At 48.9% G+C, this 71,490-nt stretch overlaps 3 protein-coding genes and 1 non-coding gene across 5 annotated transcripts in view; 1 reads left to right on the forward strand and 3 right to left on the reverse strand.

Moving 5' to 3' along the window:
* The first annotated feature begins 763 nt into the window (after window positions 1–763).
* LOC142497902 (lens fiber membrane intrinsic protein-like) lies at window positions 764–26,056 on the forward strand. Of its 2 annotated transcripts, XR_012802348.1 has the most exons (6): window positions 764–903; window positions 12,916–13,124; window positions 14,168–14,317; window positions 17,445–17,579; window positions 18,720–21,169; window positions 21,248–26,056. XR_012802348.1 is itself a non-coding variant. In XM_075606317.1 (5 exons), the coding sequence occupies exons 2-5, from the start codon at window positions 12,950–12,952 to the stop codon at window positions 18,779–18,781; spliced, it is 522 nt and encodes a 173-aa protein (XP_075462432.1). In that variant the 5' UTR covers window positions 764–903; window positions 12,916–12,949; the 3' UTR covers window positions 18,782–26,056. The 2 variants fall into 2 exon arrangements, 1 of the variants encoding a protein (XP_075462432.1); XM_075606317.1 differs by having other exon boundaries at window positions 18,720–26,056.
* Window positions 26,057–38,947: 12,891 nt separating this feature from the next.
* Window positions 38,948–39,020, reverse strand: TRNAT-UGU (transfer RNA threonine (anticodon UGU)). The gene has a single exon. It is a non-coding gene; the product is annotated as a tRNA-Thr (tRNA).
* A 1,233-nt stretch (window positions 39,021–40,253) lies between these two features.
* Window positions 40,254–54,829, reverse strand: LOC142496582 (lens fiber membrane intrinsic protein-like). Its single transcript, XM_075603246.1, has 5 exons — window positions 54,711–54,829; window positions 53,319–53,500; window positions 48,517–48,654; window positions 47,057–47,179; window positions 40,254–41,066 (listed from the first exon to the last, which is right to left on the reverse strand). The coding sequence occupies exons 1-5, from the start codon at window positions 54,728–54,730 to the stop codon at window positions 40,957–40,959; spliced, it is 573 nt and encodes a 190-aa protein (XP_075459361.1). The 5' UTR covers window positions 54,731–54,829; the 3' UTR covers window positions 40,254–40,956.
* Window positions 54,830–65,803: 10,974 nt separating this feature from the next.
* The window catches only part of LOC142496583 (uncharacterized), a 7,080-nt gene continuing 1,393 nt past the window's right edge, over window positions 65,804–71,490 (reverse strand). The window contains exons 3-5 of the mRNA XM_075603247.1: window positions 69,367–69,504; window positions 66,805–66,924; window positions 65,804–66,352 (exon numbers count right to left, since the gene is read on the reverse strand). Of these exons, the coding sequence (XP_075459362.1) occupies window positions 66,174–66,352; window positions 66,805–66,924; window positions 69,367–69,504 (437 nt within the window). The 3' untranslated portion in view covers window positions 65,804–66,173. The remainder of the gene's footprint in view (window positions 66,353–66,804; window positions 66,925–69,366; window positions 69,505–71,490) is intronic.

A 71,490-nucleotide genomic window follows, 5' to 3' on the forward strand; every position in this document is an offset into this window, starting at 1 on the left:
TGTATAAGGAATAAGACAGGACGGGGTGCAGGGTGTATAAGGAATAAGACAGGACGGGGTGCAGGGTGTATAAGGAATAAGACAGGACGGGGTGCAGGGTGTATAAGGAATAAGACAGGACGGGGTGCAGGGTGTATAAGGAATAAGACAGGACGGGGTGCAGGGTGTATAAGGAATAAGACAGGACGGGGTGCAGGGTGTATAAGGATTAAGACAGGACAGGGGTGCAGGGTGTATAAGGAATAAGACAGGACGGGGGTACAGGGTGTATAAGGAATAAGAAAGGATTGGGTTCTGTTTCCATAGAGAATAAGGTGGGACAGGTTGTAGGGTGTATACTTTATTAGACTTTTCTGACCGTGAAAGAATAATTAAGAATAAGACAGGATCAGAAGCAAACTGTATCATTATTTGCCCTATTGCCCTACTGCCTTAAGCTTTATGTGACACAAAATCCCAGGGTCCTCATCACAGGTCACGTGCAAACCATGGCACAAAAGTGTTTGTCAGTCATAAAGGGGTTAATGCTGTGTGTTATTGTTCTGAGAGGCCCCGTTCGCTAGAAACAAAACTGTCACCCTCATCACATCCATTCACGGGCAGAGAGTGCCAGCTAAGCACATGCCTTTATCAGGAACCCAACCAGCTCTGAGCTTCTATGGGGGGCTGGAGTGAGAAGGGGGGGATCTATTCACCCCTTTCTATCCGCTCCGGGGGAGGGAGGTATCCTGAGTGAAAAGGATTTTACCTGCGTCAACAGAAACCATCCAAAGTGAGGGTCGGGGGTGCGGGCATCATGGGAGTTTTTTTTTGGACACCAGCCTAGTCTGAGTCTTTTCAGCTTCGCTCATTGAAGAAGAGAGATCTCCAGCAGCTTACCTCTTGGAAGAACACCTCACACAGGTAAAGCTTGTCGTGTGAAACAGGGTTTTTCTTTGCAGTAGGAGAGCACAGTTGGTGTCACGCCTGAAGTAGAGCCATTGAAAACCCAGGTGCAACAATTATCTGTGATTTGTTTCTCCAAGGAATGGTTCGATTTAGTCCAAGACCGATGCGGCTACCGTATGACCCAACCCAATATACCTCCCTTATTTAACAGCTTGATTGCAAGCCCTTCAGTAGAACTCGTTATTATTTGGGATGTGCAGAGTGGGGCATGTGTTGCTTATCCAATTTATTTTCTGGGGGAGGCTGCAGAGTAATTTGCTTCACACATTTATTAGACAGAAATCTCTGCAGAGCATCTCCTTTGCTGGTTAATGGTAAAAAGCTTTTGCTTTGATAAACAAACTATTCCAATCAGCACAGTTAAGTAACGATAATAATAAAAACGTAATTTCATATAGCGCATTTCTCCCGCGCGTCACAATTACAGTATAGCATGTGGTACGCAGCACGTAGGATTATTACAGACACAATCTGACACCACCAGATGAGTTTACAATCTATGGTTTTGGTGCCCGAGGCACATGGAGATAAACTGACTTACCCAAAGTCACCAGGAGCTGACACCGGGAATTGAACCAGGTTCCCCAGATTCAAACGCTGTGTCGTTTGTTCTTTCAGCATCCAAACAACAATAATAATAAAAACCTTCAAGATGTGACATAAGAGGGGGCTGTAAAAACCTAATATTTGCAGGAAAAGTTCATGCCGCCTCAGGCCAGGGATTTCTTTTTTTACTTCAGGTAAGAAGAAAAAAAGACAGGATTATTATTATTCTCATTATAATATTTGCGCTGTTGAACTCCCCTAATGACCCAACTAGTCCCCAAATTACAAGGGCACTGGCACTGGCGCTGGGGGAAATGCAGGGCAGATACCTACTGCACCTTAATACAACGATGCTGAGAGATCAATGTGCAAACTCCCCTCTGACCATTTTACAGAGAGAATCTTTTAGGGCAAAATCTGCAATCCTGGGGCAAACCAAGCTCCACAATGGCACCCGTGTACTGGGATTGTATTTAACAAATAATTGTGCGATAATCAATACAAACCTGCATAAAATGTGCGTGGTATGTATGAAGACTTCATACGTATGACGTTTAATTTGTCGTTTAACATTATTTTTTATGCATATCATCATGATGAATACCTGATTGATATCATTTAAATGACATATGTAGGAGTCCTCCGATCAGCACTGGCTTGGTGACAGAATCCCTATTACCACTCGCGGGGTGTGAAGCTGCAGTATTTCCCTGCTCTTTCTTCCCAGGGGGCTAAAAATACAGAACAAGAATAGTGGATAAAGAAGCATTATAAGCATTATATATTATAGAAGCATCTATGATACATTTATATTACTCTGAATAACAGCTCGAAGAACAATATAGATCAGGGCGCGCAAACTTTTTGCCTTATCTTATCTTGACGCCGCGGGTTCGTGTGACATCACTTGACCCGTGGCGTCATTTGACATCACGTTACCGTGGCAACCGTGATGTCACATGACCCCACAGCGTCATTTGACGCCACGTTGCCATGGTAATGCGTCCTGGAGCCGGCTGAACCTCGGTAAGTAGAGGTTGCAGAGGCCTCGAGCGGTCCCTCGGCATTTAATTTAAATGCCAGGGGGGTGGGGGGGGGGGGGAGGAGGGAGAGAGCGGGGCCTCTGCAACTACCCGCGCCAGCCCCAAAATCTCGCGCCCCCCAGTTTGTGCACCGCTGATTTAGATCATAATGTTTTTTAAAAAAAAGGTTTTAAAATCACTCACTATGTAGAAAAAAATTAGACTAGCTAAAAGATGTCCCTCTATGTCCTGTTCCACGTTCAGATCCCCAGTGAAACGCATGCACCATGAAAAATGAAACAAGGCGCAGTCCTTGATGAGAAGAACTGGAACTCAGTCCCCAAAACAAAATCCTTGATTCCCCAAAAATTGTGCCCCCCCAAAAAATAAGGTGTCAACGTATATATAATAAAAGTCTTTAAAAAAAGAGCCGAACGCCTCACCAGTTTGTAGATCTGTATGACAGACCTTCCATGTGGCACTCCGTTATTTCATAGAGTTTCTGTGTGGGTCTCGGGAGGAAAGAAAGTATACGTGCTGGGTATAGCTACGAGGACCGTGCTGGGTATAGCTACGAGGACCGTGCTGGGTATAGCTACGAGGACCGTGCTGGGTATAGCTACGAGGACCGTGCTGGGTATAGCTACGAGGACCGTGCTGGGTATAGCTACGAGGACCGTGCTGGGTATAGCTACGAGGCCGTGCTGGGTATAGCTACGAGGACCGTGCTGGGTATAGCTACGAGGACCGTGCTGGGTATAGCTACGAGGACCGTGCTGGGTATAGCTACGAGGACCGTGCTGGGTATAGCTACGAGGACCGTGCTGGGTATAGCTACGAGGCCGTGCTGGGTATAGCTACGAGGACCGTGCTGGGTATAGCTACGAGGAACGTGCTGGGTATAGCTACGAGGACCGTGCTGGGTATAGCTACGAGGACCGTGCTGGGTATAGCTACGAGGACCGTGCTGGGTATAGCTACGAGGCCGTGCTGGGTATAGCTACGAGGAGCGTGCTGGGTATAGCTACGAGGACCGTGCTGGGTATAGCTACGAGGACCGTGCTGGGTATAGCTACGAGGACCGTGCTGGGTATAGCTACGAGGACCGTGCTGGGTATAGCTACGAGGACCGTGCTGGGTATAGCTACGAGGACCGTGCAGGGTATAGCTACGAGGACCGTGCTGGGTATAGCTACGAGGGCCGTGCTGGGTATAGCTACGAGGACCGTGCTGGGTATAGCTACGAGGGCCGTGCTGGGTATAGCTACGAGGACCGTGCTGGGTATAGCTACGAGGCCGTGCTGGGTATAGCTACGAGGGCCGTGCTGGGTATAGCTACGAGGACCGTGCTGGGTATAGCTACGAGGGCCGTGCTGGGTATAGCTACGAGGACCGTGCTGGGTATAGCTACGAGGACCGTGCTGGGTATAGCTACGAGGACCGTGCTGGGTATAGCTACGAGGACCGTGCAGGGTATAGCTACGAGGACCGTGCTGGGTATAGCTACGAGGACCGTGCTGGGTATAGCTACGAGGACCGTGCTGGGTATAGCTACGAGGACCGTGCTGGGTATAGCTACGAGGACCGTGCTGGGTATAGCTACGAGGACCGTGCTGGGTATAGCTACGAGGACCGTGCTGGGTATAGCTACGAGGACCGTGCTGGGTATAGCTACGAGGACCGTGCAGGGTATAGCTACGAGGACCGTGCTGGGTATAGCTACGAGGACCGTGCTGGGTATAGCTACGAGGACCGTGCTGGGTATAGCTACGAGGACCGTGCTGGGTATAGCTACGAGGACCGTGCAGGGTATAGCTACGAGGACCGTGCTGGGTATAGCTACGAGGCCGTGCTGGATATAGCTACGAGGCCGTGCTGGGTATAGCTACGAGGACCGTGCTGGGTATAGCTACGAGGACTGTGCTGGGTATAGCTATGAGGACCGTGCTGGGTATAGCTACGAGGCCGTGCTGGATATAGCTACGAGGACCGTGCTGGGTATAGCTACGAGGAGCGCAAGTCTCCGGTCGGGGTTTCGGACCCTTCCAGTGCATCTTCTTGGCCCTTGATTGGAAGAGTGCGTAACGTTGTTTTGAGACTTCCGGGTCTGAGTTCTTCTCACCGAGTACGGTCTTGTCCCATTTTTGTTGGTGCAAACGTTTCACCTCCGGACAAAGGTCAGAGGTTAGTCCGAAACGTCGATCCTGCTTGAATACATTTAGTATATTTTTGCATCGAGATCACTGCAGTGCCATTGTTTCTTGTTTTTAGCAATAAAAAATGACTTTTTCTTATACAGTGCTTCTCTACTCATTGCCTTTTATTTTTTTTACAATTTATAAAAACAGAATAGTGTGCATTTTTATATTTATAACTAGTTTTAGTAACGATAAAGGATTAGTGTAATATTATTTATAATAGCCATACCGTAAGAAATACAGTCTGTTAACCTATATAATGGGATTTGGACCGCGACGGGACTTGCATCAACTTGATGCACAAGAAGTAACTTATTTATTTAATAACAGCAACTTTTTGTTCCTTTTACATGGTGTGAGTGCTGCTTTGCTCCTGATCTTTACATGGTGTGAGTGGCGCTTTGCTCCTGATCTTTACATGGTGTGAGTGCTGCTTTGTTCCTGATCTTTACATGGTGTGAGTGCTGCTTTGCTCCTGATCTTTACATGGTGTGAGTGCCGCTTTGCTCCTGATATTTACATGGTGTGAGTGGCGCTTTGCTCCTGATATTTACATGGTGTGAGTGCCGCTTTGCTCCTGATCTTTACATGGTGTGAGTACCGTTTTGCTCCTGATCTTTACATGGTGTGAGTGCTGCTTTGCTCCTGATCTTTACATGGTGTGAGTCCTGCTTTGCTCCTGATCTTTACATGGTGTGAGTGCCGCTTTGCTCCTGATATTTACATGGTGTGAGTGGCGCTTTGCTCCTGATATTTACATGGTGTGAGTGGCGCTTTGTTCCTGATCTTTACATGGTGTGAGTGGCGCTTTGCTCCTGATCTTTACATGGTGTGAGTGCCGCTTTGCTCCTGATCTTTACATGGTGTGAGTGCCGCTTTGCTCCTGATATTTACATGGTGTGAGTGGCGCTTTGCTCCTGATCTGCACATGGTGTGAGTGGCGCTTTGCTCCTGATCTTTACATGGTGTGAGTACCGCTTTGTTCCTGATCTTTACATGGTGTGAGTGCTGCTTTGCTCCTGATCTTTACATGGTGTGAGTGCCGCTTTGCTCCTGATCTTTACATGGTGTGAGTGGTGCTTTGTTCCTGATCTTTACACGGTGTGAGTGCTGCTTTGCTCCTGATCTTTACATGGTGTGAGTGCTGCTTTGCTCCTGATCTTTACATGGCGTGAGTGCTGCTTTGCTCCTGATATTTACATGGTGTGAGTACCGCTTTGCTCCTGATCTTTACATGGTGTGAGTGCCGCTTTGCTCCTGATCTTTACATGGTGTGAGTGCCGCTTTGCTCCTGATCTTTACATGGTGTGAGTGCTGCTTTGCTCCTGATATTTACATGGTGTGAGTGGCGCTTTGCTCCTGATCTTTACATGGTGTGAGTGGCGCTTTCCTCCTGATCTTTACATGGTGTGAGTGCTGCTTTGCTCCTGATCTTTACATGGTGTGAGTAACGCTTTGCTCCTGATCTTTACATGGTGTGAGTGGCGCTTTGCTCCTGATCTTTACATGGTGTGAGTGGCGCTTTGCTCCTGATCTTTACATGGTGTGAGTGGCGCTTTGCTCCTGATCTTTACATGGTGTGAGTGCCGCTTTGCTCCTGATATTTACATGGTGTGAGTGCTGCTTTGCTCCTGATCTTTACATGGTGTGAGTGCCGCTTTGCTCCTGATCTTTACATGGTGTGAGTGGCGCTTTGCTCCTGATCTTTACATGGTGTGAGTGGCGTTTTGCTCCTGATCTTTACATGGTGTGAATGCCACTTTGCTCCTGATCTTTACATGGTGTGAGTGCCGCTTTGCTCCTGATCTTTACATGGTGTGAGTACCGTTTTGCTCCTGATCTTTACATGGTGTGAGTGTCGCTTTGCTCGTGATATTTAAATGGTGTGAGTGGCGCTTTGCTCCTGATCTTTACATGGTGTGAGTGCTGCTTTGCTCCTGATCTTTACATGGTGTGAGTGCTGCTTTGCTCCTGATCTTTACATGGTGTGAGTGGCGCTTTGCTCCTGATCTTTACATGGTGTGAGTACCGCTTTGCTCCTGATATTTACATGGTGTGAGTGGCGCTTTTCTCCTGATCTTTACATGGTGTGAGTGCTGCTTTGCTCCTGATCTTTACATGGTGTGAGTGCTGCTTTGCTCCTGATCTTTACATGGTGTGAGTGCTGCTTTGCTCCTGATCTTTACATGGTGTGAGTGCCAATTTGCTCCTGATCTTTACATGGTGTGAGTGCTGCTTTGCTCCTGATCTTTACATGGTGTGAGTGTTGCTTTGCTCCTGATCTTTACATGGTGTGAGTGCTGCTTTGCTCCTGATCTTTACATGGTGTGAGTGCTGCTTTTTTCCTGATCTTTACATGGTGTGAGTGCCGCTTTGCTCCTGATCTTTACATGGTGTGAGTGTTGCTTTGCTCCTGATCTTTACATGGTGTGAGTGCTGCTTTGCTCCTGATCTTTACATGGTGTGAGTGGCTCTTTGTTCCTGATCTTTACATGGTGTGAGTGGCGCTTTGCTCCTGATCTTTACATGGTGTGAGTGCTGCTTTGCTCCTGATCTTTACATGGTGTGAGTGGCGCTTTGCTCCTGATCTTTACATGGTGTGAGTGCCGCTTTGCTCCTGATATTTACATGGTGTGAGTGGCGCTTTGCTCCTGATCTGCACATGGTGTGAGTGGCGCTTTGCTCCTGATCTTTACATGGTGTGAGTACCGCTTTGTTCCTGATCTTTACATGGTGTGAGTGCTGCTTTGCTCCTGATCTTTACATGGTGTGAGTGCCGCTTTGCTCCTGATCTTTACATGGTGTGAGTGGTGCTTTGTTCCTGATCTTTACACGGTGTGAGTGCTGCTTTGCTCCTGATCTTTACATGGTGTGAGTGCTGCTTTGCTCCTGATCTTTACATGGCGTGAGTGCTGCTTTGCTCCTGATATTTACATGGTGTGAGTACCGCTTTGCTCCTGATCTTTACATGGTGTGAGTGCCGCTTTGCTCCTGATCTTTACATGGTGTGAGTGCTGCTTTGCTCCTGATCTTTACATGGTGTGAGTGCTGCTTTGCTCCTGATATTTACATGGTGTGAGTGGCGCTTTGCTCCTGATCTTTACATGGTGTGAGTGGCGCTTTCCTCCTGATCTTTACATGGTGTGAGTGCTGCTTTGCTCCTGATCTTTACATGGTGTGAGTAACGCTTTGCTCCTGATCTTTACATGGTGTGAGTGGCGCTTTGCTCCTGATCTTTACATGGTGTGAGTGGCGCTTTGCTCCTGATCTTTACATGGTGTGAGTGGCGCTTTGCTCCTGATCTTTACATGGTGTGAGTGCCGCTTTGCTCCTGATATTTACATGGTGTGAGTGCTGCTTTGCTCCTGATCTTTACATGGTGTGAGTGCCGCTTTGCTCCTGATCTTTACATGGTGTGAGTGGCGCTTTGCTCCTGATCTTTACATGGTGTGAGTGGCGTTTTGCTCCTGATCTTTACATGGTGTGAATGCCACTTTGCTCCTGATCTTTACATGGTGTGAGTGCCGCTTTGCTCCTGATCTTTACATGGTTTGAGTACCGTTTTGCTCCTGATCTTTACATGGTGTGAGTGTCGCTTTGCTCCTGATATTTAAATGGTGTGAGTGGCGCTTTGCTCCTGATCTTTACATGGTGTGAGTGCTGCTTTGCTCCTGATCTTTACATGGTGTGAGTGCTGCTTTGCTCCTGATCTTTACATGGTGTGAGTGGCGCTTTGCTCCTGATCTTTACATGGTGTGAGTACCGCTTTGCTCCTGATATTTACATGGTGTGAGTGGCGCTTTTCTCCTGATCTTTACATGGTGTGAGTGCTGCTTTGCTCCTGATCTTTACATGGTGTGAGTGCTGCTTTGCTCCTGATCTTTACATGGTGTGAGTGCTGCTTTGCTCCTGATCTTTACATGGTGTGAGTGCCAATTTGCTCCTGATCTTTACATGGTGTGAGTGCTGCTTTGCTCCTGATCTTTACATGGTGTGAGTGTTGCTTTGCTCCTGATCTTTACATGGTGTGAGTGGCTCTTTGCTCCTGATCTTTACATGGTGTGAGTGGCGCTTTGCTCCTGATCTTTACATGGTGTGAGTGCTGCTTTGCTCCTGATCTTTACATGGTGTGAGTGGCGCTTTGCTCCTGATCTTTACATGGTGTGAGTGCCGCTTTGTTCCTGATCTTTACATGGTGTGAGTGCTTCTTTGCTCCTGATATTTACATGGTGTGAGTGGCGCTTTGCTCCTGATCTTTACATGGTGTGAGTGCTGCTTTGCTCCTGATCTTTACATGGTGTGAGTGCCGCTTTGTTCCTGATCTTTACATGGTGTGAGTGCCGCTTTGTTCTTGATCTTTACATGGTGTGAGTGCCGCTTTGTTCCTGATCTTTACATGGTGTGAGTGCTGCTTTGCTCCTGATCTTTACATGGTGTGAGTGCCGCTTTGTTCCTGATCTTTACATGGTGTGAGTGCCGCTTTGTTCCTGATCTTTACATGGTGTGAGTGGCGCTTTGCTCCTGATCTTTACATGGTGTGAGTGCTGCTTTGCTCCTGATATTTACATGGTGTGAGTGGCGTTTTGCTCCTGATCTTTACATGGTGTGAGTGCTGCTTTGCTCCTGATATTTACATGGTGTGAGTGGCGCTTTGCTCCTGATCTTTACATGGTGTGAGTGCCGCTTTGTTCCTGATCTTTACATGGTGTGAGTGCCAATTTGTTCCTGATCTTTACATGGTGTGAGTGCTACTTTGCTCCTGATCTTTACATGGTGTGAGTGTTGCTTTGCTCCTGATCTTTACATGGTGTGAGTGCTGCTTTGCTCCTGATCTTTACATGGTGTGAGTGCCGCTTTGTTCCTGATCTTTACATGGTGTGAGTGCCGCTTTGTTCCTGATCTTTACATGGTGTGAGTGGCGCTTTGCTCCTGATCTTTACATGGTGTGAGTGCTGCTTTGCTCCTGATCTTTACATGGTGTGAGTTTTGCTTTGTTCCTGATCTTTACATGGTGTGAGTGCTGCTTTGCTCCTGATCTTTACATGGTGTGAGTGGCGCTTTGCTCCTGATCTTTACATGGTGTGAGTGGTGCTTTGCTCCTGATCTTTACATGGTGTGAGTGCCGCTTTGCTCCTGATATTTACATGGTGTGAGTTGCGCTTTGCTCCTGATCTTTACATGGTGTGAGTGCCGCTTTGTTCCTGATCTTTACATGGTGTGAGTGCTGCTTTGCTCCTGATCTTTACATGGTGTGAGTGCCGCTTTGTTCCTGATCTTTACATAGTGTGAGTGGCGCTTTGCTCCTGATATTTACATGGTGTGAGTGGCGCTTTGCTCCTGATCTTTACATGGTGTGAGTGCCGTTTTGCTCCTGATCTTTACATGGTGTGAGTACCGCTTTGCTCCTGATCTTTACATGGTGTGAGTGCCGCTTTGTTCCTGATCTTTACATGATGTGAGTGCCGCTTTGTTCCTGATATTTACATGGTGTGAGTGCTGCTTTGCTCCTGATATTTACATGGTGTGAGTGGCGCTTTGCTCCTGATCTTTACATGGTGTGAGTGCCGCTTTGCTCCTGATCTTTACATGGTGTGAGTGCCGCTTTGCTCCTGATCTTTACAGGATGTGAGTGCCGCTTTGCTCTTGATCTTTACATGGTGTGAGTGGCGCTTGCTCCTGATCTTTACATGATGTGAGTACCATTTTGCTCCTGATCTTTACATGATGTGAGTGGCGCTTTGCTTCTGATCTTTACATGATGTGAGTGGCGCTTTGCTCCTGATATTTACATGGTGTGAGTGCCGCTTTGCTCCTGATCTTTACATGGTGTGAGTGCCGCTTTGCTCCTGATCTTTACATGATGTGAGTGCCGCTTTGCTCTTGATCTTTACATGGTGTGAGTGGCGCTTGCTCCTGATCTTTACATGATGTGAGTGGCGCTTTGCTCCTGATCTTTACATGATGTGAGTGGCGCTTTGCTCCTGATCTTTACATGGTGTGAGTGGCGCTTTGCTCCTGATCTTTACATGGTGTGAGTGGCGCTTTGCTCCTGATCTTTACATGGTGTGAGTGGCGCTTTGCTCCTGATCTCACTCTATTGGATTCTACTCCTGCTGTGCACCCGTGCCAGTAAGACACCAGAGTATATCATGAGTGCCCTTTACCCACTAAGATTATAACCCAGAAGTGGCCAACTCCAGTCCTCAAGGGCCACCAATAGGTCCTGTTCTAAAAATAGCCCTGCTTCAGCACAGGTTGCCCAATCAGTGGCTCAGTCAGAGACTGAGAATAGAGGTAAGTGCTGCACACCACAATAAAAAATCCAAAAGGTGATACAATTACCGGTGCTCCTACAAATGGATAATAGCCGGCAGCATACCCAGGAACGCAAGAAAGAACGAATCGCAGAGCACCGACGGATTTATTTTCCATGGGATTCTCTGCGCTTGTTCCTGCGCTGCCGGTTTTGTTGCCCTGGAACGGCAGCACTTTTTCCTTGATGCACACACCCATTTGAGTGTCCTGAGATATCGAGGGCGGAAGAAAAAAGAATCTCATAGGGAGGTAGAAAGTGTACTGTATCATAGTGAGGAGCTACGGGACCCACAGGGGCACAGGGAACCCAAACATTGATGAGGAGCTACGGGACCCACAGGGGCAAGGGAACCCAAACATTGGTGCGATCTGGGATTGTAGAGTCGTTATAGCAAATAGAAATATCACGTGTGAGAAGATTCATATCTCAGGCAGGTCTGCAACCCTGCTCTTCCCCATTATCTTAGCATGCAATGCAATCACTGCAGCCAGGGATTCTGGGAAATGACAGGCAAATGAGCACAAAGTGTCATCCTTTGCTTCAAATCCCCTATAAGCTTAGGCCTGACGTATTACACGGCTTTTCACCACAGCTTGGGTTTAAGAAGTGCAGAGCTAGTAACCCTACTCACATACAGCTGTTTCGACCCTTAGGGTCTCATCAGTGTGAGGTTGCTTATACTGGCTTTGCAATTTGAAACTGTGTAGTGTCATTATAAAATGAGTGTTACTGTGATTTCAGGGCAGGCCAGTTATATGAAACAAGCACGTTCCTCTGGCCATTGTTTGATAAACGCCCGTGGAAAGTTACTCTAACACAACATGGAGGGATCGCTCATTTCTTATCAAAACTCCTTTAATTTAACAACACTGTATGTGGTCCTCTCCGTCTCTGGGGCATGATGGGACTTGGAGAATATAGGAGAGTCACTGAAGGGAGCGCCAATATTTTTTATTAGAGAACAAAGATGGCATTTTAAAGATGACCACGCAGCGTATTTTCATTCCCACTGCGCGCCGGAGAGGGAAGCTTGGATACGTCCCCAACATAAAGCTGTGCCGAGTACACACTGGCAAGCTCATCAAGTTTTACCTACAAGTAATACCAAAAGTTGAAGATGGGATCTCCCACTGGATATAGCTGTGAGTTGGGGGAGATGGCGGCATGAGCGGGCAGGATTAACATGACTGTTAGATCTCTACAGATCAGGTCATCTTCTAGGGCAAGCAAAACACACAATTTCTCCCGGGAGCATCGTGCGGCACGGATATGTATTTCTGAAATAGTATAGCAGACGGGCCCAGAGCAATAAAAATTCAATGGAGACTATGGTTGAATTCTCACAACTGACTTTAATGGTTCACAAAGCAAGTTTTATACATAAGGCAGGGACAAAAATACCGTTGTCATCTGTTACAAATATGGATACACATCTAAATTTACATGTAACCTTTACATACAGTAATGCCTTTTCTGTAAATCTTAAAACATTTAACTGCTGAGCAAGAGATATACAATGGTGTCTTATAAGGCTGTCCTGTCCTCTGTAGTCTTGCTTTAACAGCATATGACAGGCTCAAAAACAGCTGCTCTCAAAGCTATTTACAATAGTCTCTGAGAAATAGCAATGCCAGCATCTACAGTTCAACCTTATCAATCCCTGAGGGGAACAGAGCTGACAGAAGACAGTTTTAACTTTACAATGGCGTACTGGCAAAGGCTTGTGCGACCGATCTTAGTTCTGGTGAGAAGAGGCTTTGGGAGACTTGAATTGTATAGACGTATGAAGCATCATTACAGACTGCCGCATAGTTATTTCCAGGTGAGTGGAGGTTTCTAGTCTTGGATATGTCACTCAGCCCCTTCTCGCCTGCTTGTTCCCCAGGTCTCATCTCTAGAGCTCCCTTAGTGCCGAGAACATGTACAGTTTCATGGGTGGAGGCCTGTTCTGCGCCTGCGTGGGCAACATATTGCTGGTCGTGTCTACAGCGACTGACTTCTGGATGCAGTACCGTCTGTCAGGTGCTTTCGCCCACCAGGGACTCTGGAGATACTGTGTCACCGGGAAGTGCTACATGCAGATTGAAAGCATCGGTATACGTGTCCCCTTAACGTTCTCCTCATCCTCCCCTTCTCTCTAAGCATTATTTCAACTCCTTCTGGCCAGAGAAGCCCCCAATACCTGTCTTCCACCACCACTGGGTATGACGTAATAAGATGAAATGAACCGATATGTTCTGTGACTGGGTATCTCATGTATGGGACTCCTGGGCGATAGAATGGATCTGCCGCCCTTGGAGTCCTGCGTATGTGATACTCTATCATTTCATATAAGGTGCGTTTCACATTCAAATTAAGCAACAGTGGATCGTTTGACACTGAGATAAGAGGCACAGGTTACAATGGGACATTGCAAACCCTTCTCTGTCTGTGTTGCAATGTCACCCTGCAGTGGGAGTGACACACTTCATAGGTTGCAGGTCCTTTCTCAGTGTGTCCATAAGGTGGGAGGCGTAAATCAGACTTTGTTACCCTTTAGTGTGAGAGATATTCTCAGTGGGCTATAAGTTTCTCCCACTCTGTCAGTGTGTAACCCTTGAGTGGGAGATACATATTCAGAAGGGCATAGGCCCCCTGCCTTTCTCTGCCACGGTCTCCCTTTGGACAGATCTCCTTAGTTAATGTGTCATTGTGTCATTGTGTCATCACGTGGTGGGGTGGTCATACTTAGTACAGCTGAGTAAATCTGGGCTCCACGTCCCTTCTGTCTTTGTGGGGAATAGACTCTGTGTCACCTCTATGTCACTCTGCTATAATAGGGACAAACATGGTTACTATACTCCAGCACCCTCTAGTGGTGATACAAGTAATAATCTCACTGTTGAGACTGGTAAGTGTTGCCCTCAGCTGCAGTACATGCCAACATGTGACAGCTCATACCAGGGAACATAGTCAGGGTAATGGCGTAGATCTTATAGTCTTCCACTGCATTGGGATGAGGTAACACGATTTAGGGAGAAAGTATACACGCAATACATTAGTCAGTTATTTATGACATAGTCCCTGATTCATAATACCAGTTTTATTTATGGTTCCCGGGCCCGCCCTCATTCAGTTTAATCTCTGTTCTCTGCTAGCTTACTGGAATGCCACTCGGGCCTTCATGATCCTGTCCACCTTGTCTTGCTTCGCCGGGATCATCGCTGGGATTCTCTCCTTTGCTCACTTCTCCACCTTCCAAAGATTCAACAGATCATTTGCTGCAGGGATCATGTTCTTTATTTCCAGTAAGTAGTCCGTGCACCACCTCCCAACACTGGCCAGCCACCCCAACATATATTACCACATATCGCGCGCTAGCCTATTTCATATGGAGCCTGTATTTATAGACAATGCCATCTCCTCTCCTTCAGCAGGTACTGCATTTATAAAGGGGCCCACAGAGCAAGTCTGCCCTGACAGACGCACATACGCACACTAATGTCATGTCTGCTACTCCATTTATAAACAAGCCTTCCTGGACACACACACACACACACACACACACACATTGTCCATCCAGTTATCCTATGTGTAGGCTCGGAAATAGAAGAGTCCGATTTCATAAACAGAATGCATCCTAAGGCCTCGTTCAGGGTGCTGGCTTCGGAGGGAGGGCGTGCTGCCGTGCGTGCTGCCGTGAGAAACAAAGTATTCAATTTGAATACTGGTTTTCAGGGTAGCAACCGCCCTGTCTCCGAAGCCAGGAGTTGAAGCTGACTACAGTTTCAATAAACTAAAATTTCGTTTTTTTGGAGCTACAGCAGCGTCACAGGGACCAAGGCAGCCAATGAAATCATTCTTCAGAATGATTTCATGACTGCAACTTGGATACTTACCCTGCCGTCTGTAGCCCCGCCCCCTCCCCAACGCTGAAAAGTCTGCTGGGGGATAAACACTGATCGCCCAGCAAACTCCCGCACTGCCTCCCTCCCGCCCTCCCTTCGAGTCCTGCAGCTGGCACCCTGAACGAGGCCTAAAAAGCCTTAATATAATGTCAACAAAACAGAGATCATAAAACCACGGAGATAAATAATAAAGACGGGAAATGTTTATTAAAGCATGTCATAACCTTTAGGATACAATTAGAAGAGATTACAGGTCACATACACTAATCCCTGCTAAATCCGGACACACACACTAATCCCTGCTAAATCCGGGCACACACACTAATCCCTGCTAAATCCGGGCACACACACTAATCCCTGCTAAATCAGGGCACACACACTAATCCCTGCTAAATCAGGGCACACACACTAATCCCTGCTAAATCAGGGCACACACACTAATCCCTGCTAAATCCGGGCACACACACTAATCCCTGCTAAATCCGGGCACACACACTAATCCCTGCTAAATCAGGGCACACACACTAATCCCTGCTAAATCAGGGCACACACACTAATCCCTGCTAAATCCGGGCACACACACTAATCCCTGCTAAATCCGGGCATACACACACTAATCCCTGCTAAATCAGGGCACACACACTAATCCCTGCTAAATCAGGGCACACACACTAATCCCTGCTAAATCCGGGCACACACACTAATCCCTGCTAAATCCGGGCACACACACTAATCCCTGCTAAATCCGGGCACACACACTAATCCCTGCTAAATCAGGGCACACACACTAATCCCTGCTAAATCAGGGCACACACACTAATCCCTGCTAAATCAGGGCACACACACTAATCCCTGCTAAATCAGGATACATACAGTAATCCCTGCTAAATCAGGCCACACACACTAATCCCTTCTAAATCAGGGCACACACACTAATCCCTGCTAAATCAGGGCACACACACTAATCCCTGCTAAATCCGGGCACACACACTAATCCCTGCTAAATCAGGGCACACACACTAATCCCTGCTAAATCAGGGCACACACACTAATCCCTGCTAAATCAGGATACATACACTAATCCCTGCTAAATCAGGGCACATACAGTAATCCCTGCTAAATCAGGGCACACACACTAATCCCTGCTAAATCCGGGCACACACACTAATCCCTGCTAAATCAGGATACATACAGTAATCCCTGCTAAATCAGGCCACACACACTAATCCCTGCTAAATCAGGGCACACACACTAATCCCTGCTAAATCAGGATACATACAGCAATCCCTGCTAAATCAGGCCACACACAATAATCCCTGCTAAATCAGGGCACACACACTAATCCCTGCTAAATCAGGGCACACACACTAATCCCTGCTAAATCCGGGCACACACACTAATCCCTGCTAAATCAGGGCACACACACTAATCCCTGCTAAATCAGGGCACACACACTAATCCCTGCTAAATCAGGATACATACACTAATCCCTGCTAAATCAGGGCACATACAGTAATCCCTGCTAAATCAGGGCACACACACTAATCCCTGCTAAATCAGGGCACATACACTAATCCCTGCTAAATCAGGGCACATACAGTAATCCCTGCTAAATCAGGGCACATACACTAAACCCTGCTAAATCAGGGCACACACACTAAACCGTGCTAAATCAGGGCACGTAATGTGACGTTACCTGAAGCAGGAACAGACGATCTTTTCCCGGAGGTTAACGCTCACTCTCAAAGCTAATTCTATGCTAAAACCCCGTCTGTTGTATATCTCATTTGCACAGGCTTAGTGTAACGCCATTGTCGTGTGTTAGTCCTGTATTGCGTTTCCCCGCTCCACACGCTGAAATAGTCCTTATCTCTAGGGGAGAACAAGAGGACAAGTAATGGAGGAAATAAGTATATGTTGCTAAACGCACACCGAACTCTGCTGTTACATCCTCCATTTCAGATATAAAAATATTATATCCCTCTCCGTTTCCCCATTCGTCTCTGTCTCTCTCTCTGTCTCTGTGTCTGTATCTCTTTCTCTGTGTCTCTGTCTCTGTGTCTCTGTCTCTGTGTCTCTTTCTCTGTATCTCTTTCTCTGTGTCTCTGTGTCTCTGTCTCTGTGTCTCTGTCTCTGTGTCTCTGTCTCTGTGTCTGTATCTCTTTCTCTGTGTCTCTGTGTCTCTGTCTCTGTGCTCTGTCTCTGTGTCTCTTTCTCTGTGTCTCTTTCTCTGTGTGTCTGTGTCTCTGTCTCTCTCTTTCCCTCTGTTTCCCTCTCTTTCCCCCTCTCTCTCTCTCTCTCTCTCTCTCTCTTTCCCCCTCTCTCTCTCTCTCTTTCCCCCCCCTCTCTCTCTCTCTCTTTCCCCCTCTCTCTCTCTTGTTTTCTCCCCTCTCCCACCCCTCTCTCTCCCCTTCCCTCTCCCCTCTCCCACCCCTCTCTCTCCCCTCTCCCACCCCTCTCCCTCCCCTCTCCCACCCCTCTCTCTCCCCTCTCCCCTCTCCCATCCCTCTCTCTCCTCTCTCCCTAGCTCTCTTTGTGTTGCTGGCCATGGCGATATACACGGGGGTCACGGTGAATTTCCTGGGGAAGCGCTTTGGGGACTGGCGTTTCTCGTGGTCCTACATCCTGGGCTGGGTGGCTTTGCTCATGACCTTTTTTGCAGGTGAGACCTGGGTGTTTATGCCCCAATCAGTTGTCATTATTGTTTATTTGTAAAGCGCCAACATATTCTTGCCGCGCAGTACAAGAGGGGCACAGGGTAATGTACATGACATGAACAGTAACATACAAGTGAGCGCGCACAGGCACAGACAGAGATAAAGAGGGGAGAGGGGCCCTGCTTGTGAGAGATTACCAGCGCCAGTCCTCAAGGGCCACACACAGGTCAGGTTGCAGGATACCCCTGCTTCAGCACAAGTGGCTCAATCAGTGGCTCAGTCGAAGCAGGGCCGCCCCTGGTTTACGGCATAGCGCCGTTATCTTTAAATAACGTGACATTATTTCCGTCTCCGTGCCACTCGCGGCCAGATGCTGGAACATTTCTAGTAAAGCTTTTGCACCACGGCGGGCGCCGTTTGTGCGTGTAATAGTGATTTTGATAACAGTTCGTTATAAGCCCCGAGTTATCGGACCTCTGTGGATTTGTGGATGATGAGACGTGTCCAATTCTGCCCAATCTTTTTGTATTGTACCTTTGCTAATAATATACATGCAGCGCAGGAAACGCGCTCTCACACTCGCCCCGCGCGCAAGCAGAAAATGGGACAATGCGCAGGCAGGGGCGCCACCGCGGAGATTACGGGTCTCCGCCACGTATCTCAGGGCTACAGGTGAAAAATGTCCTGGCGGCATCTCCCCCTGCAAATCCCGTCAACATGGCTCCTGCCACGTCAAATGGCGCCGCGTTGCCATGACAACTGGACGCTACGTGACTCGCGCGGCGTCACGTTGCCGTGACAAGGGGCGTCCCATGACTCCTCAGCACCACGTGGCAACTTGATGCTGCAGGGCGCCACGACTTCACGTGACGTCACATGGCAACGCACGCCACTTGATGTCGCAGAGCAATGCTGACTGGACGTTGCAGCGGGAGATGCCGCCGCCGCCGCCGCTGGACGTAAGAGAGATAAATATATAAATAAAATAAATGAATGTAAAACATGAATTTGCAGAAAGTCTCCGGGTTAGCCTTCCATGGCTACGCTGTGTGCAACACAAACGTGTCTTTGCTCTCTGTACTGTACACTGAACGATCCCTCCCTCCTGCAGTGCCTCTGATCCCACCGCGTTCCTGTCTCTGCAGGTATATTTTACATGTGCGCTTACCGGATGCACGAGTGCCGGCGTGTGACAGGACCTCGCTAAAACGCCGGGAAGGAGAGAAGAAATAATCACCCCAACCTCTACTGGCCCTTTCTCCTCTTACTCCTCATCGGGCTCTTCCCTGTGGATGCACTGTAAGAGTTGGGTTACCCCCAGATAAGCCCAGCCATTTAACAGTAAGCAGGTCACTGTGACAGTGAGGTGAGATCACTGAGCATGCCTCCTGCCGTGCTAACGTTACCAGACCCCTTCTAATACCTCCTTGGTGGGAATATACTCAGTGGTAACCTAACTCTTGCAGTGTGTCCTTAATGCTGTTTCACTGGCGACCACTCAGGAACGTGTGACAGCTCAGTGCTCTCATCCCAGATCATATCCTGACTCCGAAGACTGGGGATGAAAGCGTTAAAGCATCAGTGCGACTTCAATGTATAAAGGGCTGCTGTCTTGTTCTATTGGGGTTGCTATCAGCTGAAAGCACTCACCTATGTAACGCATTCTCTTCCATAGCGAGAACTTGCTTCACCGTGTAAGATTTGATGGAAAATGTCGGCATTGATAGAAACGTAAACGCGGCAAAAGGGTTTCCAACAGGGCTTGGCAACTCCAGGCCTCAGGGGCCACCAACAGGTAAGGTTTTCTGGGTATCCCTGCTTCAGCACTGGTGACGCAATCAGTGCCTGCTTCAACACAGGTGACTCAATCAGTCCCTGCTTCAGCATAGGTGGCACAATCAGAGGCTCAGTCTTCAAATGAGTCTTTGATTGAGCCACCTGTGCTGAAGCAGGGATATCTTGAAAACCTGACCTGTTGGCGGCCCTTGAGGACTGAGTTGCCCCACCCCTGGATTACAATGAAGAGTACGTCCCGTGTAGTATCCTCGCTGCTTTTATCAGCGCCTCGTGCACGAGGAAACACACCAGCGCCAACGAGAAAGTTTCCAGGAACCGGGCACGATGGGGATAGGAGATGATTCCTAGAGGAGCAGCGTGGAGCAGTGTGGAGTAGCGGGGAGCAGTGGGGAGCAGCGCGGAGCAGTGTGGAGCAGCGCGGAGCAGTGGGGAGCAGCGCGGAGCAGTGGGGAGCAGCGTGGAACAGGACAACTGGGGGATTTTACATGGAGAAAAAGTAGTGGCAATTTTTCAAACAAAACGATACTCTGCAAACTGTGGGTGAGAGCGACGCGGGAAGGAACATTTAGGGGAAATTCTATATCTGATGAAGTCGCCATTCGGGACGGGCTCAGCCAAAGATCCCCATACCATTCAAATAGGATTTTCGGTCAAATAATGCCCCACACGGCCGCTTTTGGATATATAGAATTTACCCCTCAGTTGCTAAAAAGAAAGAACAAATCCCCGTACTATCATTTTTCTAGCTACCAAAAAACACATGACTAAGGCCGCGCTTATAGTGCCGGCGACGGCGACGTCAGGCTGCGCTTATAGTGCCGGCGACGGCGACGCCAGGCTGCACTTATAGTGCCGGCGACGGCGACGGCGACGTCAGGCTGCGCTTATAGTGCCGGCGACGGCGACGTCAGGCTGCGCTTATAGTGCCGGCGACGGCGACGTCAGGCTGCGCTTATAGTGCCGGCGACGGCGACGTCAGGCTGCGCTTATAGTGCCGGCGACGCGACGTCAGGCTGCGCTTATAGTGCCGGCGACGGCGACGTCAGGCTGCGCTTATAGTGCCGGCGACGCGACGTCAGGCTGCGCTTATAGTGCTGGCGACTGCGACGTCACGCTGCGCTTATAGTGCCGGCGACGGCGACGTCAGGCTGCGCTTATAGTGCCGGCGACGGTGACGCCAGGCTGCGCTTATAGTGCCGGCGACGCGACATCACGCTGCGCTTATAGTGCCGGCGACGCGACGTCAGGCTGCGCTTATAGTGCCGGCGACGTCAGGCTGCGCTTATAGTGCCGGCGACGCGACATCACGCTGCGCTTATAGTGCCGGCGACGGTGACGCCAGGCTGCGCTTATAGTGCCGGCGACGCGACATCACGCTGCGCTTATAGTGCCGGCGACGGTGACGCCAGGCTGCGCTTATAGTGCCGGCGACGTCAGGCTGCGCTTATAGTGCTGGCGACGTGACGGTGACGCCAGGCTGCGCTTATAGTGCCGGCGACGTCAGGCTGCGCTTATAGTGCTGGCGACGTGACGGTGACGTCAGGCTGCGCTTATAGTGCCGGCGACGTGACGGTGACGTCAGGCTGCGCTTATAGTGCCGGCGACGTCAGGCTGCGCTTATAGTGCCGGCGACGTGACGTCAGGCTGCGCTTATAGTGCCGGCGACGCGACATCACGCTGCGCTTATTGTGCCAGCGACGCGACGTCAGGCTGCACTTATAGTGCCGGCGACGCGACGTCAGGCTGCGCTTATAGTGCCGGCGACGTCAGGCTGCGCTTATAGTGCCGGCGACGTCAGGCTGCGCTTATAGTGCCGGCGACGTGACGGTGACGTCAGGCTGCGCTTATAGTGCCGGCGACGTGACGGTGACGTCAGGCTGCGCTTATAGTGCCGGCGACGTGACGGTGACGTCAGGCTGCGCTTATAGTGCCGGCGACGTGACGTCAGGCTGCGGTCCCTGGAAAAATCAAATAGAGATGACTTGTAGCGATCGCGACCAAACCGTCGCTCCGTCACGCCGTGCTTACTATAAGCGCACGCGACAGGGGCAATGCATTTGTTTCGCCGCGACGTTGCGTCGCCAGCACTATAAGCGCAGCCTTGCTGTGCTTAAATATTAGGAAATAAAAGTCCCGCGTGTGAGCACATTCACCCGTCTCAGACAGGTCTGCAACCCTGCCCTTCCCCTTTATCTCTTAGCATACAGTGTTTCCACAGCAGCCAGGGATTCTGGGTAATGACATGCAAATGAGTGTGAAGAGAAAGGAAGCAGGCACACGGTCTTAAGCACACACATTTATTGTGCCAGAGAACCCAGCGTTTCCGCAGCATACCGCTGCCGTTATCAAGGAGCGGGCTAATGATATGCAAATGAGCACACCGTGTCACCTTTTGCTTCTTGCCCCTTTTAACATGGACCCCCTACAGCGGCGGGTTGTACGTCCCCGCCGGGTACGAGCCCTGGGAAAAGTAACACGGAACATATACAATGTCTGGCTAAAGATAGGGCACTCAGGTCTGCGTGGGAACGGCGGCGTACCCTGTATTATGCAATGCTACACAGAGTGTCCCATATAGGACACCCCCATATTGGGTGCCTCGGCTTTGCGGACAGAGCCGGGGCGTTAGGGAGAGGTTCCGGGTAACGGAGTTCCATTTTGCATTCTGCAGTAATGCGGGATCGCGCTCCTTAACCCCTCGTCGGAGGTCAGTAATTGCAGTAGATGCTTGTACCTAACATTTATACAGCAGGCATGAGCTTATAGGGAGGCGCCCATGTTGAAATAGACAAGAATCAAAAAGAGACACACCTGCTGTGCTCATTTGCATGTTTTTACCCAGAATCCCTGGCTACAGTAAAAGCACGGTATGCTAAGAGTTAATGGGGAAAGGCAGGTTTGCAGATCTATAACAAAAGACAGAACGCCTCAGTGCTACACCCAATGTGGCCAATTATATAGTCATTATATAGTCATTATAGAGTTAAATACGTATCTGTTTTTCTTTTTATAAGTGAGAGTCATTTAGTTAAACTCTTTGGCCAAAGCGTTATAAACCTGTGAACCCCGCCACGGTGTCCCCTGCAAGTCCTAACACTACCTGCACACCCCGCCACGGTGTCCCCTGCAAGTCCTAACACTACCTGCACACCCCGCCACGGTGTCCCCTGCAAGTCCTAACACTGCCTGCACACCCTGCCACGGTGTCCCCTGCAAGTCCTAACACTACCTGCACACCCCGCCACGGTGTCCCCTGCAAGTCCTAACACTGCCTGCACACCCCGCCACGGTGTCCCCTGCAAGTCCTAACACTGCCTGCACACCCTGCCACGGTGTCCCCTGCAAGTCCTAACACTACCTGCACACCCCGCCACGGTGTCCCCTGCAAGTCCTAACACTACCTGCAAACCCCGCCACGGTGTACCCTGCAAGTCCTAACACTACCTGCACACCCCGCCACGGTGTCCCCTGCAAGTCCTAACACTACCTGCACACCCCGCCACGGTGTCCCCTGCAAGTCCTAACACTACCTGCACACCCCGCCACGGTGTCCCCTGCAAGTCCTAACACTACCTGCACACCCCGCCACGGTGTCCCCTGCAAGTCCTAACACTGCCTGCACACCCCGCCACGGTGTCCCCTGCAAGTCCTAACACTACCTGCACACCCCGCCACGGTGTCCCCTGCAAGTCCTAACACTGCCTGCAAACCCCGCCACGGCGTCCCCTGCAAGTCCTAACACTACCTGCACACCCCGCCACGGTGTCCCCTGCAAGTCCTAACACTACCTGCACACCCCACCACGGTGTCCCCTGCAAGTCCTAACACTGCCTGCAAACCCCGCCACAGTGTCCCCTGCAAGTCCTAACACTACCTGCACACCCCGCCACGGTGTCCCCTGCAAGTCCTAACACTGCCTGCAAACCCCGCCACGGTGTCCCCTGCAAGTCCTAACACTACCTGCACACCCCGCCACGGTGTCCCCTGCAAGTCCTAACACTGCCTGCACACCCAGCCACGGCTTCCCCTGCAAGTCCTAACACTACCTGCACACCCCGCCACGGTGTCCCCTGCAAGTCCTAACACTACCTGCACACCCCGCCACGGTGTCCCCTGCAAGTCCTAACACTGCCTGCACACCCCGCCATGGTGTCCCCTGCAAGTCCTAACACTACCTGCACACCCCGCCACAGTGTCCCCTGCAAGTCCTAACACTGCCTGCACACCCAGCCACGGCTTCCCCTGCAAGTCCTAACACTGCCTGCACACCCAGCCACGGCTTCCCCTGCAAGTCCTAACACTACCTGCACACCCCGCCACGGTGTCCCCTGCAAGTCCTAACACTACCTGCACACCTCGCCACGGTGTCCCCTGCAAGTCCTAACACTACCTGCACACCCCGCCACGGTGTCCCCTGCAAGTCCTAACACTACCTGCACACCCCGCCATGGTGTCCCCTGCAAGTCCTAACACTGCCTGCACACCCAGCCACGGCTTCCCCTGCAAGTCCTAACACTGCCTGCACACCCCGCCACGGTGTCCCCTGCAAGTCCTAACACTACCTGCACACCCCGCCATGGTGTCCCCTGCAAGTCCTAACACTGCCTGCACACCCCGCCACGGTGTCCCCTGCAAGTCCTAACACTGCCTGCACACCCCGCCACGGTGTCCCCTGCAAGTCCTAACACTACCTGCAAACCTCGCCACGGTGTCCCCTGCAAGTCGTAACACTACCTGCACACCCCGCCACGGTGTCCCCTGCAAGTCGTAACACTACCTGCACACCTCGCCACGGTGTCCCCTGCAAGTCCTAACACTGCCTGCACACCCCGCCACGGTGTCCCCTGCAAGTCCTAACACTGCCTGCACACCCCGCCACGGTGTCCCCTGCAAGTCCTAACACTGCCTGCACACCCCGCCACGGTGTCCCCTGCAAGTCCTAACACTGCCTGCACACCCTGCCACGGTGTCCCCTGCAAGTCCTAACACTGCCTGCAAACCCCGCCACGGTGTCCCCTGCAAGTCCTAACACTACCTGCAAACCTCGCCACGGTGTCCCCTGCAAGTCCTAACACTACCTGCAAACCTCGCCACAGTGTCCCCTGCAAGTCCTAACACTGCCTGCACACCCTGCCACGGTGTCCCCTGCAAGTCCTAACACTGCCTGCAAACCCCGCCACGGTGTCCCCTGCAAGTCCTAACACTGCCTGCAAACCTCGCCACGGTGTCCCCTGCAAGTCCTAACACTGCCTGCACACCCCGCCATGGTGTCCCCTGCAAGTCCTAACACTACCTGCACACCCCGCCACGGTGTCCCCTGCAAGTCCTAACACTACCTGCAAACCCCGCCACGGTGTCCCCTGCAAGTCCTAACACTGCCTGCACACCCCGCCATGGTGTCCCCTGCAAGTCCTAACACTACCTGCACACCCCGCCACGGTGTCCCCTGCAAGTCCTAACACTACCTGCAAACCTCGCCACGGTGTCCCCTGCAAGTCCTAACACTGCCTGCAAACCCCGCCACGGTGTCCCCTGCAAGTCCTAACACTGCCTGCACACCCTGCCACGGTGTCCCCTGCAAGTCCTAACACTGCCTGCAAACCTCACCACGGTGTCCCCTGCAAGTCCTAACACTGCCTGCACACCCCGCCACGGTGTCCCCTGCAAGTCCTAACACTGCCTGCACACCCCGCCACGGTGTCCCCTGCAAGTCCTAACACTACCTGCAGACCCCGCCACGGTGTCCCCTGCAAGTCCTAACACTACCTGCACACCCCGCCACGGTGTCCCCTGCAAGTCCTAACACTACCTGCAAACCTCGCCACGGTGTCCCCTGCAAGTCCTAACACTGCCTGCACACCCTGCCACGGTGTCCCCTGCAAGTCCTAACACTACCTGCACACCCCGCCACGGTGTCCCCTGCAAGTCCTAACACTGCCTGCACACCCCGCCACGGTGTCCCCTGCAAGTCCTAACACTACCTGCAAACCCCGCCACGGTGTCCCCTGCAAGTCCTAACACTACCTGCAAACCCTGCCACGGTGTCCCCTGCAAGTCCTAACACTACCTGCACACCCCGCCACGGTGTCCCCTGCAAGTCCTAACACTACCTGCACACCCCGCCACGGTGTCCCCTGCAAGTCCTAACACTACCTGCACACCCCGCCACGGTTTCCCCTGCAAGTCCTAACACTACCTGCACACCCCGCCACGGTGTCCCCTGCAAGTCCTAACACTACCTGCACCCGCAAAAGGATCTCCTATCCGCTTGAATGGAGGGAGAACTGGCTTAATAGTGGTCACTCACTGGAGCAGAACGAGACCTGCCACGTATAGCTTCGCAGATCTGCCCGAGACACAGGAACGGGCTCACAAGTGTTCATTTCATTTGCTATTTCAGCTCTGCACATTCATCAAAGTCTTCCAGCTGCAAAGCTCGGCCAACACTGCTGCAAAAAGAGTACAAAAATGCCACTTTCTAAAAAGAACAAAAATATAGCTGCTTTTATTTGAATGTTTTATTTATATAAATCTGCTGCTACTTAGTGAGCTGGTTTTACATGCAGGAGAGATTTAGAAAGACACCCTCTAGTTCTGTGTAACACTGGGGATTATTTACTAAAGACTTCCAGCTGCAAAACGGGGTCAAAACCAGATATATTAAAGGAAAAATATTTGCTTTCAATGAGATTTCTGCTCTGTTTTTTTTTTACTGTAGTAAATATACCACATTTTTTCCTCGCAGGGAAAGCTCCATCAGCTCAGAGCTCCATGCATTCGTCCCTCAGTGATATAATAAACTGGGGTTTGTTGAATTGCGTTTACAGTAACTTCATTCTCCGTTACGTATCAAATATCCCTGGGTGCAGAACTGGTCGGAAAAAACAGCACCTGATTTATCAAAATAAAATATCCCATCCTTTAACTCTGTTTCACCTATAGATGTGCAGCTGTTCTCCTGCACGAGTCTCGCTCCCGTTATTAAAGGGGATTATGTATAGTATATAAGTGCCATATTTGTCACCCAAAAAAAAAACCTCTTTGGTTTTCAATGGGATTTTATTCCCTTTTAATAAACCTGATGCTATATATTTTTTTTGCTCACACAAACAGGCTGCGCTATAGGCGTACAGATGTAACTGGCACGTATGCAAAAAGAATACTCTGCGTCAAAATCGGCCGCCAAGTTCATAAACCCTAAAAAGACGCTTAATAGCGTGGACGGAAATTGCTACGGATCAAACACAAATGTATTTGCCGCAGCACGGATGTTTCATTATATAGGTTAGAAATGGTATTATTTTCATGGTAGGGATTTTATAAACAATTACCTGTAGCCGGGGCCGGCGGGATGGCGGGATGGCGGTGCCGTCGTTGCCACAGCACCGAGCCCCGCGGTAACAGAGTGCTCTACCCCAGAACAATTAAACTGATTACGGGGGGGGAGTACGCGGGGCCTCTAACTCTCGTACCTTCTCCTCCGGGCATCTCATCTCCTCCCGGTAGCTCCTCCTGCATGGTCCCATCATTATGGCTCCGTGACGTCAAGTAGCGTTGCGTTGCCATGACAATGGGACGCGAAGTCACCACACCGTGTGACGTCATTCCGCCAGGACAGCAGGACGCACTGTGGTGCCGCAACATCCCGTGGCGTCACATTGTCATGGCAATGCGACGCCATTTTACGTCGCAGAGCTATAATGACTTGACCGTGCCGGAGGAGATGGTGCCGGGGGGGGGGGGATGCTGCCGGAGAAGGTAAGAGCCGACGCCTCGCACATTGTCTCTGCGCCGGGCCCCACAAATATCCCAGCTGGCCCCGCCTGCAGCCAACACTTATTAATACTAGTTATAAATAAAAAATACAAACAGGTCTGTATTGATATAAACCGTATCAACCCGGTATTCAACACGAGTCAAAAATCCTTGGAAATCCCAAACTACCCGTCACATGTATGGAATAAACACACTGTACATAGAGCGCACTTTTAAAACAAGTTTTAATTACTTTTTAGCCTTGAAATTGTGACGCACAAAATTATGTCAAATAAAATCTTGGTACCGGGCCCGATGAGATGTGTTTGCATTGATCAACGTGCTGCTGTTTTTAGCTCCAGTTTGCACCTCACATGGCAGGAAGACCGGTTTCTATCCCCATATGATCCATATGAGTTGATGCTGGAGCCCGCGCCCATCCTGGGGTACGAATGTACCCACTTAGAAGAGCCCACCTGGCTTCCTGTTTCCTTCCCAGCACCCGGCCCCTATTCCTGTAACAGTGCTGTTTGCAGAGCCCCCTGCGGAGAGAAAGCTGACGATGTCCTGTCCTTGGCAGCCATATCAGTACCTAGTTTACACCCGGAGGATTATGACCTCAGACAGGGTCCTTCCATATCTAGGGGTGTGTTGCGCTGGCTGTAGCTGTAGCTTTGTGGGATGAAGTTTTTTTTATTAATCTCTTGGTTTGATTTTTTGGGCTATTACAACCTGCTGCACAGCAGGGATAGACTGAGGGTCTGAGCTGAAGTCACAGGGACTTAGAATAGAATCAGGTCCAATATATATATATATATATGTGTAGGATTGTGGAGGGCTCTAACTTCTTGGAGGATAGGGGGTTATTTACTAAAGCTAAAATAACAACCTCTTCTGGCTGTGCTTTTTCCCCCTCTAGCTCCTGAATAAGGTGCTGTCCGAGATCACAAAGGCCTGTGTCCTTCAGGAAGTCTAAAAGTGTTAACAGCTATTTGCCCACAAGCCAATTAATACCATTACCATATGGGAGTCTCACTGATTTGGAGTCAGTTTCATAGACATGAGGAGGTATCACTGATAATAATCAGAACTCAATTGTCATTTTTAGTTTCCCTGACCTCTTAATGGTTACTAATGTTGGCCGACATCTCTGAAATCCTGTTGTTGCAATGAAGCACCCAAGTTATGCAATGGGTATGCATTTCAGCACCCAAGTTATGCAATGGGTATGCATCTCAGCACCCAAGTTATGCAATGGGTATGCATCTCAGCATCCAAGTTATGCAATGGGTATGCATCACAGCATCCAAGTTATGCAATGGGTATGCATCTCAGCACCCAAGTTATGCAATGGGTATGCATCTCAGCACCCAAGTTATGCAATGGGTATGCATCTCAGCACCCAAGTTATGCAATGGGTATGCATTTCAGCACCCAAGTTATGCAATAGGTATGCATCTCAGCACCCAAGTTATGCAATGGGTATGCATCTCAGCACCCAAGTTATGCAATGGGTATGCATCTCAGCACCCAAGTTATGCAATGGGTATGCATCTCAGCACCCAAGTTATGCAATGGGTATGTATCTCAGCACCCATGTTATGCAATGGGTATGTATCTCAGCACCCATGTTATGCAATGGGTATGTATCTCAGCACCCATGTTATACAATGGGTACGTATCAGCACCTATATTATGCAATGGGTACCTATCTCAGCATACAAGAGAGAGAAAGAACCCTATTATGACGCACACTAACTCTACTAATAGAAAAATAAATACATTTTATTGGAACATACACTAAAACACAGATAAAATTGCACTTAACCTTCGAATGACTCGACTGTTGTAGTACCTAATAGACAGTATTATATCTTGGCCTTAATTAGTGAATGCTGCATACAGGTAAAGTAGCTACAGTTGTCAGCTGAAACTATAGTGGTATATCTATACCTCAAAAAACCTTACCCTTATAAAGATATAATGTTCATATAGGGTACATATATATACATAGATATACAATCACCAAGGATCTTAACCAGTGATTATGATAGATGACCACGTTCGTCTACTGTGTGCCGGGTCTAATGTGATATTGGTGTTCACATATATACAATGCTTTCAAAGATCACTATCAACCAGCTCCTTGTAACCTATTGATAACTCTATGCAGCATAAATCCTTGCCGAGTTAGAGCAAACAGGGAGGGGGAAACCGCCTTGGAGACGGTTGAATATAGGACTCAAAAGTACAGTGAAATATGACAGTTTATAAGCGTTATCGTCCTTGACAAAGGGTCACACTAGGACCGAAAGCGTTCATCCTTGTACTTTTTCACCACTAAAACATTTTTGGCCGAGATCACTGGAGAGTCGTCGGCTTTCTTCCCAGGATCTGAAACAGAAGAACATGGAACGGAACAGAACATGGACAGCAGAGCAGGAGTGAAAGAATAACAGTGAAAGAAGGAGGGAGTGAATTATTATAAAAGGATAAGAGAAAGTGACACGGTATAAATGAACGAAAGAAAGAGTGCAAATGAATAATAGGGAGAGTGGGAGGTTACTTAGGCAGGCATAGTGTAGGTATATGGGTAGTGGGCGGTCACTTAGGCAGGCATACTGTAGGTATATGGGTAGTGGGCGGTCACTTAGGCAGGCATACTGTAGGTATATGGGCAATGGGAGGTTACTTAGGCAGGCATACTGTAAGTATATGGGTAGTGGGCGGTCACTTAGGCAGGCATACTGTAGGTATATGGGCAGTGGGCGGTCACTTAGGCAGGCATACTGTAGGTATATGGGTAGTGGGAGGTTACTTAGGCAGGCATACTGTAAGTATATGAGTAGTGGGCGGTCACTTAGGCAGGCATACTGTAGGTATATGGGCAGTGGGCGGTCACTTAGGCTGGCATACTGTAGGTATATGAGTAGTGGGAGGTTACTTAGGCAGGCATACTGTAGGTATATGGGCAGTGGGCGGTCACTTAGGCAGGCATACTGTAGGTACATGGGCAGTGGGCGGTCACTTAGGCAGGCATACTGTAGGTACATGGGCAGTGAGCGGTCACTTAGGCAGGCATACTGTAGGTATATGGGCAGTGGGCGGTCACTTAGGCAGGCATACTGTAGGTATATGGGCAGTGGGCGGTCACTTAGGCAGGCATACTGTAGGTATATGGGGTGCTTGCAGTAGATTTACATGATGTGGCTGATGATAAGGAAGTCTGGGTCCTGTTGGGATGAAGATGTGGGGTGAACTTGTTCCACTGGATCACTGCATTGTGGGAGCCATTTCTTTGCCATGAGAGTGCCACGCTAGACCTCTTTCTCAAGGGATCCATTCTTCCACCTCGGAGTAATTGACAGTCTGCACGAGTACTGCATTACTCTTCTGGATTGGTGGATACGTTGGGTGGAGCCACTAATTCCAAACACTCCAATAACTATATGGAAAAGTGCTCATGAGAACCAGTGTAGACTATTGAGGCTAAATGTATTGACGATAACAGTAAACTTCCACACATCCCCAATCCCACAAGTCACCACTATCCCCAGAGACCAATCCAACGTCAACAACTGTTATTTACGGTAAACTATAACTTAGCCCGTTGAGTGCCGGGAGCTGCACCAGCGTAACACAGTTCCTCGTGCACTAAGCAATCACGTGGTGGGGGAATCACCTTCCGTTCCTCAGCCGGCCCGATCATGTTTAACCCTCCCGAGGAGCGCAGAACGCGATCATCCCCAAGAAAATGAGCAAATAGCACGTTACATAGCTACAATATCATGGGTGTCCATGTTTACCAGACCCCATGACCTGGTGGCTGCGTCATGGAGCACCCAATAGGTTAACAGAAACACACACAGCCATTGATTGGGCGATGTTTGGACACTGCCTTCAGAATATTGTATGTCTTTATTTATATAGCGCCAAAAGTGTACTCAGCGCTTCACAAAGAATACAGTACAGGGAATTATAATTATACAATAAGTGCAGCAAAAATCAGACAATAGGAAAGGAAATCCCTGCCCGAAGAGCTTACAATCTAAAAGGTTTAATGGGAAACTTACAGAGACAGCAGGTGAGGGAGTAAGTGCTGTAGATGGCAGTGCTTGGTCACAATGGGTGGTAGAAGTGACTGAGTGGGGGACATTAGCCATGAGGGCAGGCTATTGGGATGCTTGATTTGTGGGGTAAAATTTAAGGAAGGTCAGTGTTAAATGAAAAGGTTAACACCATTTACAGGGGAAGAGGTGGCAGGGAGGCGTGAGTGAGATCAGGTGTGTGTGTCTGGCTTCAGGCTTAGGGGAGATCCCCAGCAGCAGGAAGGAGTAGATAGAGGGTGTTTTTTTATTGAGGGGTAAAGAAGTTGTTGGGAGAAAGGTGTATAAATAATGGTGCAGTGGGGAGTGGAGATGTTGTAGAGAACAGAAATCTCACCATGCTCTACCTATTGCTTTTTTTGCTTACTATTTCCTCACTACTTTGTGAACTTCTCCAATTTCCCCACTCCCCACTGCACCACTATTTATACACCTCTCTCCCAACAACTTCTTTACTCCTCAATAAAAAGCCCCCGCACAAATCCTCTATATACACCCTCTAACTACTCCTTCCTGCTGCTGGGGATCTCCCCTAAGCCTGAACCAAGCCACACACCTGATATCACCCATGCAGCCTGCCATCTCTTCCCCTGTAAATGGTGTTAACCTTCTGATTTAATACTGACTAACCTTAAAACTCACCCCACAAGTTAAGCATCCCAATAGCCTGCACTCATGCTTACTGTCCCATACTCAGCCACTCCTATCACCCACTGTGGCCAAGCACTGCCATACAGCACTTATTCCCTCACCTACTGTCTCTGTAAGTCTCCCACCATACCTCTTAGATTGTAAGCTCTTCGGGGCAGGGATTTCCTTTCCTATTGTCTGATTTTGCTGCACTTATTGTATCATTTTAATTCCCTGTACTGTATTCTTTGTGAAGCGCTGAGTACACTTTTGGCGCTATATAAATAAAGACATACAATACAATACAAATGCTCACAAAGGAGTGAGGAAACAGTAAACAGAAAAAGAAATAGGGAGGGCATAGTGAGATGCAGGAGGAGAGAGTTCCAAGGTACTGGAGGATAAAAGTGTACAAATAAATCACAGATGTTAAAAGTTAATGTCTCACAGTGGCAACGTTGTAGTGCAGAGTCTAGATCTTCCTCCAATCTTCACCTCCAATTTCAACTTCAAAATTAACTCTTGTAGACACTTTTGATGTTACACAGCCTTATGGCTAAACAGCCATGCTACAGTGACTTAAGTACCCTATTCACATGCATTTGACTAACACTTAAGGGAGGGGTTTGTCTAATCAACTCAGACTTACAAAATAGTTCATTAGATTATCATTTCTCTCTCAATTAATAGGAATCAGCTCACAAACATACCCCAAAAGCCAATTAAATCTTAATTTCTCTGGTTGGTAGAATGCAGCTCAATGACACATACCTGTTTGAAGAGATAAATCAGAATGTTAATCCAGATATTCAGAATGCACCCATGATTAAAGATAGAAATAAAACATCCAGAGATATGAACTCCAAAATGAACTCTTGTAGACACTTTTGATGTGCACTTATGATGTGACGCTTTTGATGTTACACAGCCATACGACGCTTGTTTATACAGGGCCGGCCTTGCCTCTTGCGGGGCCCAAGATGGCATGCTGGCAGCGGGGCCCTCCTCCAGGTAGCGTTGTCCCGCCTTCCGGCAGCATCTCAACGTCATTACGCCACGGCGGTTTGTGGCGTCCGCTCCGGAGAAGGTAAGACCTCCCCGGACACCTCCTTACACACACATGACACCCACATGCACGCATGCAACGCACCTCGGGGTGAGCAGCGGTGCGGTCCTGCACCGGTTCGGGGGGCTCCCCAGCACGCTCCTCCAGCTCTCCCCTCTCCTGTCTGACAGAAGTTGGGTCCCGCGCCGACAGGAGGAGGGAGAGGAATGAGCGTGGGGCCCCCGAAGGTGCAGGGCCCGTGGTAAGCACCTTGCCCTTGCGAGTATTCTGAGAAAATGTTCACAACTCGATATTTTGTATCCGATATTTATTCCTCGCTTAATTAAAGTTGCTGAATGAGGAGGTTGTGGTTTTGTGTGCGGTCGTTGTCTCTGGGTGGGTCCTGCCTCTCCCCCTGTGTTGTGGACGGTTGCACTTCTCGCCTCATGAATAGTAAACCTACTCTCAACGTAATTGTAACTAATTTCAGCGAGCATTACATAGGCATTGTACAAGGTTTTCTTGTGCACAAACTTTCCAGACTCTAGAGCAGGGGCACTTAACTCCAATCCTCAAGCCCGCCCCCCCCCCCCCCCCCCCCAACAGGTCAGGTTTGCGGGATATCCCAGCTTCAGCACAGGTGACTCAATCAGAGGCTCAGTCGAAGTCCTGCAAACCTGACCTATTGGGAGGGGGAGCTTGAGTTCTGGAGTCGACCACCCCTGGTATAGATGTCTCTTTATCTCAGGTCTGATCTTCATCACAGCGGATGAAGAGACCTCTGAAGACTGGAAAGCTTATGCACAGGAAGACCTTGTACAAGTCATATCTGGGGCCATTAAAAGGCATCACATAGCATTAAGAGTTTACAATCAAATGTTTGGTGTCTGGAGCACAGCAGGACCAAATGGTAAGGTGACAAGGTAACAAGGGCTGGGGTGATTTCACTGGTATTCATACCAAGTACATCTAATTCAACAAATCTATTCCAGTTCTCAACAGGTGGCACTTTTTAGTTATTTTGTTTATTTATTTATGAAATATTTAACCAGGAAGTAATACATTGAGAGTTACCTCTCGTTTTCAAGTATGTCCTGGGCATAGAGTTAAGACAAATAATATGTAACGGGTATTCCCCCCCACCCAATCGCAGATACTGTGTGGATGCGGAGAACATACAGTGTTACCAGGTGTGGTGCGTTACCTGTTGGCTCACAGGAGGACTGAGCTTCCGCCACGGGGAACCTGGGACAATTATATTAGGAGCAACCCTGTACTCGGTGCAGCGCCTCCACCTGCGATGGTTCCCAGCAGAGCAGGAATTGTTCCTCGCAGGACACATACAAATACTCGCACACCTTAAGTATGGTAACCAATAACGTTTACTTAGGAAACATAACACACCATTAACATGCACAGAATGACGGGTGTCCCTCTCTGGAGGAGACACTAACTAATGCGCCTCACAGGACGCTTCCCTCAACACCGGGTGATCCCACCCCGTGTCCATATGATCCCCACCCAATGTCCCGCACTCTTGTAGAGAGATAGGATATGGGTGACTGCGCAGTCACTATTAAAGCTAATGGCCAGTTGGTGCACTTGTAGCTTTAAAGTACCTGCCCGAGCACTCCAGTGCTCGGATCCGCAACACTTCGCAAAGCATCTGTCGCTCGGCGATTCCGTCTGATCCCAAGCTGGAGATAGTCTCTGTGGGCCCCGACTTGAGCCCGAACCTCTTCAAGGGACACGCAGCGTCCGCTGTGTCCCTATCTAACTCTAGCGCTACTGTGACAGGATCCCTAACCTAGGGCCTGTCCCTGTAGCACCACAAACTGGGGAGTGAGGACCTATCTGGGACCTAAGGGGTTAATAGCCTGCTCCGCTCCCCCTAACCCTTCCCAGTCCTGACTCTAACTGATAACACCCAGCGCCTGCAGCAACCCACTGGGTGCGTACAGCAAACGTGCTGCACAAACCCTGTGCCTGCTTGCCAGACCTCACAGCACCGACAGCCGTGACCCTGACAAGACCGCACACACACACGCACTAAGGGCAGCGTCCCTATCTTGGGCCGTCCCTTAGCAATTACCCACTAACCTGGTGGGGAGTTGGGGCCTACCTGGGATGTGGGGGACCTTACGCGATGCAGGAGCTTCACTCGCTCCCTGCACCCTTCCTTCCCCTTCTGCTCCCCAGCTCCAACTTAAGTTAGTGACAGGGTCCCTAACCTGAGGGCTGTCCCTGGCAACACTCACTCTACTGGGCGACTCAGAGCTATCTTGGGCCTTGGGGGCTGCTGGCCTAGTGCAGGGAGTCACTGACTCCTGCACCCTACCTCCTTCCCTTGGATGCTCCTGGGTCTGACTGACCTGCGTGCTCCAAGCCCGCGAAATGTATCTTATTCTGGCTGTCTGGGAATCCTTGGCCCTATTGGCCACTATCAGGCACCTGGTAGTCTGGGCCCTAAGCCTCATGGGAGTTGTAATCCCGTGGAGGCTGTAAACACATTGGGGCCGTGTGCGCACCTTCCCTGCGCATGCGCGAGTCCCTAATGGCCGCTGCAACCTCTCCTGGGCTGTCCCTAACTGTCTCGCTAGTCCTGCGCATGCGCGACTCCGTCGGACCGCCGGGGGCTTACTGCGCATGCGCGAACTGGCGCAACATAGCGGCGCCCTCACAGCCCTGCTCCGGGAGCGCCGGGACCTCGGCAACGCGATCGCGGCCCTAACAACGGGCCGCTCGCGTCCCCGGCAACCCCCGAGCAGGAGCCTGACCGCCCTCACCCCTGCGATACGCTGGCGGGGCCGCCATTGGACTCGGCGGCACCCGCGATCGCCAGCTAGGCGAGGGGGGTGCTGACAGGCAGGGGGGACCGGGCTACAAATACATAGTTACAAATACAGTTACATAAGTGAACATGGAAGACAATATACATTATAAATTTTCCTAGCATTTGATATTTTCCATACTATGAAATTATTTCAAATACTGGGCAACCCCAACACGCTATTCTATCTGATGTTCAGGTGCACTTACTTCTTGCTTTTCCGTTATTGAAATCGGTTGAACCACAAATGGGTATTGTGACGGGAGGGGGTAACCAGGCTCTCTAATAATGGTCAATCCCGTTTTGGTTACCCCTGATCCATGTATAAGGGTCCCAGAGAATCAGCTCTTGGAACCAGTAACGTTGTATCACTGTGTTATACTGTATGTAATACATTTGTTTGTGTTTTTCACTTTCCGGACATGCAATCAAGCAGGGATTGCCATGGTATAAGTTTCAAGGGGGGTTTGCGGAGGAACCGTTGACAGAATGTGCTTAGGGGGTTCGGAGTTGTTGGATCCCCCATAAATGTACCCAGGAATCATGCCTGATTCTCGGATACATATGGCATATTGTTCCGGCAATACCTCCCCTTGAAAATGCACGACTCACCCCTACTTCAGCACAGCCCAGAAAGGAGAACGAGGCACAGGGGTAAAACATGTATTCCTGTAGCTGAGGGAAACCCGGCGGGCTGGACACAGTGGTCTCTAACATCTGAGAGCTGGAGGAGCTGGTTGGGGTGGAATTCCCGTGCCGTTCCATAGCAACAATTGGAGGTTGGGTGAGCTCATTCAGCATTGGCTCATTAACGGCCCATATCCTCCCCCCATACTAACATTTCCATCCCCCCACGATCTGTGCATTTATCTGGGGCCGTCACCCTGGTCCCAGGAATTTTGATCTCGCACCAGGTTTACTTACCTGTTGTCATCCCTCTGACTTTCTTTCTGCAGCAGCCGGCTATGATCGCCGCTCAGCAGTGAATCAAATCATATGGACATTAGTTAATACTGATTTTATTATAACAATTGTTGTTTATTGCATATTTTGTGCTATATATTCATTATAAAGTTGTCATTTTAACATCACCCGTTTTACTGCGCTTTCCTATTTTTGTCTTTTTCTTGATCTTTTATACCAAGGACTGGGGTCGCTTGTATTGGAAGCTGCAATTACTTTGGGTTTTGGTTTTTTAACATACTTTATTTGTGTTTATACCTACAGCAAGACCCTTTATGCTCCGGAATGGTTCATGTCACTTTATAATCATTTGTATATTTTATTGACATTTATTCATTGTAAGGTTTTTTTTAATCATTTTAACAAAAGTTAGTTAAGTGTTTTAGGATATAATCATCTGGCGCACCCACCCCCTTTTTTTCTTTCTAGCTGAGGGAATCCCTAGGTTAAGGGGGGTACCCCTGTTAGTGCCAAGGTGACCTACAACGCATATAAGGCCTGTGGGTGCCCCACCCATATATAAGGTTGAGGGGGGACATTGAGAGTCCAAACTGAGTCCAAGGGAAAGTGTGTGGGGAATAAGGCAGATAGAAATAAAACTGCAATATTTTTCCTCTTCTATCCCCTGTACCCTGAGACTCAGAAGTGTATTAAAATATACTTTAATACAATGTAATATGCTTTTTACATTTGGAACCGATATCCAAACAGGCTGTCCGAGCTAACCCATAGGCGCCGGTAAGTCTGCTGGACATCGGAGTTCTAAGCAGTCAGAGGATGCCCAGAGGTGAGAACAGCATTTCGTCAGCGGGGAAAGGTGGAGTACCAGGTCTGGAGAGTAATGGCCGTCCTCTGGGATGCCACTTGTTCTGCCAGACCTGATGCAGCCTGCCCAGCGAGTGGTATTGAGATAGCCAGGGAGAGGTGGCAGGCTTGCGCATGTCTCTTGGCTATTTCGGATTTCCCATTGACCCGGCTTGGCTCTGATTGGCTGCTTGAGAAAATTCCCACGCGTTGATTGGCTATTCAGTTTTGTGAATGAAACAGAAAATACTACCATAACTACCATGAGCCAATCAGATTAGCTCTCTCTGATAGTAAGAGCGTGGGCGGGCTTTTCAAAGTCGCTTCTGCACGAATAGCAGAGCAACCGGCTTCGAATTCAAGCCAGGAAAGCCTGCCCGCCAGAGTCTAAGTCCAGCATTTTTCGCCCAAGTTCTCAGAATCGAACATAGCGGCCGTGGCTGGGATTTTATGCCGATTTGTGGTCCAGGAGATTTGGAATAACTCGCGGTCAGGAGGGACCAGGTTCTCAGAACAGAACGTAGCGGTGGTGTATGGAATTTTATGCCGATTTGGGTTCCAGGAGATTCCGGGCTAAATCCCGGTCAGGGTAAAACTCTACCATAGGGTTCCCTGCACCTAGGAAAGTCTAGTTTTCACCCCCAGTCCCAAAGTAAGTGTGTCTTTTTGTCTGTATTTTGTGTATCATTGTGTGTAAGCGAATTTATGCCAAATAAATAACAATTTATTTAATTACCTTGTTTTGCTCAATGAATGATTCCGGTTAAAAGGTGTAAATTACCTGGTCTCCCGTGACAGGTATAATAATTGTTTTTTCCCCCTTGCATAGCACTGACAGTGTATGCAGCACTGAACAGATAATTTTTTCAGGTATGTATATCTTTATTTATATAGCGCCATTAATGTACATAGCGCTTCACAGCAGTAATACACGTAACAATCATATAAATAACAAATAATACAAAATACACAATGGGAATAAATGCTTAAGGCATAAAAGGGACACTTAGGAAAAGGAGTCCTTGCCCCGAAGAGCTTACAATCTAATTGGAAGGTAGGAAGAACCTATAGAAACAGTAAGTGCGTCTGCAAGGGGCAAAGGTATGAGGTGTATAGTATCAGCCACGGAGCTACTCATATGCTTCGTTAAGGAGGTCGGTTTTAAGATGGATCTTAAAGGTGGATAGAGAGGGTGTTAGTCGGGTATTGAGGAGAAGGGCATTCCTGAGGTGCGGGGCAGTCAGGGAGACAGGTTTAAGGCGGAAGTCCCCGCCCTATATATTTTACTGTCTATGTTTAGTGCCTGAGGCACAGTGAGATAAAGTGACATGGTCACAAGGAGATGAAGCAGGGATTATGAACCAAGCTCCCCTGTCATTGTGTTATTGGGTCATTGTTTTCATGGTCTTTACTCACAAATTTCGAGAGAGAAAAAAAAGTGTGAGGCCCCAGTGAGATTTGAACTCACGACCCCTGGTTTACAAGACCAGTGCTCTAACCCCTGAGCTATGGAGCCAGTACATGGAGCTTCCTGTGTTACCTGGCCCTTTAGCAAACCTATAACATTAACAGTGGTCCTATAAAATTTGCTATTTAAGGAGTTATTTTCTTTTAATATATCAAATGACAGTTGGGAGAAACAGCCACATAAACTACACACTCGTCAGAGATGTCATGGTATGTAGTGTAGGATGTGTGATTGAGCTGGAGTTATCTTTCAGATTGAGATGGGGAATGATTAAGAGGATTTTCCAACTCAGTCAAAACCTGTATGTGGCTTCTTACCTCCTTGCAGTGACTGAGGGGTATATTCCAAAAGTGTAATAATCTGTATTGATCGTTAATCATTTTTCAATGGCCATGAAAAATTGAGAACGGCTATTATACCTTATACTCTTAGCAATCACATGCAGCTAAAACATTTCATGAAACATTTTTTATTTATGGTTCCAATGTTAGATATATGTACATAATCAGACCCTTAATGGAATAACACAAAGTGTCCCACATACAATCACAATTGACCCATCCAAGTGAAACAATTAGGCACAGGCTGAAGGACCGGGGATAAGGAGCGTCTCCCATCACATGGTGACAGAGAGAAGGTTTGGCCGTGTCCAGTTTGTCCACGTCAGAGATAACATGTGGTTGACGGTTTCTGTTCCTCCACGTGGCTGCGACAGAAGAAATCTATGGCAAATTGAGTCTTATTCCTGTACAGCAGGGCGGGTGACATGGGAACACACAAGCAGTAAAGAACATCAGGCCCACTTGGTTTCCTGCACCTGAAGAAGGAGTTTTACTGGTCGTACAGGCTTGAAAAGGAAATATTGGTTAGCCAATAAATTCGACTTAGCAACGTATTATTTTTGATGGAGGAGACATTGTAGGAAGTATACTGACAGAGGACTCGGGTGACTGGAACGAGATGCATGAGGCTGCAATGGCGGTGTGCTCCGGATATTGTAACCTGCACACAGCCTTTTGGGGGGCCACAAACTGCTTTCCCAGAGCTCTGGGATAACGTTTCCACCGGGGCCCCCCACCCACGTGTTGGTGGCCTTGTGAGAAACCACCTCCCACTCCCCCCCCCCCCTGTTTTCTCTCACACTCCCTCCCCCATTCCTTCACCCCTCCATCTCTTACATCCCCACCTGTCCCACGGGGCTCTCACCTTCCCTCCCCATATTCAGTAACTCCCTCCCCTATATAATATTATATATACATACACAACACAATAAGCCCCCCCCCCAAATACAAAAACAAACACACACAATAAGCCTGCCTCCCCAAATACACACACAATACGCCCCCTGCTCAAATACATACACACACATACACACACATAAGCCCCCTCCCTAAACACACACACACACACACACGCACACGCACACTCACACACACAATAAGCCTGCCTCCCCAAATACACACACAATACGCCAACCTGCTCAAATACATACATACACACATACACACACACACACACACACACACACACACACACACACACACACACACACACTAAGCCCTCCTCCACTGGGGCCTGGGGCATGTGAGCTTACCTAGGGCCCTTGGATGGGACACATGGCCGGTGCACAGAAGGGACATGAAGGCCTGAGGAGGCCCGCCAAAGGGCCTGGCGAAGGGAGGGACAGATGGGTGGTGGCCACCAAAGGGGAAGGCCCTTTAGTCCTGCAGGAGGGTTGGGTAGGGACTGATGGGGGCAGCAGGGAGATCGGGCCCCTTGACTGGCTGTAGTACCAGCTGTCCCCCCCCCCCCTGTTGGCGGCCCTGGCCTTTTGTATTAAGACTGTCTTAATGCTTCACATATGATGCGCTCATAGAATGTCATGGCCACTAACGTCCAAGCTTAGCACTCCTCTGCAGTGACTCCTTACAGGAGCCCGATGACTGGGTCGTAGGGCAGAAGAGTCCCACTGCTGAGCCCTAGATTAAGACACAATGATGGTGTTGGGTGGTAGTTCTTGAGGGGTAGTTCCTAGTGATGGCGTTGGTCCTGGGATTGGGGGGTCTATCCAGTAGTGGTAATAGCTCACACAACCTAGGAAGAGAAAGAAGTTAGAGAAATTATAACAAAAGCAAGGAGAAGACGCAAAGAAAAAGAGCGAACAAAGCGGAAAAAGTAGGATAGGACGTGTGGAGGGAGTTAATATAAAAAGGGGGGAGAGAAAGAAGACAATTGTTAGATATAATAACTTAGAATACAAGGCAAAAAGCCTCAGTGCCAAATCCAATGTGACAAATCATAGAGTTAAATACGTATCTGTTTTTCTTTTTATAAGTGAGAGTCATTTAGTTAAACTCTTTGGCCAAAGCGTTATAAACCTGCGAACACCGCCACGGTGTCCCCTGCAAGTCCTAACACTACCTGCACACCCCACCACGGTGTCCCCTGCAAGTCCTAACACTACCTGCACACCCCGCCACGGTGTCCCCTGCAAGTCCTAACACTACCTGCACACCCCACCACGGTGTCCCCTGCAAGTCCTAACACTACCTGCACACCCCGCCACGGTGTCCCCTGCAAGTCCTAACACTACCTGCACACCCCGCCACGGTGTCCCCTGCAAGTCCTAACACTGCCTGCACACCCCGCCACGGTGTCCCCTGCAAGTCCTAACACTAACTGCACACCCCGCCACGGTGTCCCCTGCAAGTCCTAACACTACCTGCACACCCCGCCACGGTGTCCCCTGCAAGTCCTAACACTGCCTGCACACCCCGCCACGGTGTCCCCTGCAAGTCCTAACACTGCCTGCACACCCCGCCACGGTGTCCCCTGCAAGTCCTAACACTACCTGCACACCCCACCACGGTGTCCCCTGCAAGTCCTAACACTGCCTGCACACCCCGCCACGGTGTCCCCTGCAAGTCCTAACACTACCTGCACACCCCGCCACAGTGTCCCCTGCAAGTCCTAACACTGCCTGCACATCCCGCCACGGTGTCCCCTGCAAGTCCTAACACTACCTGCAAACCCCGCCACGGTGTCCCCTGCAAGTCCTAACACTACCTGCACACCCCGCCACGGTGTCCCCTGCAAGTCCTAACACTACCTGCAAACCCCGCCACGGTGTCCCCTGCAAGTCCTAACACTGCCTGCACACCCCGCCACGGTGTCCCCTGCAAGTCCTAACACTACCTGCACACCCCGCCACGGTGTCCCCTGCAAGTCCTAACACTGCCTGCACACCCCGCCACGGTGTCCCCTGCAAGTCCTAACACTACCTGCAAACCCCGCCACGGTGTCCCCTGCAAGTCCTAACACTACCTGCACACCCCGCCACGGTGTCCCCTGCAAGTCCTAACACTACCTGCACACCCCGCCACGGTGTCCCCTGCAAGTCCTAACACTACCTGCACACCCCGCCACGGTGTCCCCTGCAAGTCCTAACACTGCCTGCAAACCCTGCCACGGTGTCCCCTGCAAGTCCTAACACTGCCTGCACACCCCGCCACGGTGTCCCCTGCAAGTCCTAACACTACCTGCAAACCCCGCCACGGTGTCCCCTGCAAGTCCTAACACTACCTGCACACCCCGCCACGGTGTCCCCTGCAAGTCCTAACACTACCTGCACACCCCGCCACGGTGTCCCCTGCAAGTCCTAACACTGCCTGCACACCCCGCCACGGTGTCCCCTGCAAGTCCTAACACTACCTGCACACCCCGCCACAGTGTCCCCTGCAAGTCCTAACACTGCCTGCACATCCCGCCACGGTGTCCCCTGCAAGTCCTAACACTACCTGCAAACCCCGCCACGGTGTCCCCTGCAAGTCCTAACACTACCTGCACACCCCGCCACGGTGTCCCCTGCAAGTCCTAACACTACCTGCAAACCCCGCCACGGTGTCCCCTGCAAGTCCTAACACTGCCTGCACACCCCGCCACGGTGTCCCCTGCAAGTCCTAACACTACCTGCACACCCCGCCACGGTGTCCCCTGCAAGTCCTAACACTGCCTGCACACCCCGCCACGGTGTCCCCTGCAAGTCCTAACACTACCTGCAAACCCCGCCACGGTGTCCCCTGCAAGTCCTAACACTACCTGCACACCCCGCCACGGTGTCCCCTGCAAGTCCTAACACTACCTGCACACCCCGCCACGGTGTCCCCTGCAAGTCCTAACACTACCTGCACACCCCGCCACGGTGTCCCCTGCAAGTCCTAACACTGCCTGCAAACCCTGCCACGGTGTCCCCTGCAAGTCCTAACACTGCCTGCACACCCCGCCACGGTGTCCCCTGCAAGTCCTAACACTAGGATTTTTAGATTGTTGGCGCTCTTGAAATTAATTTGGTCACCAATAGGGTGACCAGGCGTCCTGGTTTTGCCGGGACAGTACCGTTTTTTTCTGTGCTGTCCCGGCTGCCAGTCCGTCCCGGCAATGTCCCGGTTTTTCTCCCTGGTCCCGTTTGTTTTGTACTGTAGATGCGGTGGCGGTGCGCGGCGGCGGCGAGGATGCGGCAGCCCGGCCGGTGAGTATTTTTTTGAATTTCAGGGGGTTGGGCTTCTAATATGCCGGGCTGTAGGTGATTGGCTGGAGGATGCCGGGGGGGGGGGGGGGCTTTCTCCCCTTCCTCCCACGATCCCCGCGGCCCGAGCGGGCAGGGAGGTGGGAACGGGGACAGCCATTGGCTGTTTAGCGCTTTTCCCCCGTCTGCCTCCGTTTCCTGTGGCTGCTGCTGCTGCTGCCCGAGGTAGAGAGGTAGGCGCGGGGGGAGCAGGGTTGGCGGGAGCGCGGATGGCTGGAGGCGTGCGCACTTTCCCTCCCTCGCGAGCGCACTTTCCCTCCCTCGCGGGCGCATGGGGACAGTGCGGGGTTGCTGTTGGGGAACTCCCTGCTTCTGTCCAGGCGCGCGGCCTTATCCCCGATAGGTGGGAGAGAGCGGAGCCAGGTCTGGCGGGTGGTTCAGGGGGAGGCGGAGTGTGTGTATGTGTGTGTGTAGGTGTGTGTGTGTGTGTGTGTGTGTGTGTGTGTGTGTGTGTGTGTGTCAGCGTGTGTGTGTTTGTATCAGTGTGTGTGTGTGTGTGTGTGTGTGTGTGTGTGTGTGTGTCAGTGTGTGTGTTTGTGTATCAGTGTGTGTGTGTGTGTTTGTGTATCAGTGTGTGTGTGTGTGTGTGTGTGTGTGTGTATCAGTGTGTGTGTGTGTGTGTTTGTATGAGTGTGTGTGTATCAGTGTGTGTGTGTGTGTGTGTGTGTGCGTATCAGTGTGTGTGTGTGTGTGTGTATCAGTGTGTGTGTGTGTGTGTATCAGTGTTTGTGTGTGTGTGTGTGTGTGTGTGTGTGTGTATATCAGTGGGTGTGTGTGTTTCAGTGGGTGTGTCAGTGGGTGTGTGTATGTCAGTGGATGTGTGTGTGTGTGTGTGTGTGTGTGTGTGTGTGTCAGTGGGTGTGGGTGTCAGTGGGTTTGTGTGTCAGTGGGGGGTTGTGTGGGGGTGTGTGTGTGTGTGTCAGTGGGTGTGTGTGTGTGTATATCGATGTCAGTGGGTGTGTGTGGGTGTCAGTGTGTGTGTGTGTGTGTGTCAGTGTGTGTATCAGTGGGTGTGTGTATCAGTTGGTGTGTGTATCAGTGTGTGTGTGTGTGTGTGTGTCAGTGGGTGTGTGTGTGTGTGTGTGTGTCAGTGGGTGTGTGTGTGTGTCAGTGGGTGTGTGCGTGTGTGTATCAGGGGGTGTGTGTATCAGTGGGTGTGTGTGTCAGTGTGTGTGTGTGTGTGTCAGTGGGTGTGTCAGTGGGTGTGTGTGTGTGTCAGTGGGTGTGTGGGTGTGTGTGTCAGTGGGTGTGTGTGTCAGTGGGTGTGTGTGTCAGTGGGAGAGAGCGGAGCCAGGTCTGGCGGGCGGGTTCTTTCCCCGTCCGGTCCACGGGCTCGGCGAGCAGTGACTTCCGTCGCTGGAGGGCGGTGCAGGGGGAGGCAGAGTGTGTGTGTGTGTATAGGTGTGTGTATAGGTGTGTGTGTGTATAGGTGTATAGGTGTATGTGTGTGTATAGGTGTATGTGTGTGTATAAGTGTGTATGTGTGTGTATCTGTGTGTGTGTGTGTGTGTGTATCTGTGTATGTGTGTGTATGTGTGTCAGTGTGTGTGTTTGTATCAGCATGTGTATCAGTGTGTAGTCCTGTCTAACAATGCCTACAGTCATCTCCCCTGCTGGCAGTAAAACCTGGTAAGTTACAGGAATGCCAGCAGTAATCATGGAGGTTTGCCCTCACACCCTGGTGAGGTGCCCTATGTATGTATGGGAGTGGCTACATGCTCTGAGTCCATTATTAGTGACCTCAGAGATGTGCCTGTTTCCTGAGGTATATAAGGCACTGCCTAAAGTTAGTGTGGAAAGGTTGCAGTGTGTGGTTGCTGCGAGTTGATGGTGCAAGGTGAAGCAGCCAGTTAAAGGGGCCCACTAGTGCACTAACTAGTGGCATCAATTTATATCAAGAGCCAGAGACGGCCAACTGTATCCAGGGACCTGGCACAGAGGTGATCTCCCTGCGGAGAGAGGGAATCCCACTCCATTGGGAGGGCGTACATTTTAAAGGGAATCACGGCAGAATGTGCGGCTGAGACCATGACTGTGAGGGGCAGCTGGCCCTTATCACCACGCACAATAAATATGGCTTGTTTACCAAGAACCCCATGGTGTGAGTCTGCAATTACTCTCCTGGGGCACTCACCACCAAGAAGGAGTTCCTCATCAGGAACATCTACCTGCATCCGCATAGATCCTGATGAGGTGGAGGCGCTGCACGTGATGTAGGTAGGACTCGCGCCCACTACCTCAGATACCTGTCTAGCTTGACATCCCCGAATACCATCAAGCGGGAGACTCAGGAGTCCAGTTGCCTACAGGTGCACCACCATACACAGACATGTAACGGGGCTGGATAGACCACAGGGGCCAATGTAAGGTTGGGTGGGTCAGACCAGACACGAACAGGTGTTACAAGTGTGTGTGTATCAGTGTGTATCAGTGTGTGTGTGTATCAGTGTGTGTGTGTATCAGTTGGTGGGTGTGTGTGTATCAGTGGGTGGGTGTGTGTGTCAGTGGGTGTGTGTGTGTGTCAGTGGGTGGGTGTGGGTGTCAGTGGGTGTGTGTGTCAGTGGGTGTATGTGTCAATGTGTGTGTGTGTGTGTGTGTGTGTATCAGTGGGTGTGTGTGTGTGTGTATCAGTGGGTGGGTGTGTGTGTATATCAGTATGTGTGGGTGTCAGTGTGTGTGTGTGTGTGTGTGTGTGTGTGTATCAGTGTGTGTGTGTGTGTGTGTGTGTATCAGTGGCTGGGTGTGTGTGTGTGTATCAGTGTGTGTGTGTGTGGATCAGTGGGTGTGTGTGTGTGTCTCCCTCACCCTCCCTGTCTCCCTCACCCTCCCTGTCTCCCTCACCCTCCCTGTCTCCCTCACCCTTCCTGTCTCCCTCACATTCCCTGTCATATCTTAACTGCCGTATACCTACACCGAAGTAACCTATCCTGCTTTCTTCCAGATCTGACTCAAGTTTCACGCCGGAGACATCGGAAGACAGGTAGGGAACACCTCCCCTCCAGTATAGTACCTTGAGGGACTGCGGATCAGGTAAGATCCCAGGCGGGATTGCTGTTTTAGAAATTGTGAAGAGGGGGCATCCTGACACTGGTTAATGGGTTCAGAATCATTCACATCTGGCTTTTTTTGTTGTTCGATTAGTGAGGTCATCCGACACACACACGTAATTATGTAACAAGGACTAATGGTAGTAAAGTATAAGTGTACGACAATAAATAAACTTATGTAAAAAAAAAAAATGTGTCCCGGTTTTTCATTTTCAAAATCTGGTCACCCTACTAATGAATCACGAAACATCTGACAATTAGATAATAATTTGAATGACCTTATTTACTGTTTAACTGTACTATTTTTCCACATCGGACGGGTCCCTCTTACCTTTTTGTATTAGTCTATAACCAGCAAGTCTCTTACAGCAAAGCACCACTTAGTAAATATGGGCAGAAGATTTTTCCTGCGTGCGAACACTAACATGATGATCAACACAGAGAAAACTTACCCGCTGCTAAATTGGTGATAACGGCTATCCAGCCCATGGCGTATGACCAGGACAAGCTCACGTAGTAAATGGACAGGACGAATATAATACTTCCGTGGATCATTCCGTAAGCCTGAAATGCTCCTGCAAGCAAGAGAGCATTGTGAGGAGCCGCGCTGAGCTGCAGTAAGAGGAGGGGGACTGCCCAGCAGTACTTTCCCACTCCGAGGGTTACAGAATGACACTGAGACTCAAGACCCAATAAGTGTCATGTTCTTTTGCATGTAATTTCCCAGAATCCCTAGCTGCAGGGGAAGCACTGTATGCCAAGAGATAACAATGGAAGGGCAGGGTTGCAGACCTGCCTGAGACATGAATGTGCTCACACGTGATATTTGTATTTGATGCACACTGTACAGTGGTTGAAACCTATCCCAGCTCCATATGGCAAAACCAGTATAACCAGTACAATCAGTATAACCAGCCTCACGTGATGTGATGCAAAAGATTGAAACGACTGTCCGTAAGTAGGTTTATTGGCTTTGCACCTTAACCCAGGTTGTGCTGAAAAGCTGTGTAATGTGTCAGGCATAAGCTTCTAGGGGTTTGGTGAGGGGTGTTAACCCCAGATCAGGGCTCAGCTGTCCCAATGGTATAAATGAGGTAGTAAATAATGAGTTTAAAGTCCATGAGCTTGAGAGCATAAATAAGTGCTATGGAGACGCAATGAGGCAATATAAACATGGATATAAACGTACCAGTAACGCTGGACGGCTATCTCAGATCTTCATATATACCAAAAAGGTGCTGAATAAGCCCCCAGCAAAACCAAAGGTACATACCATATAAGCCAGTGTTGTGGTGAGATCTCCCTCCAGCAGCACAGCTCTGTCCCAGGTTGGTGGGTGCGTCACGCCGAGCGTGATATCAGGAAAAGGTGGTCCCAGGGGTGCAATGGCGGAGCACTACCGAGCAAACAACGGGGGCTGCAGCCAGTTGAGATTAAAAGCGGTTTATTTCGTGGTCAATGGGAAGTACATGGTTACTTTGACGCGTTTCGGGACCTGCGTCACTTTGTCAAAAAGTAAGTGTACCCCCGTTGTTTGCTCGGTAGTGCTCCGCCATTGGACCCCTGGGACCACCTTTTCCTAAGCTTATAGGGGTCTATGTCAAAATGTACATGAAGTAAAAGGTGACACAGTGTGCTCATTTGCATGTCATTTCCCAGAATCCCTGTTTACAGTAGAAGCCCTGCATGCCAAGAGATTAAATAGCGACAGTGGGATATAAGCGAACTCCTGCCTGTCATGTGATTCTCTCGCACGTTCTACATATGGATATACAGCTGGAAGGAACCACAGGTCCTTTGCATCCATTCTCCCCCCCCCCCTCCCTCCTGGTGAAGAACTGGAATCCCAAAGGGGATCACAGCTTGGTCACTTGTATCCCTGCACTGGAAGTGCAAGACTTCACGGCCTTACCTACAATGAACAATCCGACAGCCACGCCCTTCTGCAGGTGGAGATCATTCGCGGTGTCGTACTTCAGCTGCAGCCATGCAACGATGCCCAATCCGACACCGCCGATAAAGGCCAGGATCAAGAAAACCTTGACATATACTGCGAGTGTGAGAGCACATGGGGTCGGGGTTAAGATGGAGACGCGTTTTTGAGGGGGGGTAATTGCAGTAGGGAAGAGAACGAATGTATAGCAGGGGCGGCCAACTCCAGTCCTCAAGGGCCACCATCTGAAGGCGTGACAGAGGAATGACGGGAAGGCGTGACAGAGGAATGACGGGAAGGCGTGACAGCGGAATGACGGGAAGGCGTGACAGAGGAATGACGGGAAGGCGTGACAGCGGAATGACGGGAAGGCGTGACAGAGGAATGACGGGAAGGCGTGACAGAGGAATGACGGGAAGGCGTGGCAGCGGAATGACGGGAAGGCGTGACAGAGGAATGACGGGAAGGCGTGACAGAGGAATGACGGGAAGGCGTGACCGCGGTGTAACTATGGGACACTCAGGTCCTTGCAGGGATTGATTGCACGAAGAACGAGAGATCAGTTTTTAAACTCAAAATAACAAATACATTCTTGACATTTGCCGGCACCTCCAAGGGGTTAAAAAATGAAAATAAAACAGTAATGTCCGGACTTTGGGAATATCTTATATATAAAATCAAATACCAGTTATATGCTTTGCACAAATACAGTTATATGCTCTGCACAAAAACAGTTATATGCTCTGCACAAATACCAGTTATATGCTCTGCACAAATACCAGTTATATGCTCTGCACAAATACAGTTATATGCTCTGCACAAATACAGTTATATGCTCTGCACAAATACCAGTTATATGCTCTGCACAAATACCAGTTATATGCTCTGCACAAATACAGTTATATGCTCTGCACAAATACAGTTATATGCTCTGCACAAATACAGTTATATGCTCTGCACAAATACCGGTTATATGCTCTGCACAAATACCGGTTATATGCTCTGCACAAATACCGGTTATATGCTCTGCACAAATACCGGTTATATGCTCTGCACAAATACCGGTTATATGCTCTGCACAAATACCGGTTATATGCTCTGCACAAATACCGGTTATATGCTCTGCACAAATACAGTTACATGCTCTGCACAAATACCAGTTATATGCTCTGCACAAATACAGTTATATGCTCTGCACAAATACAGTTATATGCTCTGCACAAATACAGTTATATGCTCTGCACAAATACCAGTTATATGCTCTGCACAAATACAGTTATATGCTCTGCACAAATACAGTTATATGCTCTGCACAAATACCAGTTATATGCTCTGCACAAATACCAGTTATATGCTCTGCACAAATACAGTTATATGCTCTGCACAAATACAGTTATATGCTCTGCACAAATACAGTTATATGCTCTGCACAAATACCGGTTATATGCTCTGCACAAATACCGGTTATATGCTCTGCACAAATACCGGTTATATGCTCTGCACAAATACCGGTTATATGCTCTGCACAAATACCGGTTATATGCTCTGCACAAATACCGGTTATATGCTCTGCACAAATACCGGTTATATGCTCTGCACAAATACAGTTACATGCTCTGCACAAATACCAGTTATATGCTCTGCACAAATACAGTTATATGCTCTGCACAAATACAGTTATATGCTCTGCACAAATACAGTTATATGCTCTGCACAAATACCAGTTATATGCTCTGCACAAATACCAGTTATATGCTCTGCACAAATACCAGTTATATGTTCTGCACAAATACCAGTTATATGCTCTGCACAAATACCAGTTATATGCTCTGCACAAATACCAGTTATATGCTCTGCACAAATACCAGTTATATGCTCTGCACAAATACCGGTTATTTGCTCTGCACAAATACCGGTTATATGCTCTGCACAAATACCGGTTATATGCTCTGCACAAATACCAGTTATATGCTCTGCACAAATACCAGTTATATGCTCTGCACAAATACCAGTTATATGTTCTGCACAAATACAGTTATATGCTCTGCACAAATACAGTTATATGCTCTACACAAATACCAGTTATATGTTCTGCACAAATACCAGTTATATGCTCTGCACAAATACCGGTTATATGCTCTGCACAAATACAGTTATATGCTCTGCACAAATACAGTTATATGCTCTGCACAAATACCGGTTATATGCTCTGCACAAATACCAGTTATATGCTCTGCACAAATACAGTTATATGCTCTGCACAAATACCAGTTATATCCTCTGCACAAATACAGTTATATGCTCTGCACAAATACAGTTATATGCTCTGCACAAATACAGTTATATGCTCTGCACAAATACCGGTTATATGCTCTGCACAAATACCGGTTATATGCTCTGCACAAATACAGTTATATGTTCTGCACAAATACAGTTATATGCTCTGCACAAATACAGTTATATGTTCTGCACAAATACCAGTTATATGCTCTGCACAAATACCGGTTATATGCTCTGCACAAATACCGGTTATATGCTCTGCACAAATACAGTTATATGTTCTGCACAAATACCAGTTATATGCTCTGCACAAATACCAGTTATATGCTCTGCACAAATACAGGTATATGCTCTGCACAAATACCAGTTATATGCTCTGCACAAATACAGGTATATGCTCTGCACAAATACCAGTTATATGCTCTGCACAAATACCAGTTATATGCTCTGCACAAATACCAGTTATATGCTCTGCACAAATACAGTTATATGCTCTGCACAAATACCAGTTATATGCTCTGCACAAATACCGGTTATATGCTCTGCACAAATACCGGTTATATGCTCTGCACAAATACCGGTTATATGCTCTGCACAAATACCAGTTATATGCTCTGCACAAATACCAGTTATATGCTCTGCACAAATACCAGTTATATGCTCTGCACAAATACCAGTTATATGCTCTGCACAAATACAGTTATATGCTCTGCACAAATACCGGTTATATGCTCTGCACAAATACCGGTTATATGCTCTGCACAAATACAGGTTATATGCTCTGCACAAATACCAGTTATATGCTCTGCACAAATACCGGTTATATGCTCTGCACAAATACCAGTTATATGCTCTGCACAAATACCAGTTATATGCTCTGCACAAATACCAGTTATATGCTCTGCACAAATACAGTTATATGCTCTGCACAAATACCAGTTATATGCTCTGCACAAATACCAGTTATATGCTCTGCACAAATACCAGTTATATGCTCTGCACAAATACCAGTTATATGCTCTGCACAAATACAGTTATATGCTCTGCACAAATACAGTTATATGCTCTGCACAAATACCAGTTATATGCTCTGCACAAATACAGGTATATGCTCTGCACAAATACCAGTTATATGCTCTGCACAAATACAGTTATATGCTCTGCACAAATACCAGTTATATGCTCTGCACAAATACCAGTTATATGCTCTGCACAAATACCAGTTATATGCTCTGCACAAATACCAGTTATATGCTCTGCACAAATACCAGTTATATGCTCTGCACAAATACCAGTTATATGCTCTGCACAAATACCAGTTATATGCTCTGCACAAATACAGTTATATGCTCTGCACAAATACAGTTATATGCTCTGCACAAATACAGTTATATGCTCTGCACAAATACCAGTTATATGCTCTGCACAAATACAGTTATATGTTCTGCACAAATACCAGTTATATGCTCTGCACAAATACCAGTTATATGCTCTGCACAAATACCAGTTATATGCTCTGCACAAATACAGTTATATGCTCTGCACAAATACAGTTATATGCTCTGCACAAATACAGTTATATGCTCTGCACAAATACCAGTTATATGCTCTGCACAAATACAGTTATATGTTCTGCACAAATACCAGTTATATGCTCTGCACAAATACCAGTTATATACTCTGCACAAATACAGTTATATGCTCTGCACAAATACAGTTATGCTCTGCACAAATACAGTTATATGCTCTGCACAAATACCAGTTATATGCTCTGCACAAATACAGTTATATGCTCTGCACAAATACCAGTTATATGCTCTGCACAAATACCGGTTATATGTTCTGCACAAATACCAGTTATACGCTCTGCACAAATACCGGTTATATGCTCTGCACAAATACCGGTTATATGCTCTGCACAAATACCGGTTATATGTTCTGCACAAATACCGGTTATTTGCTCTGCACAAATACCAGTTATATGCTCTGCACAAATACCGGTTATATGTTCTGCATAAATACCGGTTATATGTTCTGCATAAATACCGGTTATATGCTCTGCACAAATGCCAGTGTTTTTATAAAGAGCAGAGGGTATTATAGAGGAATAGTTACAGTATTCTAGAAGTAGTACAGAGGTCACTGATACTAACAGGGGCTTATTATATATACTGTATGAGAGTGATAACAGTGCTTAGGCAAGAATGGCTCTAACTTTAGGGTAAGCTTCATACTTGCCAACATATCAGCATTTTATCAAAGGGAATAGGTAGAGAAATACAACGTATATCTCCATCTTCCAGTCACTTGTATTGTGTGGAGGGAATTTCCCCAGGGAACAAGTAAGCAAGGGCTGCATTGGGGAGTTTGGTCCAGGGTGTCTCCCTCTCACACAGGGAGAGTTAGCCTAGGTGTGGGAAGAAGAGGGGTGGCACAGGTGTTCAGTGCAATGCATGTGTCCACCCCCAGCAGTGGCACGTGTCTGTAGGATGTCCTCTCACCTCCGCCTACCAGCAGCCCGCAACCTTGTGAGTTACAGCCTCTCCACAGGCCCAGATATTCAAAGCCGTCCTTTCCATTGGCGTTAATCCAGTTATTAGACACCAGGGCGATGAGCAGGAACAGGTTACTGACAGGTACCAGTACCAGTACTGCCAGCTTCAGCTTCTGGGAGACATCCGCGCTACGGGCAGATACCACAAGGAGGGGCAGAGGGAGAGGGTGAGATAGGGAGAGAGGCAGAGAGAGGGGAGAAGAGGAGAAACAGAGGGTTGGGGGTTGGAGAAATAGAGAGGGAAGAGAGGTTAGGTAACAAAACAGAGAAGGATCATGCGTGGAGACAGAAATGGTAATAGAATTAGAGATAAGGCAAAGAAAGAGAAGAGGTGTGAGTGTGTGTGAGAGAGAGAGTGAGAGGGAGTGTGTGTGTGTGAGAGAGAGAGTGTGTGTGAGAGAGAGTGTGTGTGAGAGAGTGTGTGTGAGGGAGAGTATGTGTGTGTGTGTGAGAGAGAGAGTGTGAGAGGGAGTGTATGTGTGAGAGAGAGAGTGTGTGTGAGAGAGAGTGTGTGTGAGAGAGAGAGTGTGAGAGGGAGTGTGTGTGTGTGTGAGAGAGAGAGTGTGTGTGAGAGAGAGTGTGTGTGAGAGAGTGTGTGTGAGGGAGAGTATGTGTGTGTGTGTGAGAGAGTATGTGTGTGTGTGAGAGAGAGTGTGTGTGTGTGAGGGAGAGTGTGAGGGTGAGAGAGTGTGTGTGAGAGAGAGTGTGTGTGTGAGAGAGTGTGTGTGTGTGTGTGTGTGTGTGTGTGAGAGAGAGAGAGTGAGTGTGTGTGAGAGAGAGTGTGAGAGGGAGTGTGTGTGTGAGAGAGAGAGTGTGTGTGAGAGAGAGTGTGTGTGAGAGAGTGTGTGTGAGGGAGAGTATGTGTGTGTGTGAGAGAGTGTGTGTGAGAGAGTGTGTGTGTGTGAGAGAGAGAGTGTGTGTGTGAGAGAGAGAGTGTGAGAGTGTGGGATAAAAGGAGAAAACGGCAATAAAATCACAGCATGGACCCTATATACTAAAGTCTCCCAGGTGCAAGAGTCGGGCAAAACCAGTGCAAAAAACAGTCATATTCATCAAAGTAAAGGAATCCCATTGGAAGTAATGGGGAGGGGGGGCTTCCTTTGATAAATCTGGTGCAATACGTTTGCACGGAGCGTGCCCCAGTATTGTATCCAGGAGATTTGAGTAAACAACCCCCCAAGACCACTGATAAGATAATACCAGATTGCACAGGACTATAGCCCCCATATGCGTCTTCCCTGTGCTGGAGAAGAGACACACCCCAATCGCATGAAGGAGAAGACCTCCTCACATCATAGTCAATGTGGCCAATGGGTCAAAACCAAAGCCGCCCGGTTACCTGGGTCGACTTCTCTCCATGGCGTGTCCTGAAGGGAGTGCCTGGGACGTGGGAGAGGGGCGAGAGTTTATATTCTCCCATTCGTGCCCTCCCCCCACTAACGTACGTGTGTCGCAGTGCCAGCCACGGGAAGTTGTTCAATGCTTCTTGCCGGGATGTGTTTAACGGTAATAGTACAGGATGGAAGAGAAGAGAAAGTGGGGGTGACATCTGTAGTAGTTATTGCTGACACACTGAAAGCGCTCAGCCATGTAACAGCCTCTCCTGCATTCTAAACATGTTTTTCAAAAGGTAAGATATATGTATATGTTGTTAAGGTCAGAAAGTCAAACTTCTAACAGCTCAACAACATGTCACAGGATGGACACTGTGGGCCTATGCAGTAAACTTCAATAAGTGACTTGTCGACTGGTACAGTAAGTGCACTTTCCAAGCCAGTTTGCATGTGTAGCTATTCAGAAAGCTTAGATAACATGGCAACATCGCTTGGAAACGGCTTCTTACCGATCGGTATCACTCTCGCTATGACAAACCGTGCGGCAGCTCAAAAATGCCCAAACCCGCCTTTTTTGCCAGTTCTTCTGTTCAGATAGCTTTGACATGCACATCGCACCTTAAACCCGCAGATTTTGTACCCGCCACCTGAAGGGTGCTGAGATCGGATTCGCGATGTGCATATAAAAGGAGTATCATTTGTTTTTTCCTACAGAGGATTGATGCCGGCGGTCTCCGGCGCTGACCCCTATTCATTTCAGCCCCGGAGAACCCCTGCTTCAATCCTACGTAATAAAAATAACATTCAAGGCCAGCTTCATTACCTTAGTGGCTAACTGCTGAGGCAATGAAGGGGTTAAATAGCAGGAACTGGTTTGTCGGTGGTAGAGGGGGTGAGTGAAGGTTGTAGTTTTCCCAGGGTGGGCGGTAAGGCCTCGGGAGGGTTGCAGGAGGGGTTAACCCCTTCATTACCTGTAAGGTAAACCCCTCCTGCAACCCACCTGGGAGGCCTAAACACCCACCCCGGCCAAATCACCTTCATAGTTGCCCTAGGGGGGGTGGTTAGGCCTCCCGGGAGGGTTAAATCACTCCCTTACCTTAGCAGTTACAACCGCTAAGGTAATGAAGGGGGTAAACCCCTCCCACAAGGCTTACCCACCCACCCCAGGAAAACTACCCCCTTCACCCACCCCCTCTTCCACCAACACCACACAGAAATGTGCAAAAGTGCTATTAGCCAAATAACACACACCGTTATTTAATTTAAATGTGTATAATTGTTTTCTTGGCATCACAAATGGGCAAAAGCACTAATAGCTATATTTGGCTGCAATGGCTTTTGCCCATTTGTGTGTGTGCTGATGGCGTGGAGGGGTTGTGGGGTGGGGGATGGGGATAGTTGCCCCGTGGGACGGCAGATGGTTGTGCTGGTAGTGATGGTTGTGCTGGTAGTGCTGGTAGTGCTGGTCGTGCTGGTAGTGATGGTTGTGCTGGTAGTGCTGGTTGTGCTTGTAGTGATGGTAGTGATGGTTGTGCTGGTAGTGATGGTTGTGCTGGTAGTGATGGTAATGATGGTTGTGCTGGTTGTGCTGGTAGGGATGGTAGTGATGGTTGTGCTGGTAGTTGTGGTTGTGCTGGTAGTGATGTTATTGATGGTAGTGATGGTTGTGCTGGTTCTGCTGGTAGGGATGGTTGTGCTGGTAGTGATGGTTGTGCTGGTAGTGATGGTTGTGCTGGTAGTGATGGTTGTGCTGGTAGTGCTGGTAGTGATGGTTGTGCTGGTAGTGATGGTAGTGATGGTTGTGCTGGTTGTGCTGGTAGTGATGGTATTGATGGTAGTACTGGTTGTGCTGGTAGTGATGGTATTGATGGTAGTGATGGTTGTTCTGGTTCTGCTGGTAGGGATGGTTGTGCTGGTAGTGATGGTTGTGCTGGTAGTGATGGTTGTGCTGGTAGTGCTGGTTGTGCTGGTTGTGATGGTAGTGATGGTTGTGCTGGTTGTGCTGGTTGTGATGGTAGGGATGGTAGTGCTGGTTGTGCTGGTAGTGATGGTAGTGCTACTAGTACAGGTTGTGCTGGTTGTGATGGTAGTGATGATAGTGCTGGTTGTGCTGGTTGTGATGGTAGTGATGGTTGTGCTGGTTGCGATGGTAGCGATGGTAGCGATGGTTGTGATGGTAGTGATGGTAGTGATGGTAGTGATGGTTGTGATGGTAGCGATGGTAGCGATGTTAGCGATGGTAGTGATGGTAGTGATGGTTGTGCTGCTAGTGCTGGTAATGCTGGTTGTGATGGTAGTGATGGTTGTGCTGGTTGTGCTGGTTGTGCTGGTTGTGATGGTAGTGATGGTTGTTCTGGTAGTGATGGTTGTGCTGGTAGTACTGGTTGTGCTGGTTGTGATGGTAGTGATGATAGTGATGGTTGTGCTGGTTGTGATGGTAGTGATGGTTGTGCTGGTTGTGATGGTAGCGATGGTAGTGATGGTAGTGATGGTTGTGATGGTAGTGATGGTAGTGATGGTAGTGATGGTAGTGCTGGTAGTGATGGTTGTGATGGTAGTGATGGTAGTGATGGTAGTGATGGTAGTGATGGTTGTGATGGTAGTGATGGTAGTGATGGTAGTGATGGTAGTGATGGTAGTGATGGTTGTGATGGTAGTGATGGTTGTGATGGTAGTGATGGTAGTGATGGTTGTGATGGTAGTGATGGTAGTGATGGTAGTGATGGTAGTGATGGTTGTGATGGTAGTGATGGTTGTGATGGTAGTGATGGTAGTGATGGTAGCGATGGTAGTGATGGTAGTGATGGTTGTGATGGTAGTGATGGTTGTGATGGTAGTGATGGTAGTGATGGTTGTGATGGTTGTGATGGTAGTGATGGTAGTGATGGTTGTGATGGTAGTGATGGTAGTGATGGTAGTGATGGTAGTGATGGTTGTGATGGTAGCGATGGTAGTGATGGTAGTGATGGTAGTGATGGTTGTGATGGTAGTGATGGTTATGCTATTAGTCCAGTAACCTGAATCGTTAATATATTCGGAAAGGGATTACCACTAGATGTGTGGATTTCATATCTTTAACAGATGGCTTCTCCTTGCATTGGAGATCCAGCTGAAGAGGTCCATATTACTAAGCAGTGCTATGCCAGAACACACCTCACAGCACATTCAGCTGGAGATGTTTTGAGGTATAACACTGCTGATTAATTATGGTCAATAATCTTCTCTAGTCCCTCATTACTGAATGAAAGCATAACTTTTTTTTATAAATGGAATTGGGGTGTTAACTCAGTGATATTGGCATGTATGGCAGTGACAGGGTTAAGTGGGATTAGACAGTTGTAATTGTGAAGTTATACCCGATTTGATTGCCATTGGGGCATGGTTATTACTTTGGAGGGGTTGGCCGGCTTTGTACGTAAGTATATCTTTATTTGTATAGATTAGAGGTGGCCAACTCCAGTTGGTTTTAAGGATAACCCTGCTTCACCACAGGGGCTCAAGCAGTGATTCTGACTGAGCCACTGATTGAGCCACCTGTGCTGAAGCAGGGATATCCTTAAGTCCTGGAGTTGAGCACCCCTTGGTATAGATCCACTCATGTACGTAGCGCTTCACAGCAGTAATAGACACCTGCTGCTCTTTACACCGTCTGCTCTTTACACCTTCTGCTCTTTACACCGTCTGCTCTTTACACCGTCTGCTCTTTACACCTTCTGCTCTTTACACCTTTTGCTCTTTACACCTTCTGCTCTTTACACCTTCTGCTCTTTACACCTTCTGCTCTTTACACCTGCTGCTCTTTACACCTTCTGCTCTTTACACCTTCTGCTCTTTACACCTTCTGCTCTTTACACCTTCTGCTCTTTACACCGTCTGCTCTTTACACCGTCTGCTCTTTACACCTTTTCCTCTTTACACCTTCTGCTCTTTACACCTTCTGCTCTTTACACCTTCTGCTCTTTACACCTGCTGCTCTTTACACCGTCTGCTCTTTACACCGTCTGCTCTTTACACCGTCTGCTCTTTACACCTTCTGCTCTTTACACCGTCTGCTCTTTACACCGTCTGCTCTTTACACCGTCTGCTCTTTACACTTTCTGCTCTTTACACCTTCTGCTCTTTACACCTGCTGCTCTTTACACCTTTTGCTCTTTACACCTGCTGCTCTTTACACCGTCTGCTCTTTACACCGTCTGCTCTTTACACCGTCTGCTCTTTACACCGTCTGCTCTTTACACCGTCTGCTCTTTACACCGTCTGCTCTTTACACCGTCTGCTCTTTACACCGTCTGCTCTTTACACCGTCTGCTCTTTACACCTTCTGCTCTTTACACCTGCTGCTCTTTACACCTGCTGCTCTTTACACCGTCTGCTCTTTACACCGTCTGCTCTTTACACCGTCTGCTCTTTACACCGTCTGCTCTTTACACCGTCTGCTCTTTACACCGTCTGCTCTTTACACCGTCTGCTCTTTACACCTTCTGCTCTTTACACCTTCTGCTCTTTACACCGTCTGCTCTTTACACCGTCTGCTCTTTAAACCTTCTGCTCTTTACACCGTCTGCTCTTTACACCGTCTGCTCTTTACACCGTCTGCTCTTTACACCGTCTGCTCTTTACACCTTCTGCTCTTTACACCTTCTGCTCTTTACACCTTCTGCTCTTTACACCTTCTGCTCTTTACACCTTCTGCTCTTTACACCTTCTGCTCTTTACACCTTCTGCTCTTTACACCGTCTGCTCTTTACACCTTTTCCTCTTTACACCTTCTGCTCTTTACACCTTCTGCTCTTTACACCTTCTGCTCTTTACACCTTCTGCTCTTTACACCTGCTGCTCTTTACACCGTCTGCTCTTTACACCGTCTGCTCTTTACACCGTCTGCTCTTTACACCTTCTGCTCTTTACACCGTCTGCTCTTTACACCGTCTGCTCTTTACACCGTCTGCTCTTTACACTTTCTGCTCTTTACACCTTCTGCTCTTTACACCTGCTGCTCTTTACACCTTTTGCTCTTTACACCTGCTGCTCTTTACACCGTCTGCTCTTTACACCGTCTGCTCTTTACACCGTCTGCTCTTTACACCGTCTGCTCTTTACACCGTCTGCTCTTTACACCGTCTGCTCTTTACACCGTCTGCTCTTTACACCGTCTGCTCTTTACACCGTCTGCTCTTTACACCTTTTGCTCTTTACACCTTCTGCTCTTTTCACCTGCTGCTCTTTACACCTGCTGCTCTTTACACTGTCTGCTCTTTACACCGTCTGCTCTTTACACCGTCTGCTCTTTACACCGTCTGCTCTTTACACCGTCTGCTCTTTACACCGTCTGCTCTTTACACCGTCTGCTCTTTACACCGTCTGCTCTTTACACCTTCTGCTCTTTACACCGTCTGCTCTTTACACCGTCTGCTCTTTAAACCTTCTGCTCTTTACACCGTCTGCTCTTTACAAGGTCTGCTCTTTACACCGTCTGCTCTTTACACCGTCTGCTCTTTACACCGTCTGCTCTTTACACCGTCTGCTCTTTACACCGTCTGCTCTTTACACCGTCTGCTCTTTACACCGTCTGCTCTTTACACCGTCTGCTCTTTACACCGTCTGCTCTTTACACCGTCTGCTCTTTACACCGTCTGCTCTTTACACCGTCTGCTCTTTACACCTTCTGCTCTTTACACCTTCTGCTCTTTACACCGTCTGCTCTTTACACCGTCTGCTCTTTAAACCTTCTGCTCTTTACACCGTCTGCTCTTTACACCGTCTGCTCTTTACACCGTCTGCTCTTTACACCTTCTGCTCTTTACACCTTCTGCTCTTTACACCTTCTGCTCTTTACACCTTCTGCTCTTTACACCTTCTGCTCTTTACACCGTCTGCTCTTTACACCTTTTCCTCTTTACACCTTCTGCTCTTTACACCTTCTGCTCTTTACACCTGCTGCTCTTTACACCGTCTGCTCTTTACACCGTCTGCTCTTTACACCGTCTGCTCTTTACACCTTCTGCTCTTTACACCTGCTGCTCTTTACACCGTCTGCTCTTTACACCGTCTGCTCTTTACACCGTCTGCTCTTTACACCGTCTGCTCTTTACACCTTCTGCTCTTTACACCGTCTGCTCTTTACACCGTCTGCTCTTTACACCGTCTGCTCTTTACACTTTCTGCTCTTTACACCTTCTGCTCTTTACACCTGCTGCTCTTTACACCTTTTGCTCTTTACACCTGCTGCTCTTTACACCGTCTGCTCTTTACACCGTCTGCTCTTTACACCGTCTGCTCTTTACACCGTCTGCTCTTTACACCGTCTGCTCTTTACACCGTCTGCTCTTTACACCGTCTGCTCTTTACACCGTCTGCTCTTTACACCTTTTGCTCTTTACACCTTCTGCTCTTTACACCTGCTGCTCTTTACACCTGCTGCTCTTTACACCGTCTGCTCTTTACACCGTCTGCTCTTTACACCGTCTGCTCTTTACACCGTCTGCTCTTTACACCGTCTGCTCTTTACACCGTCTGCTCTTTACACCGTCTGCTCTTTACACCGTCTGCTCTTTACACCTTCTGCTCTTTACACCGTCTGCTCTTTACACCGTCTGCTCTTTAAACTTTCTGCTCTTTACACCGTCTGCTCTTTACACCGTCTGCTCTTTACACCGTCTGCTCTTTACACCGTCTGCTCTTTACACCGTCTGCTCTTTACACCGTCTGCTCTTTACACCGTCTGCTCTTTACACCGTCTGCTCTTTACACCTTTTGCTCTTTACACCTTCTGCTCTTTACACCTGCTGCTCTTTACACCGTCTGCTCTTTACACCGTCTGCTCTTTACACCGTCTGCTCTTTACAATACATTGCAGACAGTGGCGGATTTACTTTTAGGCCTAAACGCCCGAGCCTAGGCCGGTAAAATTTTGGCGAAAATGTTCTTTTTTTCTCTTTTTTCACAAATACAGAGGCCACGCTCTCTTCTACAGTAGCTCTCTTCTAGCTCTCTTCTAGCTCTCTTCTTACTCTCTTCTTACTCTCTTCTTGCTCTCTTCTAGCTCTCTTCTAGCTCTCTTCTTGCTCTCTTCTAGCTCTCTTCTAGCTGTCTTCTTGCTCTATTCTAGCTCTCTTCTTGCTCTCTTCTAGCTCTCTTCTAGATCTCTTCTTGCTCTCTTCTTGCTCTCTTGTAGCTCTCTTGTAGCTCTCTTCTTGCTCTCTTCTAGCTCTCTTCTTATCTCTTCTTTCTCTCTTCTAGCTCTCTTCTTACTCTCTTCTTGCTCTCTTTTTGCTCTCTTCTAGCTCTCTTCTAGCTCTCTTCTTGCTCTCTTCTTGCTCTCTTCTAGCTCTCTTCTTGCTCTCTTCTAGCTCTCTTGTTGCTCTCTTCTAGCTCTCTTCTAGCTCTCTTCTAGCCCTCTTCTTGCTCTCTTCTTGCTTTCTTCTAGATCTCTTCTAGCTCTCTTCTAGCTCTCTTCTAGCTCTCTTGTAGCTCTCTTGTAGCTCTCTTCTTGCTCTCTTCTAGCTCTCTTCTTATCTCTTCTAGCTCTCTTCATACTCTCTTCTTGCTCTCTTTTTGCTCTCTTCTAGCTCTCTTCTTACTCTCTTCTTGCTCTCTTTTTGCTCTCTTCTAGCTCTCTTCTAGCTCTCTTCTTATCTCTTCTTGCTCTCTTCTAGCTCTCTTCTTACTCTCTTCTTGCTCTCTTTTTGCTCTCTTCTTGCTCTCTTCTAGCTCTCTTCTTGCTCTCTTTTTGCTCTCTTCTAGCTCTCTTCTTGCTCTCTTCTTGCTCTCTGCTAGCTCTCTTGTAGCTCTCTTGTAGATCTCTTCTAGCGCCCTTCTAGGGCTAAGGCCCCGCTCCCAGAGTCAGCGCGCCTGCACTGCAGACAGGCGGTGCGCTGACATACACAGACCGCGATATGTGGTCTGTAGGGAGCGGGAGCCGGAGCGGGAGGTGGGCGGGAGTGGGAGGTTTGACAGGGAGGGGGGGCGTGGCTTGAGCGGAGGGACCCGCTACTCTGCCCCCCCTCCCTCCACGGACCCGGCTAGAGCTGCTGATGGTAAGTTTTAAACACACACACATGCAGGCACTCATACATACACACACATACACACACACACACACAGGCAGGCACTCACGCACTCATACACACACACACACACACAGGCAGGCACTCACGCACTCATACACACACACACAGACAGAGGCAGGCACTCACGCACTCAGGCACACACATACACACACACAGACAGGCACGCACGCACTCAGACACACACACAGACAGGCACTCACGCTTTCACTCCACACTCCTCCCCGCTCCCCGAAGCCTCTCCTCCTCCCGAAGCCTCCCCTCCCCATTTGCTCACAGCCACACCACGTGACGCGTCAACGCTGGGGAACACCATTTTCTTGTGTCCCCTAGCGGCTGACGCACCACAGCGTGTAGTGCTCTGTGCCGCCAGGGGGGACCGGGACCGGCTCAGCAGGGGACCGAGGCCTAGCACTCTTCTAGCTCTCTTCTAGCTCTCTTCTTGCTCTCTTGCCCAGTGATTGCCACGGGGGAGAGCGTGGGGTCTCTGTAAAGGTCTCTCACCTTCTCCATCGCGCCGCCCTTCTCCTTCTGCAGCGTCGCAGCACCAAATGACGCTGCAATGTCACATGGCGATGAGATGGCATGACAACGTGACGTCACATGGTGTCACATTGTCACGGAAACGTGTCATCACGTGATGCTGCGGCATCATTTGGCGCCGCAACGCTACATAAGGAGGAGGCCGGCGCTGCAGGAAGAGGCGTCCCGCGGTAAGTTCCTATGGGCAGCAAAATGTTAAATCCTTCACTGACTGCAGGTCTCCGCAGCACAGCGCCGGTGAACGTGGTTTGTCCTGCGCAGTGTTCAGCCAACGTTTGGGAAATTGCACAAGAGCTGAAATCTCCAGCAGAAGAACTTTTACACAAGCTGAGGGTCCTCTTTCCCCATCGCGGGGTCTTGCAGCCGGGCACGTCAGCTTTTCACCCTCTGGTTTCCTAATCATTGAAGGGAAGGTGACACTGCTTTCTGTGATCAGACCGTGTGTTACCTCATAGCTGCCAACCCAGCGTGTGTGAGGGCGCTCCCAATATTCAGAAAGTAGTTTGCTTTTCTTACCCTAACCACACACTGCATTGTAATGTCTTCCAGCATTTTCCCATGTTGGGGAAATATTCATGTGAAACTATTATGTACGGGGACCTTAAAATGGCTACCATTGTGTACGCCCTAAACAAAAACAACGTTATACTGCTGGTTTGCCCACTGCCTGTGTGCAGCATTCTTTCCCTGGGCAAATATAACCCCGCTAATGAAAGCAGTATATGTGTTGTATACTCTGTGGTATTAGCTAATGATCTTTTTCCAGTTAGCTTGTTCGAGCCTAGCCCTGCAGAACTATTCCATGTACCCTAAATGTGCCCTAAATGTACATGTGATAACATTGCTAGACACAGGGCTTCCTGGTGAATCACTTTCCCATTTTTGTAAGCTCAGTATATGCAACTAAGGCGCTGCACGTCTGGCGGCGTGGTGGCGCACGCTGAGACTACTGACGCGATCGGCGGTCTGTAAGGGAGAGCTAGGGGAGCGGGGCCATGACGGGGCATATCTGCCCTGCCATTGGCTGCGTTCCGCCATGTGACCTAGTCGTGACACGGGAAGACGCGAGGACCAAGTTCTGAGAATTGAACATAGGGGTCTTGGCAAGGAATTGAAGCCGAAAAGGGGTCCAGGAGATCCGGGTGTATATCCCGGTCAGGGTAATTCAAGCGGACGCCCTGCACCTATGAAAGCTTAGGCCTGGGACATAGTTGTTTGCCGAGTGCGGAGGCGCGCTGAGGCTCAAGGAAAGCGGTGCTTTCCCTGGCCTTACACAGCGCGCCGTCCGTGGGCGTGTCGGGGGCGGGTCTGGGGGCGGGCCAGTGACGTCACGGAGCTGGTATGCCCTCATTGGGCGAACCGCTCACGTGACCGGCCCTGCGCTCCGGCAAGCAGGAAAATCTCAAGACTCGGTGAGACACACGCTTCCCCAAGCGTGCGGACGCGCGCGCGAGCCCCTGCTAAAGCCGCTCTCATTGCGGCTGCAGGGGCTCAGTGCCGAGCAGCAGCGCGCCTCAGCACGGGTCAGCGCATAAGCACTGACCATGCCCGAGGCCTTAGATTTCCCACAGGCCCCAAGCCAGTGTATTTTTATCTGTCAATTGCGTTTTCTTCTTGTTGTATGCGGGTTTACCGTAATAAATTACAGTTTGTTTCTACTACTCTGTTTTGCCTAATGAATGATCCCGGTAATATATAAACAGGGGTTAAAAGTAGCTGGTCTCCCGGGACAACTCTCACTGTATTACTTCCTGGAAAAACATTATTTATAAATAAAAAGAGGGCAGAAGATTTAATGGCGGCTAAAAAAGGGCTTATTCCTCGCCATAAACGTCACCTTATTTTTAGCATGTACATATTTTTGTAATAAAACCGTCTTTTATACTTCTCGAGGAGTGCTGACTTTATATCGGGAGGCGGTGTCCACGTATTCCTCTTGCTCCGTGGCTCCTCCTAGTGGTGGGGAAACGAAGGGAAACACAGCAGAGTTCCTGAACATATCTGCAATCCAAGACCCCAAGTACCATTGGTTTATTTTGGTGGAGATCGCGCCAAATAAATCTTATTTATTTCTTTGACTGGGTGACTAAGGTGCAAGATATATAGATCAACATCAATACGGCTTTGCCTGAATTTCAGTAAAGCCTTTTACACTATTCCACTGGTAAACAAGTTGAGTGATCTGGAACTGGGTTCTAAGGTGGCTGGATAGAAGATACATTAGCTGAGAGATACAGTAGGGGACAGAGATGTAGCAAATGGAGTTTCCTCTGAGAAAGGGAGGATAACCAGGGCAGTTGGAGGGGTCAGTGCTAGAACTGGTGATTATTATTATATTTATTAATGAAATGACTGCTTGATCGTGAGGGACATTGTGCCTTCTTGCGGATGCCACATATACTATATGCTGTGACGCTGCTTCCATGTACAGGGGAAAGATTTGATTTGTTTATAAGGTAGTAACAACGGAGGGAGAGGGAGTAGGGAGAATGATACATTTTATTGGAACAACAAGTAGTTAATATGTTACAAGCTTTCCAACCTCTCAGGGTCAGTCCTGGGGTATGGCAGAAATACAGAAACAGTCTGGAATAGGGATATCTGGTTGCAATGGCTGAGAGGAAGTCTGATAATAAATGTATTTATAAGGCGCTCATATATTGAATAGGGGGAAAAGGGCCGTCCAGAAGGTGAGAACAAAATGATAAATAATTTAGGGGAATGGTTTAGTCGTTGGTAACTTCAATTTAATGAAACAAGAGTGAGACTTTTTCTGAACCTAGTCCGATAGACTCCACTCCCTAAACATCCAGTTTAAAAATGCCAAGTTTGAGGGGTGTGGGAGGTGAGAGATGTCAATCAGGATGGAGGTGGCGTGGGTTTTCTGCTAAGCATTTGGATGAAGCGATTGATTGGACTGATAACTCCTCCGGGTGGGTTTGATGAGGTTTGGGTTCCAGTGGCAGTTCCAGCCTCAGCTTGTGGTTCTGGTAATGGGGCCGCTGGTTCCACTCTGCTAACGTAAACACTCAGTGCAGCTACGGAGAGAGCGAGACACAATATGAGACAGAGGGAAACATATAGAGGAGGAGACTGCGAGATGTAGATAGGGACCTGCACAGGATCGGAGAGAGACTGTGTTCATCGTTCATTTTAACAAACAATCTAAATAGTCCTAGATCCCATCTATCCAAGCGACAGGGCAGCTTGTTTAATCTAAGCACACATATGGAGCCGCGGGTTTATTCATTTTAGGGACGGCCATTTAAATAATATCAGAAGAAACCCTGGAGCACAGGGCACTGCAGTCACTTTTAGCATTAAAGGGCCATAACAGGCACAGAATGGGGGGCAGTATGGACAGCCCAGGACTCTGGAAGCAGAGAGAGAATATTTGGATCATTGCTGCTTTCTGTTTCTTTGTATGTTGCCCAGTTTTGGGAAAGACAGGCTTATGAGTCTCTTGTATCTGAGGGTTTCTTGGGCATACCTGAGGTAACAGCCATTATAACAGAGATCCATCCCAATGCAAAGGCCCAGGAGTAGGAAAATGGTTGATCGGGGCGCAAATTCACAGCTCCATTAACCATGGCGGCAAATCCCAGTATAGCTGCAGAAAAAGAAAGTGTTGCTAAATAATCTGTGTTGTGGCCTAAGTGATGTCCATCCCCTCTCTCTCCCAGGGGTATCTTTGTTCCAGAGACTCCCAGGGTCTGCAGAGTGTAGGAGTAGCAGGGACGTGTGCTGCTGGTCTCCACATGCACGGGGAGTGTCAGGGGCTCCCAGGATAAACCGTTAGAACCAGGGATATTGATTGGGTAGCCAGATGGCTTCTCCAAAAATACTGGACGCAATGGTGATAGGTTTGACTGGCTCAAGACACACACACACACACACCTCTCCATGCTGTTTCCTCCTCACCTTGACCCCACTCCCCAGGCTCCTGTCACGTCAGGATTGGCTGCATTACCCAGTAGCAGCCAATCAGGATGGAGGGGCTGCCCAGCTCCCTATAGTCCTGCTCTCTCCCTGCTCTGGGAAATCCCGCAGACCCCCCCAGGCGGTCAGGTCCCTATCTCCAGAGAGGTAATACCGTTATACACATACATGCCCAGTATTACTTCTAACTTTTTTTTACTGGACAGAGTATTCAAATACAGGATAGTCTAGTTCAATACTGGACACCTGGCAACCCTAATAAGCAAGAGAGGCAAGGGACTAAGCCGGTTCAAAATGGCGGAGGTCTGATAGATATAGGAGGGTGGTTACTGCAGGGGCAGTAGTCAGCGGGAAGACACCAAAAAAGGAGGGAGTGGGGTCGCAGGCAGTGAATGGGGTTGCAGGCAGGAAGTAGGAGAGCTGGCAGGAAGTAGGGGTGCAGGCAGGAAGTAGGGGAGGCAGGAAGTGGGAGAGCAGGCAGGAAGTGGGGAGAGCAGGCAGGAAGTGGGGGGAGCAGGCAGAAAGTGGGGGGAGCAGGCAGAAAGTGGGGGGAGCAGGCAGAAAGTGGGGGGAGCAGGCAGAAAGTGGGGGCAGCAGGCAGAAAGTGGGGGGGATCAGGCAGAAAGTGGGGGAGCAGGCAGAAAGTGTGGGGAGCAGGCAGGAAAATAGGAAACCAAGAAAAGGGGGTAAAAGTGAAAGAAAAGAGTGAAAGGAGATATAGGGAAGAAAACTGGTTATAACTAAAGGAACAGAGAGAAAGAGAGAGTTAGAGCAAAAGGGTGAAAAGGTGAGAGAAAGTGACAAAAATAGAAAAATATATGAGTGAAAATCACACAAAAAAAAGAAAAAGGGTTTAAACTCGCCCCTCCCCACTTTTCAAGTAAGCAAGTTTTCTTTTCATGAAGCTGGTTGTGACAGGTTCAATGCCAGGACCATCTTGCCTCTAATTATAGAAGTAAATAAGGATTTTAATCAGTTAGTGTTAGGACCTGCGAACTGGTCACGCCTTGTAAGTGACTTGCAGGCTTATACGCTTTGGCCAAAGGGTTAACTAAATGACCCCTGTTCAAGAGATATATAGGTATTTCACTGTGTATTTTTGTCACATTGGATGTTGCTCTAGACTTCTTTGTTTTTTGTTTTATTCTATATACACCCTGCACCCCATCCTGTCTTATTCCTTATACACCCTGCACCCCGCGCTGTCTTATTCCTTATACAGGAAGAAGGGGGTAGGATGGTCCGTGGTTCACAGCAACTTCAGCAGCCAACGCATGGATGTCTAAAAAAACTTTATTGATCACTAGCAGCAAACATCAGGCAACCACTCTAACATGTTTCGTCCAGGCTATGGACTTTTTCAAAGAGTGAAAACACCTTATACACCCTGCACCCCGTCCTGTCTTATTCCTTATACACCCTGCACCCCGTCCTATCTTATTCCTTATACACCCTGCACCCCATCCTGTCATATACCTTACACACCCTGCGCCCCATCCTGTCTTATTCCTTATACACCCTGCGCCCCGTCCTGTCTTATTCCTTATACACCCTGCGCCCCGTCCTGTCTTATTCCTTATACACCCTGCACCCCGTCCTGTCATTCCTTATACTCCCTGCGCCCCGTCCTGTCTTATTCCTTATACACCCTGCACCCCATCCTCTTATTCCTCATACACCTTGTACCCCATCCTGTCATTCATTATACACCCTGCACCCCATCCTGTCTCTTTCCTTATACACTCTGCACCCCATCCTGTCTTATTCCTTATACACCCTGCACCCCGTCCTGTCTTATTCCTTATACACCCTGCACCCCGTCCTGTCTTAATCCTTATACACCCTGCACCCCATCCTGTCTCTTTCCTTATACACACTGCACCCCGTCCTGTCTTATTCCTTATACACCCTGCACCCCGTCCTGTCTTATACCTTATACACCCTGCACCCCGTCCTGTCTTATACCTTATACACCCTGCACCCCGTCCTGTCTTATTCCTTATACACCCTGCACCCCGTCCTGTCTTTGACACACTGTAACCCACCCAGCCATATGCCTTGTACACTCTGTGCTCCTTTTTGCTCAGCTACATATTACACGTCACTTCCTTACCTAGTACAGAAGAGATCACCCCTACATACATAAGGCATCCGAGTGAACCTTGCATTGAGTAACGAACTTCAAGAATCCCACATGGGAGTGTCAGGATCCCTATGATGAACACTGATAGCAGAAGATCTTTGGTGCTTTCTAGGGGAGAGAAGACAAATTGAGTGAACAAGGCTGTGTTTCCCTTTAACAAATGAGAGCTGGCAAATCGGTTTATCAGATAATAAAAAGCAGGGCATAGAGGGCAATATAAAGAAGGGTTGGCATCATATACAGTAACACAATGACAATGAGATCTTACATAATGTATGATAGTCTATTATACCAGAACACAGAGCAAATCAGGTCACGCTGTAGCAAAATGACAGGCTATATTGATGATGTCCGCAGCAGCATAGCATTACCTTGCAGGCACACCTGACAGTGTAGGGATTAATAAAATAAGTTTGACATTTGCTGCACAGAAAACAGGGAGAAAATAGGCACCACATGTAATATACCCACTTATTATATGGGTGTGTCGTTAAGATGCCTCCTTTATTGTGTCTCCTGAAATGACATGCTGCTGAAAATAGAGCAGGTCTATGATAAAGGCTCAAAGTAACACTCTTAGGCCAAGATTTACTAAGCAGTGCGAATCCATAATATAATGCATGGCCCTTTTCAAAATGCCCATTATCTATATCTATAAGTCTCAAATAATGTTTGTGTGTGTATGTCTTCCCCCTGTGTGATTGGCCCTGTGTTCCCCCTGTGTCATTGGCCATGGCGCACCCACCACCACTCCCACCCGCCGCTCCTCCGCGCCGTCCTCACCTCCCCCCCACCAACCCCCCTCCCTCCGGTCACTTCACTCCCACCCGCCACTCCTCAGCGCCGTCCTCACCTCTCCCCCACCACCAACCCCCCTCCCTCCGGTCACTTCACTCAGACCCGCCGAGGAGCGGCGCCGTCCTCACCTCTCCCCCACCAACCCCCCTCCCTCCGGTCACTTCACTCAGACCCGCCGAGGAGCGGCGCCGTCCTCACCTCTCCCCCACCAACCCCCCTCCCTTCGGTCTCTTCACTCCCACCCGCCGCTCCGCGTGGAAGAATACAGGGGAGGGGGCTATGTGTGTGTGTTGTGGGGAGGGGGGGACACAGTATGTGTGTGTGGGGGGATGGACAGTGTGTGGGGGGGGGGCGGACAGTGTGTGTGTGGGGGGGACAGTGTGTGTGGGGGGGGCAGTGTGTGTGTGGGTCGGGGGGCAGTGTGTGTGTGGGGGGGGCAGTGTGTGTGTGGGGGGGACAGTGTGTGTGTGGTGGGGACAGTGTGTGTGTGTGGGGGGGAGGGGGGGACACAGTGTGTGTGTGTGTGTGTGTGGTGGGAAGGATGACAGTGTGTGTGGGGGGGGACAGTGTGTGTGTGGGGGGGACAGTGTGTGTGTGTGTGTGTGTGGGGGGGACAGTGTGTGTGTGTGTGTGTGTGGTGGGAAGGATGACAGTGTGTGTGGGGGGGGGACAGTGTGTGTGTGTGAGGGGACGACAGTGTGGGGGGAGACAGTGTGTGGGGGACCCTGTGTGTGTGTGTGTAGAACACTGTAGGGCAATACTGGGTCTCTCAGCTAGTATTAAATATGGGCCTACTGTGAATTACACATCAACATGGAGGGTTTGAGAAGTGAACCCTCTAATGTCAATGTATCAGCTAAATTGAGATATTCGAAGGCTGATATATAGATCTCTGTGTATCAAGGTAAATGTGGGGCAATTCTGGGGTAACAGGACTTGCACCAGATGTATAAAAACAAACAATCCTATTGATGACATTGGGATTTTATCTTTGATACATATGGGCAGTTTTTTTTGTTGCCCTACATTTGCACCACTTTTCCCTTGATACAGATACTTTGCTGATACTATACACCTCATACATCGACCTCGGCCCCTTGCAGACGCACTTATCAGAACACTTTCCTACTGTCTCTGTACGTCCCGCCTACTTACCAATTAAATTGTAAGCTCTTCAGGGCAGGGACACCTTTACGTAAGTGTCACTTTTATTTCAGAAGCGCTTATTCCCATTATGTGTTTGTATATTTGTTATTTATATGATTTTCACGTGTATTACTGCTGTGAAGCTCTGTG

Source organism: Ascaphus truei, chromosome 6, assembly GCF_040206685.1.
Source record: "Ascaphus truei isolate aAscTru1 chromosome 6, aAscTru1.hap1, whole genome shotgun sequence".
Classification (NCBI taxonomy): Eukaryota; Metazoa; Chordata; class Amphibia; order Anura; family Ascaphidae; genus Ascaphus; species Ascaphus truei.

Excerpts from the sequence above, each read along its gene's own strand:
- LOC142497902 (XM_075606317.1), top strand. The coding sequence starts at position 12,950 with ATGTACAGTTTCATGGGTGGAGGCCTGTTCTGCGCCTGCGTGGGCAAC. Across the intron at positions 14,318-17,444 it reads GATCATGTTCTTTATTTCCA|CTCTCTTTGTGTTGCTGGCC; the intron begins GTAAGTAGTCCG and ends CTCTCTCCCTAG. Across the intron at positions 17,580-18,719 it reads GCTCATGACCTTTTTTGCAG|GTATATTTTACATGTGCGCT; the intron begins GTGAGACCTGGG and ends CTGTCTCTGCAG.
- LOC142496582 (XM_075603246.1), bottom strand. The coding sequence starts at position 54,730 with ATGGAGAGAAGTCGACCCAG. Across the intron at positions 53,501-54,710 it reads ATGGAGAGAAGTCGACCCAG|CGCGGATGTCTCCCAGAAGC; the intron begins GTAACCGGGCGG and ends ATCTGCCCGTAG. Across the intron at positions 48,655-53,318 it reads CGGGCTGCTGGTAGGCGGAG|TATATGTCAAGGTTTTCTTG; the intron begins GTGAGAGGACAT and ends TCACACTCGCAG.